We start from the raw sequence: 72089 nt of genomic DNA on the forward strand, positions 1-72089 counted from the left end.
GACTGCATAGATTTAGATTATGCATTAAGGAACGATCGCCCCACACCTCTGACTAGTGCTAGCACTATAGAACAGAGGACTGAATTTCAGCTATTGAGGAAATTAAATCGCATGAGTCTAAGCATCACGAGGCTTTCCATACCAGCACCAATAAATGACTCAACAATAGAGAGAGGAGATACTAGAAGTTCCTGAACTATCCGACAAACCGATTCACCTCAAATGAAAAGGTTGAAACTACCACACTTCTTACGAAGTTAGTAACCATGAGGTACAATGGTAAAGGAAACATAATAGAGTACATTATGGAGATGTCCAATATAGTGACAAGTTTAAAAATACTAAAACTTGATATGTCTGAGAGTATATTATTGCAAGTCATCTAGATGTCTTTGCATGCACATGTCACTCCTTTAAAAATATTATATAATACTCAAAAGGAAAAGTAGGCATTGAATGAATTCATTGCTCAATGCATGAAAGCGGAGGGAAGACTGAAGATTGAGACATCTGAGAGTACTCACTTAGCATATGGTTCTCAAAGTGCGAGCAAGAAGCGAAAGATGATCAATAACAAAGGAAAAGGAAAATAAACTGCAGATTCTGGAGGTAATGACTATAAGAAACATGATAACGAATTCACTTATTTCTTTTGAAAGAAGAAAGACCATATGAAGAAAGACTATATCAAGTACGCCAATTAACATATAAATAAGGATAAACTTCTCAATTTTATTAGTTCGTAAGTCAATTTAGAGATTGTATCCACTGACACTTGATAGATAGATATTGGTACTACTATTCACATAAGTGTCACTATGTAGAGTTACCTCAGGAGTTGACTTCCATTTGATGGCGAAAGATACATCTATACGGGGAATAGAAAGAAGGCTAAAATCGAGTTAATTAGTATTTTAGGCTTTGTTTAAGAACCAATATCTTTTTGGATTTAGAAAATATATTTATTGTACCATATTTTCAATAAAATTTAATTTTGATTTTTTATTTGGACAAATCAGGTTATTCTTGTTCATTTAAAAATAGAATTTTTAGTATTTTATTTAATTCAGTATTGGTTAGCAATGATTCCTTAGTTAATAAGTTTTATAAATTGAACACCTTTACTCCTACGGTTAATAACGTAATAATACATAGTATAGGTACGAAATGCAAATTGACCTATGAGAATTCTTCCATATTGTTACATAGGTATTTAGGAAATATATTCAAACAACGCGTAAAAATGTTAATGTCATATGGAATTCTTGATTCCCTTAATATATCAAACTTTGATGTCTGCATAGAGTGTGTTAAGAGGAAAACCACTAACAAAAAAAAAACAAGGGGGCTAGTCGTTGTAGTGACGTTTTATAGCTAAGGCATATGGACATTTGTGGATCATTCCCTAAGGCATCTTAAAATGAACACATATATTTTATTAGCTTCATAGATGACTATTTTAGATTTGATTATCTGTACCTAATTCATGAGAAGTCATGATCTTTAGATATATTCAAAATTTTCAAAGCTGAAGTTGAACTTCAAGTAGGTATGAAAATAAGTCGTCTGATCTGACCATGGATAATATTACGATCAATCAAGGTGAACAACGTTCAAAACCTTTTTGTAAACTATCATGTTGAGTGTGGGATTGTGCCTCAATATATCATACCTAATACACCCAGTTAGAATGGTGTAGTTGAGTGTCGCAATTGAACCCTAAAAGATATGGTGAGAAGTGTTAGTTAGAGCCCTAGAGTCAATCATTTGATGATTGTTGTATGAACTCATTGTATCATATTTATTATGTATATAAAAGCATTTATTTATGGTTATTATACTTACTTGTATTGGTGCCAAATAACTAAGTATAATAGTGTCCTTGAGTAGAAGATTCTTACCTATATCAATCGATTGGTTGAATCGATAGTGAGATGATATAGGGAACACTACTCTTAATCATTCCTAGTCAAGTATTAACATTCAGGGACAATGTTAATGCGACGAGACTAGCATGTAGGTCAACTCGATAACTTGATCTCACAAGTCATGGATATAGAGATATCAAGTTGACACATGGGTATGCATTGAAGAATGTATACTGAATGACCCGCCATGAGAAAGTATCATGGATCGTTATATGAGTGTCATATACTTTCTCATGTGGCTATTAGTATGACTATTAGTTCTTGGACCTGAAGTCACCATGGTTCCCTACATAAGGAGTTGCATACTTTGGCTTCGTCAAACGTCACCCGTAACTGGGTGGACTATAAAAGTGATTACTGGGTATGTAACAAATTATGCGGAGCGATGTGAGTGATGTAGATAGGATCTATCCCTCCTATATAACGAGAGTGACATCATTATTCTTGATAGAGTGAGACCACTAAGTGCATGGTCATGCCCAAATGAGTCAATATGAGATGTTGAGCTCATTTGATTGAGTGAGTCTACTTGGAGTTCAAGATTTAGATTGATTAGAGGATGACACGGTCTATGCCTCACATTGATCAATCTAGATGTCTAGGATAGAAGGACATTGTCACATATTGTGAAGAGTCACAATTAGTAGTCACAAGGTGCTGTTGGATCTCAACATTCTTGTAACTTGGGTAGTAATGATGTGTTGCTAGATACCGCTCATTGCTTATGCTTCTAAATGGGTTTAGGAACATTGCCAACGTTACAAGAACCTATAGGGTCATACACAAAGGGCAATTAGATGGAGATTAGGTTCATTTGATGAGCCAAGAGGATTAGGTTCATGTGATGAACCAAATTAGATTAAGAGTCATCCAAAGTAAACTAATTGAGTTGGACTCAATTTGGTTCATGTGTTAAATGAGTCTAATTTGAACTTAGACTCATTGAGCCAATTTAATTCAATGAATAGAGATTCATTAAATTAAAATTGATTTGAACCAATAGTTAGATTTGATTAACCATGGGAGAGAAGTGGTCAATTTTGACTTGACTTGAGAGGAAAATGAAAGGTCAAGTTTGACTTGACCATTGCCACCTCATTTGTGAGTTGGCATTAAGTGGACTAATGATGATGTGCCACATCATCAAGGCTAGCACATGTGTGTGTCACCTCATGAGGGAGATCAAAAGCCTTGACTCTTGATATCCCATGGAGGTTTAAAAGCTTTTGAAGTGGCCGACCACTTTAACTCTTGTGTGAGTTTCATTTTGGTTTGGTAATCTCCTTCTTCTTCCTCCTCTCATCTTCTTCTCCCTCTCCTCCACCTTGGCCGAACCTTCAAAGGTGCTAGTACACCTTTTGTTTGGTTTTTCTCCACCTAATCGTTCGTGTGGATACGTATAGAGGAGTGTCCACTTGAACACTCTCGAGATCCAGCAAACTTGGACGAGCGGGATAAGCGAAGGGCTTCACATCAAGGGTAATCTCTCTACCATGCATGTAGATCTAGAGTAGATCTAAGTTTAGAAAACTTGTACATGAAAATTTTGTTTTTATAACTTCGCACGGATCCGGTGGCATGGGATTTCGAGATTTTCGCAACGCAAAAAGCGGTTTTTGCGGGTCGAAAATCCCAACAGGTACTCTATTGAGTAGGTAAAATATAGTCTTGAGTGTCTCATCCTATAAAGACTCCGGTAGAGAAGTGAAGGACAACATACTTCTCACCATATCTTTTAGGGTTCAATTGCGACACTCAACTACACCATTCTAACTGGGTGTATTAGGTATGATATATTGAGGCACAATCCCACACTCAACAAGATAGTTTACAAAAAGATCTTGAACGTTGTTCACCTTGATTGATTGTAATATTTACATCCATGGTCAGATCAGACGACTTATTTTCTTACCTACTAAAATTTAATTTTAATTTTTTATTTGGACAAATCAGGTTATTCTTGTTCATTTAAAAATAGAATTTTTAGTATTTTATTTAATTCAGTATTGGTTGGCAATGGTTCCTTAGTTAATAAGTTTTATAAATTGAACACTTTTACTCCTACGGTTAATAACGTAATAATACATAGTATAGGTACGAAATTCAAATTGACCTATGAGAATTTTTCCATATTGTGACATAGGTATTTAAGAAATATATTCAAACAACGCATAAAAATGTTAATGTCATATGGAATTCTTGATTCCTTTAATATGTCAAACTTTGATGTCTGCATAGAGTGTGTTAAGAGGAAAACCACTAACAAAAAAAAATAAGGGGCCTAGTCGTTGTAGTGACGTTTTATAGCTAAGGCATATGGACATTTGTGGATCATTCCCTAAGGCATCTTAAAATGAACACATATATTTTATTAGCTTCATAGATGACTATTTTAGATTTGATTATCTGTACCTAATTCATGAGAAGTCATAATCTTTGGATATATTCAAAATTTTCAAAGCTGAAGTTGAACTTCAAGTAGGTAAGAAAATAAGTCGTCTGATCTGACCATGGATGTGAATATTACGATCAACCAAGGTGAACAACGTTCAAGACCTTTTTGTAAACTATCTTGTTGAGTGTGGGATTGTGCCTCAATATATCATACCTAATACACCCAGTTAGAATGGTGTAGTTGAGTGTCACAATTAAACCCTAAAAGATATTGTGAGAAGTATGTTGTCCTTCACTTCTCTACCGGAGTCTTTATAGGATGAGACACTCAAGACTATATTTTACCTACTCAATAGAGTACCTAGTAAGGCAGTAACTAAAGCCTCATTTGAGATATGAACGGATAGACAACATAGCATTAGACATTTATATGTCTAGGGTTGTTCAACTGAGGCTAGGCCTTATATGTCTAACGAAAGAAAACTGGACTTAAGAATAGTTAGCTGTAATTTTGTAGGTTACTCTAAGAAATTAAAGGAGTATAAATTTTATCATCCCTTTAAGAGATCCTTATTCGAAATGTGAAATGCCAAATTCATTGAGGATAGTGGGAGTGATAAAATCAGGGAAGTATCTTTTGAGGAAAGCGTTTGTGATCCTCCTATGGTCACTATTAATGCAATTAGTAACAGTATGGTTACCATACTACACATTATAGATATTGTACATCTAGTGAGCATAATAAACCAAGATATTCCCATAATATCTCCAATGAAATTGGAGGAGCCTACCACTGAAATTAAAGTATGACCTCATATTGATGAGTAAGTGCCTTAACCACCTCAAATATAAGTATCTTTAAGGTGATCCATAAGGGAATAGAGAACCATGAATTATTGTGATTATGTTATCTCCAAAAGTATAATTTTGACATAGGGTTGAAAAGTGATTTTACATCTTTCCAAGAAGTCAAACAATGCTCTAACCCTGAAAGGTGAATTAACATCATGCAAGAAGAGTTGAGGTCTATAGCAGATAATGATATTTGAGAACTTGTTAAATTGTCTGAAGGTAAGAAGTCTATTAGTTGTAAATGGATTTTTAAAACCAAGTGGGATTCAAGGGACAATATCGAAAAATACAAGGCTCGTCTTATTGCCAAGGGATTTACTCAAAATGAAGACATTGATTACAAGTAAATTTTCTCACCTATGTTGACAAAAGACTCCCTTAGAGTAATCATGATACTTGTAGTTTATTATGATTTAGAGTTACATCAAATGAACGTAAAGATTTCATTCCACAATGGAGAATAGAGGAATCTATATATATAATGCAACAAGAGAACTTCGAGTCTAAAGACTCAAAGCACCTAGTATGTAGATTAAAGAAGTCCATTTATGATTTAAAATGGATGCCCCATCAATGATACTAGAAATTTGATCAAGTGGTTACCTCATATGATTTTAAAAAGAACCTCGTTGATCAGTACATATATGCCAAGTTCAGTGGGAGCAAGTTTGTTATACTTGTTCTATACATGGATGATATATTACTTGTGAGCAAGAATAAGTGTCTGCTACATAAAACTAAGTCATTTTTATCTAGTAATTTTGAAATGAAAGATCTTAGTGAAACATCTTTTGTTTTAAGTATACAGATATGTTGTGATCATTCAAAAGGTATACTTGGACTTTCATAATATGCATATATTGAAAATGTGCTTATAATGTATGACATGCGGAACTATACACCCGGTGACACACCTGTGTCAAGAGGTGACAAGTTCAGTTTGCAGTAGTGTCCACAGCTTGGAGATGAAATAATTTCTATATGCATCAGCAGTGGGAAGTCTGACCAAATATAGTATTTATAGTGGGAATGTTAGATAGATATATTAGTAACTCAGGATTGTCATACTAAAAAGTTATTAAAAAGGTAATGCGGTATTTGTAAAGAACTAAAAGATATATGCTCATACATCGGAGGTTAGATCACCTTGAGGGTATTGGATATTCAGACTTCGATTTTGTTAGAGGCTTGGATAGAATATCTAGACTTTGATTTTGTTGGAGGCTTGGATAGAAAGAGGTCAACTTCAGGATATATTTTCATACTTATTAGAGGGGTTATATCTTGGAAGAACATCAAGCAAACGCTAATAGCCACTTCTACCATGGAAGCAGAGTTGGTAGCATGCTACAAAGTATCTAATCATGAGATTTGAATGCAGAACTTCATCACGGTATTGAAGATTGTTAATGACATTGACAGATACTAAGGATCTACTATGATAATAAAATCATAGAACTTTTTGCCAAGAATAACCGTAGTTCATTTAAGTTTAAGCACATCGACATCAAGTTTTTAGTAGTTAAAGAAAGAGTTCAGAGTCATCATGTCATGATATAGTACATTAGTATAGATTCGATGTTAATCGATCTACTCACCAAATTCTTAGTGCCTAAGGTATTTCATGTGCATATTGTGGATATGAGAGTCCTTCTTATGGAAGAAGAACTCATCTAGTAAGAGTCTATATTTATTTTATTGCTCTATATTTGATAATAAAAATAAATATTTTATTTTGATATTATCCGTACTTAAAATTCAGAACATTCATGGAATTGTATTTGTTTGTTAGACACTCTAAAATACAATATCATGATTTAATATTGCTGTTTAGCATTTGTTATTCATAAATGTGATATAGATTCTTTTGGAATTATAAAGTTTGGATCATGATTTACTCTTGTAGTTTAGCATAAAGTATTTGTAAATATGATCTGACCTCTTTTAATGTCATCTTAGAACCAGGTGGAAATTAATATATATTGGTCATATTTCATGTAATTTTCACACTATACATTCGCATCTTGATCTATATCGTTAATGACATTGATATTGTGATTACTGTTAGAGTTTGTTACGATCATATACAATATCTATGACCTCTTTAGTTTTATACTAATAAAATTAATGGACTAGATTATTTACAAGCGTATCAAACTCATAAAGTTTGATATTAACTAAAGTTTTACTTGTATTTCATATACAACTCACATGTAGCCCAAGTGAGAAATTGTTGAATTTTATTATCCCTATTAAGTCAACTTATTTGTAAGTTGAATATGTGAATACAATCTGAATCATTTAAAGTGATCCAACTTAGGATTTTGGGTTATTTGATGTGAGTTCAATGTGTAGAATCCTTTAGCCCAATCCATTATCATCTATGGGATGATAATAGATTGGATTCTTATATAAAGGGAAGGTCTCGAATGGTTTTGGGTAATTTTGACATAGTTTATTATTCCCCATTGATAAAAAACTTTTCGGCACCATCACTCCTTAAGCCCTTTGGAAGATCATCCTCTTCTTTTTGTTGCATCTTTTGTTGGACCATGTTAAGCCGACTAGAGGGGGTGAATACAAGAAAGTTAGCCAAATCTCTTGCTTTTGCTTAGCAAAGATAATCAAATTAATTAAATAATTAAAATAAACAACATAAAATAAAGAGACTCAGGAATTTTACTTAGTTTACAACCGGGGAAGTTACTAATCCAAGGCAATTGAAAGCTTAATAAAAATCTTCTTTATTGAAGGTGAAGAAATCTTTTATACACTTTAAAAGCTAAAGAATTACTAGAAAGATGGATACAATGATTATTAATTAATTCCTAGCTTCAGGGGGCTTTTTATAGCCTCTTGGAAAAAGTTACCATTGGTTGGAGGTTTCTCCAAAGTCATCCAGGGCGCCTCCAACATGGATAAAGTCTTATCCATGTTCCAACGGTCAACCAACGGCTTTAACTAATTGGAGGAACCTTCAATGTCATTGGAGGTGCCTTCGCGCCTCTGCTTGAGCCACATTCGAGCTTGCTCAAAATGCCTTCGCGCCTTTTCATCCGATGCGCCTAGACATGAACCTAAGACGCCTTTGTTGGAGGCACCTCTATATAAGTCAGGCACCTCCGGTCTTCAAGATCAAGCTTCAAGTTGATCTTTTTTCGATCTCGCTTACTTAGGTGATACTTCGGTCATTCAGAATTAAGCTCACCCTAACTCAACTCTGATCTTCTCTTAGAGCAAGCTTCCTTCTAGCTTCTCATCCCTTGAACATCACACACACCTTCCCATCTATCGGTGTAATCTTCTGTAACATCTTGTCCCTCGGATGCACCGAGATCGTAGACTCACTTCCTATGCTATCATTCTCGCTAGCTACGTCTTTCGCTTGACTTCTTGTGTTCCTATGTTTCTACACACTCAGACACAAGGTATTAAAATAATATGACCTAACTTAACCGGGTTGACCACAATAAAACTAACCCAGGGTACTTACATCTTCTTCCACAGGGATCAAAACTGATGACGCTAGGATAAGGACAACGGATCTTCAATCATGTTTCTTATCTTTATGTTTATGTATTACTTTCTTATATCATCTTTAATTGATAAAACTAGATCTTCTTGTTCTTGTATTTTCTATATATGAGTTCTTCGTATTTTAGAATTTATGTAACTTAGTTTTTACAAGAACTAACATATATCACTAAAAGGTACCAAGACAACAAGTAACCCATGGTCCCACTCAACATATATGATGAAATATCATATTTGAGTCAATATCCATGGTACTAAATACATGTTTTGTACGGTCTTACATACCAACACCTATCTTGAGTATACCAACTAAACTTCCCACTAATCATGAGTACCAACGACCTTAACAAAATCAAACACAACACTACATCCACACAAACATGCCACCAACAAGTGGCTCCATCCACGAATCCACCTCCAGCAACCATCCCTGAATCCCGTCGTCGGCAGGATCCTAGCTCTAGCACCCTCAAGAACACAACCCATCATTCCACATCCGCACAAAGAGGACAACATAAAACAATAACCAAGTTGCTTGGCTCCGCCAAATTGAAAGGTTGTAGAAGATTAGAGCTTTCTCCGGTGTCTAGTGGTGGCCTATAGTTGTTCATTCATTCCCTTTAAGTCCTCTCCAGGTATTAGATGCCTAGTACATGCAACTAGGCACTTCTACTACAAGTCGCCAGCCTCGCCAGTCCTAGCACCGATCATGGACCTTGAGTAATCTCCAATGTCTGAGCACTGTAACAACATTAACCTTCATGCCTCCTCTCTGATAGATGAGCACCGCATCACACCCAACTGTCGCTCATTCCAATTGTTGTCGGTCTCCAGTACCATGACGATCTAAAGCTAAAGAAGCGATTTTCTTGATCTATGTATGGCACTCCATGACATCGTGAGGGAGATGTCGGGTGCACCTTCCCAGCACCAGCAACACCAGCTATGTCATTCCGAATTTCGGGGAGGCTCTCTTCAGCAATATCATCGTTGGTAAGGCAACCAGAGCATGCCTTCTAGCTATTGGTGCAATCGTCATTGGATCAAGAATAACTAGTTTGACTAAGCTCGGGTTGGTCCGAACTTGAGTTTCGATGATTAACAATATTTGAGATAGAAGTTAAGTAGATTAAGGGAGAAACGAATACTTGATTGACAAAATCATAACTGGATGTTAGGCAAGAGAAAATCCTAACTAGAAGTTAGACAACGAAAAGTTCTAACTAAAGTTAGGCAAGGGGAAGTCCTAACTAGAGGTTAGGTAAGAGTGAGAAGTTTACTGAGTGGCTGGTCCTAACTGAATGATAGGTAAGGGAAGTCCTATCTAGAGATTAGGCAAGGGTGAGAAGTCTACCAAGTGACTAGTCCTAATTGTAAGGGGAGTTCAATGGGAAGGTTAATAAGAAGAAAATCCAAGTAGGTTAAAGAGGACCGGACACTTGGTGAAAAAGTCCAAGTGGGTCAAAGGTTAACCGGGCACTTACTGATTAGAAATCTAATGAGAAGTTGACAAGGAAAAATTCAAGTAGATTAAAGAGGACCGGATACTTGGTGAAGAAGCCGTAGCAGGTCAAGATTGATTGGATGTCAGGCAACGAGAAGTCCCAACATGTCACAGATAATTGGATTTTGGGCAATGGAAGCCCTGGTAGGTTAAGGTCAACTAGATGTTAGGTAAGACATGATTTCAGTCTTCAAAATGCTAAAATTGGGGTTAGCAATTGATTAGTGGGATTCACAAATCGATTGTCAAACCCTAAATCCGAAAGTTTGGGGTTTTCTGTTCAAATAGATTAGCTTAATTGATTGGTCAGGATCAATAATCGATTGGGAGCTTATTTCACAAAGCACAGTAAGTGCTATATTGATTAAAGTAATCGACTCAGCATGGATTAATCGAATGAGACAATTGATTAGTATTATTTTCTCTGTGAATAGAAAAGTTATGAATTGATTGGGGCAATCAATTGAGAGGTTTTCACTAAGAGCACAGAAGGTGCTGAAATCGATTGGGCAATCAATTCAGCAAGGATCAATTGATTGGGATAATCTATTGGAGGCTCTACAAGAGAGAATAGAAAGCTTCAAAATTGATTAAATTAATTGATTAGAAGCTGCTAATCGATTAGTATAACTCATCAATTAATTTTTTAGGAAAAAGAGTCATTCTGCAAGTTTTGAATGGTTGATCTGATGTGATAATCAATTAAGGATAAGATCAATCAATTGGGAGACATTTTCTAGCCAAAAGGAACCCTTTAAATTGATTTTTGTGGATGGAAAGCTAACGCTAGTTCTTATGATTTGGGGAGAAAAGCACTATTGCATTTCCAACCACCAAGTGGCCTTTCCTAGCAACAAGAGATCAAGCAAGGAAGGTTATTCATTATAAAATTATTTTCGATTGTATTTGCTTGTGTATTTTGCATTCTTGTTGTATTTTTGTGCTTGAGCTTGTACAAGGCTTCTCCGCCTCCATAAAGGAGGTTTTTATAATGAAGCTATGAGAGAGAGAGAGAGAGAGAGAGAGAGAGAGAGAGAGCTAGACCTTTAGATTAGTTACCTCAAGAAGATGGATACCAAGTAAATTTAAGTGTTATCATTGTGGAGTTCTCATTTCAAGTTTCCGCTGCAAATCAAGTTCAAAGAATTGAAGCGAATTATTTACCATCCCTCTAGTCATACATGTTCTAACAAGTGGTAGCATAGCGAGGTTTCTCTTCATTAGACAAATCGCGAGCAGCAAAGAGTTAGAGGAAAAAGAAGAAGTTGAAAGTGAAGCTCTAAATATCAATAAGTCAAAGAACTTATCATCAAAGGATCACAACTTCAAAATAAATTCCCTAGATGAGTGGTTTAGATATGACATCCGAGTACCTCCACCATTCATATTAGGAGGCTTCAATTTTTTGATGATGAATATAGAACAATGGTTTTCTATAATAGAAGGATTTGAAGCACCTCTAGACAAAAAGGGAGAACCTATTCGAAAGAGCAAATGGACCAAATAGCAAGTCAAGAGATCCGAGGCAAATGACAAGGTAACTAAACTATTAGTAAATATTTTGCCTAACAACATTTTGTGTAAGATAGACAATTACAAGGATCCAAGTGAACTATGGAGTAAATTGGCCAAGCTCCATGAACATCCCTACTCAATGCCAAGCAAAGACAAATTCAAAGAGGGAGATTCTTTGTATCAAGAACATGATGATTCAGAGGTTGAGAGGTGTTCAACATCCAAAGATAAAATTGAAGAAGTATTCACCTCTAAAAAAAAGATAGATCCGCTATCTTAACAACCCCCTAGTATAGGCCCCACGAATATGGAGGGAGGTAAATGCAGGTACACAGGCATTAAGCACATAGTGGGATAAATCCCAGGTCGTCAATTCTTGAGAAGAAGTATTCATCTCAAGGATTGAGGGAAAGAGGCCATTGACATTGGAACGAGAAGAAATCTCGACATCTGGGACCAATGGAGAAGAATTGTGCTCCACTTCTACAAGTCAAGGGAGTATAAATCATGAAGGTATATCAATTTCAGTTATTAAAAATAAAAATCCTATAATATGCTTTGAGTATAAGGAGACGGGGCATTATAAGAGTAAGTGTCTCACATTGATGAAGAGAAATTTCAAATGACATTAAGGGCAAAGGAAAAGTAAAAGAGGCCAGAACCTTGATACGAAATAGCAAAGAGCACATAGTTGTAGGATCGATTGCATGTAAAAGGGGAGGTGAATCATGTGTATTTTAAAATCTTGGTTTTTTTCTCAATTTTAAAACAAGTGCACAGCAAGAAAACAATTAAGAAAAGGCATAAAGAAAATAACACATGAGTATTTACTTAGTTTGGAGCCTTTGATAACTCCTACTCTAAGACCTAGACCATTTGGACATTTCTTGATGAGTAATCTACTAAACTCTCTATCGGTAAACTTCCAGTAGAGTAATCAAGTACAGAAAAGAAAGGAAGTATAACAAGCCTACACTTCTTTATGTAATAATTAAATTAACTTAAAAGCTTTACCCAACATGAAGACAGATAAATGATTGAGCTCGAGTGTCAGTGTTGGTCTGTCTGTAGTAGTTGAGCATAACAACACCATAGCATAGCAGTAGCACGAAGGTAGAGCAGCAGAATGATCAAGGAAGCCTATAGAAAACTTGTGTAGAAGGTGTTGGCCGAAGCTGCCTTTTATAGCTTCATACAGGCGCCTGGACCCATCCCAAGCACCCCCATCAAGCTGACATGGTATGACCTTAGTGAAACTCTATTCGTTAAAGTTTATCTTGATCCAAGTGCCTAGACCAGTCTCAGGTGCCTAGAAGCTGACGTGTAGAGGTCAATCAGAGTGTGTCAACTGTGCTGACTCGTGGCTAGGTTCGGCTCCATCCAAGCTCCTAGACCGACTAAGGGCATTGGGATCTCTAAGCGCTTGGATCCTTCTGGAGCACCTGAAAGTCCCTTTTTCGGGCCAACTTTTAGCTTTTAATTTTCTGCACCATAGAGTTAGTATAATAGACACAGAATAATATTAAAATGAATATGACAATCTAGTGATTGTCCAGTCCTGATTTTGGATTCTACTGAAATCCTAGGTCTGACCTGTTGGTCCCAGTTGGCTAGCTAGAGGGGAGGGGGTGAATAGCCTTCAAGTTAGAATTAAAAACACTCTTGCAATCGATCTTACCAAGGTCACACAATTAATTATAACAAATAAAATAAATGCATAAAGAACTAAGAGACACACGAATTTACTTAGTTTGTAACTGGGAGGTTGCTACTCCAAGACGATGAACGATCCACTACAAGAACTCTTTGAACGAAAGCAAAGTAGCCTCTTACAATCGTTGAAAGTATAGACTTTAAAACATAAAAACAATTATAGTACAAAGTGTGTGTTGTTTTTAGCTTTGAAAACCAAGGCTCTATTTATAGCCCATTGATTGAACTAGTCGTTTGCTGACATGCCAGCTCTCGGGCACCTCGACCCAGTCCCGACACCTAGATGGGGTCATCTTAATCTACTCTGCAACGGCTCTTCATCAACAACTTATCGACTTCCAGGTGCCTGGACCAGGTCTGAGTGCTTGGAGTTTGCTAACGTCGACTCCAGCTCTGATCCTCTTCGCAATAGGTCGCTGATGTGGCCGCGACATCCCGGGTGCCTGGACTTGGTCCAAGCGCTTAAAGTCCGAACGTTTGATCCTGGTCCAAGTGCCTGGACATAGTCAACTCAATTGACTTGTCCGGTCGCTTGGGTGATCTTCCAGCCATCCAGATTTGAGTTCACTCGAACCCAACTCTGCATAGTTTGCAAAATTACGATCCGGATCGTAGGATCGTACTATCCTATGATCTGGAAACTCAAAATCGATCCAAGATCGTGCAGAATCGCTTTTTGTTGTAGGATCTCAGCAGGATTGGTAGGATCGGAACAAGATCGGTAGGATCGGAATAGGATCGAAGTAGAATCGGAGCAGGATCGGTGGAAGTTTTGAGATGTCATAACTTTTGACTCGGATTGAACCACGGGGCCTATAATATATCAAATTAAAGATTATTCAGAGATCTTTAATAAATTTCAAAGTTTATCCTTAATCACCCTATTTCAAATCCAAAAAATATCATTTAAATCTTTTTCGAATGTCTAGAAGATTTTATCTTTTTTTTTATTATCTTTTTTTCATCTTATTAGGTTTTAAATTATGTAAACATATGTTTAATTATTTTTGGGTTAATTTTTTATCAATAATATTTTGTCATTTCTTTTTTCCAAAATAATGAGTTTTTGGATGTCTATTGTCTAGTATTGTGCGGCATCAACCAGTCTTTAGAAGATTATTTCTGGCGTTCATATTTGAATCAACTGATTCAATAGCTTCTGTTATATACGTTAAGTGTTTTGTTGGCCTTTAAATTGAATTATCTTATAAACCAAAGAAATATTTTTGACATTGAATGTGTTATTATTATTGTGTTAATAGAAATTTTATATTCTTTCATTTTATGATATGAAAATATAAATATTATTACTATGCGATAATGATAGTTGAATTACAAGTTAATTTAAATTTGTACATGTAGTAATGTAATTTGAGGTGTTGAGTGTAAATGATTGCATATATGTACAAAATTAGTTATTTATTTATATGTAAATGAGTTTTATAGGTATTTTTTCTGATTATTAATCATGTATGATAAGATTTTAAGGGTTTTTGGTAGGGTCGTACGATTCTACAATCCAATCCTAACCCTAGATCGATTCTCCATACGATCGCGATTCTACAAACTATACAACTCCGGCATTCTCCTCGACTAGTTTTCCTCCTGTCTTCTCATCCCTCGGAAGCGTCGTGCGTGTCCTTTTGTTCTTCGATGTACTCTTTCGCAGCTCCTCATCTCTCGGATGCATTGAGCTCATCAACTCGTTTCCCGTGTCATCCTTCTCGCACACTACATCTTTCACTTGACTTCTTATGCTCCTTATAAGTCTTTGCACACTTAGACCCAAGACATCAAACTGCAGAGCCTAACTTAACTCGGTTAATCACATCAAAACTTATCCGAGATACTTACAATCTTTTTCTTTTTGATGTACATCAATTCAAGTGAAGTTAGGGTTAAAAACAAATAATTAGAAAAGAATAAAATTTGATTTTTAAAAAAATGCAATTAATTCAATTCAAGAAAAGAATATTAAATTCTATACCTCCCACTTAACTTAATCCCTAAATTTTCCCCCTTTGATCACAACAATAATATGTTAGGAAAAATTTAAAAATAGTTAGAAAAATATTTAAACTTTTTATAGGGGTTAAAATAGAATTTTCAGTTATATGTATTTTAACAAAAATTATTTTTCAAAGATAATGATTTTTTACCAATTAATTCTCTATTTTGATAAAAATAATTTAAAAATAATTTTCAAATTTCAAAAAATACTGAAAAATTTTCTAATAATTGAATAGAAAATTTTGAATAAAAAAAAATTCACAAAAAACATATTTTTATTTAAACCAAAATAAATATTTTAAATAGAAATAATAAATGTCAAATTTTAAATGAGTAAAAATAGAATTTTTTTTATTTAAAAATCTTGCTAATTTTTTTAACATTCAAAATGTAATGTTCTTTAGAAAAAAATCAGGGTTTTCAAAATTTATCTCGGAAAAAATTTAAAAATTTAAAATTTCCTTTTTGATAAAAAAATTCTTAAAATAGTATATAAATGTTGAAAAATCTTGAAAAATTAAATCTAATATAAATCAAAGATCATCAAAAAAAAAAATTTAACACAAGTAATGAAAAGGAAGCATGCAAAATAATTAATTTGGTAAACAATAATAAAATTAAACTAAATTTAAATTTTAACATGCATAAAAATTAATTTAATCAGACTAAACATGATTTAGGAACCCAAAATAAAGTCTTACCTACTAGATTTATCAAGTATTTTCTAGGAATATATTTTCTAGTTACTTTTATAATTTGATCTTATAATTCTTAATCTACCAATTTAGTCTTCCATTATATGTAACATTTCTTTTTGAGACTTCTAAAACATTTGAGTATACATGATCTTTTTCCAATATTTTTACTTTTTTTGTTAATTTTGCATTTTAGACTTTTAACTTTTCAAAATTTTCTAATAAACAAGTGTAATCTTTCTTTAAATTTATGTATTTCATCCTACTCTTGCATAAAAATTTGCATAGCATTTTTATAGCTTCGTATAATTGATTGGAAGGTAGAAATCTTATGTCACTTACCATGTCAGACTCGTAGGTAGATGCTCCCCCTTCATCATTGCTTGCTTCCAAAGTGACTTTGTCGTCTAATTGATGGTCGGCCATTAGTGCTAGTCCAGCGTACTCCTCGAGTTCAGACTCTTTCGAAGAAGACTCGTCCCATGTAACTTTGAGATTCTTGTGTTTAGACATTCTTGTTCCTTTCTCTTTGTATTTTTTCCTTGGTATTCAGTTTCGGACAGTTGTCTTTAATGTGTTCTTTTCTTGACAATTATAGCACAAACCTTTCATTTGCTCCGAAAAAGCTTCTTAGCCTGCGACTTGTTAAAATTGTAAAACTTTGAAAATTTTCTTACCATGTATGTTCTTTCATCTTCATCGATGAATGTGTCAGAATTCGATTTATCCTTCTTGCCTTTTAGCGCTAGATTCTGACTTGGATCCTTTTTTTTCTTAAACCTTCACATCTCGACTCGTGTAATTCAAAATTGGAAAATAGATTTTCTAATGTACTTACCTCAAGATCCTTAGATATGTAGAATGAGTCCAATATAGATGTTCACTCGGGGAGTTCTCAGAAAATCATTTAACACATACCTTAGTGAATCTCAGTTTGTTATCATTTCTCCGAGATTCATGAGTCTGGTGATCAACTCCTTGATTCTTGAGTGTAGATGAGCTACTGCGTCTTTATTTTTCATCCGGAGGTTGCTGAGTTGGTTCTGAAGCAAATCCCATCTTGCGAGTTTAGCCTCCGAGGTGTCTTCGTGCAACTCTAAGAACTTCTCGCAAAGTTCTTTAGCTGAGTCGTAGCTATTGATCCGATTGACTTCTTGAGGTAGAAGAATGGCCAGCAGATGGAACTCTACTTTATCGTTTGTCACGAAGTCGGCTTGCTCCTCCTTGCTCCACAAGTGCTCTTCTTTTTCAGTTCTGTACTAATCTATGAGTGTTACAAAATCATATTTAATAGTAAGCAATATATCAAACTATATTTTAATGAATACCTCCATTTTCTTTTCCAGATCATAAAATCTCCCTTGAACTTCAGTGGATGAATACTCACTCCGGCCATCTTGTTACTTCAGTTGGCGATTAGTCCTTTTAAAGACACTATGCTCTGATACCACTTGTTGATCCTTATTGGCTGGCTAAAGGGAGGTGTATAGCTTTCAAGTTATAATTAAAAACACTCTTGCTATCGATCTTAGCAAGGTCACACAGTTAATTATAACAAATAAAATAAATGCATAAAAGAACTAAGAGGTGCACAAATTTACTTGGTTTGCAACTGAGGAGGCTGCTAATTCAAGACAATGAATGTTTCACTAAAAGAACTCCTTGAACGAAGACAGAGTAGTCTCTTACAATTGTTGAAAGCTCAGACTTTAAAACATAAAAATAATTTGTGTACAGAGTATGTGTTGTTTTTAACTTCAAAGATCAAGGCACTATTTATAGTCCCCTGATCGAACTAGCCGTTTGCTAATGTGGCAGCACCCAGACACCTAGACCTGGTCTAACACCTGGATGTGATCATCTTAATCCACTCTGCAATGGCTCTTTGTCAATGGCTTATCAGCTTTTGGGCGCTTGGACCCAGTCCGGACGCCTGGATTCTGCTAAGATGGACTCTATCTCTGATCCTCTTCACAATGGGTCGTTGACGTGGCCAAGACATTCCGAGCACTTGGATCTAGTCCGGGCGCCTAAACTTGATCCAAGTGCTTGGACAGAGTCAACTCAAGTTGACTTGTCCAATCACTTAGATGATCTTCCGGTCATCCAAAGTTGAACTCACCCGAACTCAACTCTGACCTTCTCCTCAAATAGTCTTTCTCCTGGCTTCTCGTCCATAGGAAGCGTCGCGTGCCTCATTCTCGTCCACTGATGTACTATTTTGTAGTTCCTCATCTGGGTTGCACCAAGCTTGTCAACTCGATTCCTGTGTTATCGTTCTCGCTCGCTACGTTTTTCGCTCGATTTCTTATACTCCTAAGTTCTTGCAGATTTAGACACAAGACATCAAACTGTAGAGTCTAACTTAACTTAGCTGATCACATCAAAACTCACTCGGATACTTACAATCTTTCTCCTTTTGATGTGCATCAACCCAAGTTAAGTTAGAGTTAAAAATAAATAATTAAAACAAAATAAAATTTGTAATTAAAAAAAGGCAATCAATTCAATTCAAGAAAAGAATATTAAATTCTATACATGTCCGATTGTAGAGTCTTTCGTTTAAAGTTTCTATTGCAAATCAAGTTCAAAGAAGTGAAGTAAGCTATCCCCCACCCTCGAGCTAATACATATCCTAACACCAACCCTCGCCACCATTCTCCTTGTACCAGACCTTAGTTACCAAACCTTGCTTGACACAGAACAACCACCCTGTTCAATCTCTATTTGCCATCAGTAGCAACAACCGCCTAGCCATCAGGGCTTCTTCTCCAACGGCGCAAAGGAAATTAGGGCATTTCAATCCAACACTTATTCTTATCCACCTCTTAATGGACTTATGGGTTTACAGGTTTATGGGCTTTGGATCCCATCCACAATATATGAAACCCAAAGCTAATCAATTGAAGCAAACCCTAATTTCGCCGGGGGGAGTTTGAATGAGAATTCAAGGTTCCAATTTCAAATTTTGAATTCATCCATGGTTAACCATGCACATGCCCTACACACACGTCTACCCTAGGTATGGTGATCACTGACCCTCCAATGTCGACCAAACTTCCCCTTGGTGTTTCATAACATGTCCGTAGTAGTTCATCCAAGCTCCTCTCCAGTTAGTGCACCCATCACAACCACCTGAGCCATGCTTCATCCCGATGTCGAGTTCTCCAGTCCCAACTCTGACGATCCTGCCCCTGTAGTCATGAACTCGGAGATCCCCCATCTATTCCTTGAAACTGGCAGCAACAGCCTTCCTAATATGCCTCCTCTCCCTCCAATGAACATACAACACCTCCGTCCATTGCTTAATCTGTCCATTGTCGGTCCCCAACACCACACCAATTTCAGTCGAAGAGGCGCTCTCCATTACTTGCGCTCTGTAATCTCACTAACAGAATGAAAGTCCGACCCTTGAAGAAGGTCTCAACTGTGCCAAACCAGTACAAGCATACTCGGTTCTGTGATTCCATCCCAGCGAGGAGCTCTTTGCCTCCATTATTAGAAATTATGCCCACTTAGGGGCATTTTGGTAATATCGCTTATGAGATCATGGATGGTTATTCCAATGATCTTATTTCTCCATGATTCCCACTACAAGATAACGGGAGAAATAGGTAAGACAAGTGTGCACTATATAAAGAGCACATTACAAAAAGAAAGACAAGGGAGGAGAGACTTCTAACACTTTCTTCTTGAATCGCCGGACTCTGGATTAAGACGTTGTGGATCTGTGGTAATAGTTCGTTCATGATTATCATCCTGACTACGAGTTTGATTCGAGAAGTTTTTCGTGGTTCTCAGATCGATGTAAATTTTGAAAACTCAACCCTATTTATTTTTCAAGAAATTAGAGATGTCACGTTTCTGCATTGTGATATAATAAATCTAACATTGGTATCAAAGCCAAGTTAAAGCAAGTTTAGATTTATTAAATAATTTTTTGAAAATATTTTTTTTTGAGAAAATAAAATAGGGCATTAAATTTTAGAATTCGGATCAAAGATGATTTTCGTGAATCAGACTATACCACGAAGTTACCCATGACTTGTAGAGCATGGAAATAATTTTCATTGAATTTTTTAGCATGTTCGGGCTATGAAAACTGAGGTTGAATCTCGTGGCCATGAAAGTCAACCGAGAACATTTTCTTGGTTCTGGACTGAGTTTTAACAAGTGTTGATGCATATAAATGATCTAATAATGTTCTGCATGCTCTGATGCATAAAATGCATATGTCAATTGCAAGAAGCGGTTGTCATTTACTAGTAAATTGAAATCGACCAAGAAGGGTCGTGAGAAAATTTTGAAATGCCAAGTTCAGGGCTTCAATCTTCCCAAAATCGATTTCAGAATGTCGGGAAAGAAGAAATCATGAAAAAAAGTCAAAAAATAAAATCAAATCGGGGTGGCCGGAAATGAGTTTTCCCGCTGGTCATAGAGACCCCGGACCCTAGTCGAGTCTATCCAGACTCGAATCTGGATTCACGTCCTAACCTAGTTCACGACTCGATTGGCCCGGTCATCTCACGTGGAGGTGTGTGGCTGGGGCCATTACACGTCTGGCGCGTGGCCCAAGGTCTTGCCGGTGCATGCAAGCGCGTGGGAGGTTCTCCGGCTGCTGGCGATAGTGATTTTTCTTCTTGTTCTAATATTTAGACTATGCTGATGATTTTTATGATATTTATGTGACTATTGTGGGGTTTTTGGTGTTCCAAATCCAAGTCTGGATGGTAAGATGCGATCCTGGGTCGTGGTGTATGGTGTCCGTTGACTTATATGCTCGCTTTGGGGTGTATATTCAAACCATTTGAGACTTACTGATTCGTGGGGTACACAAAAAGATGAGAATAAGCACCACACATCACTAATGCCTCTCATTATATGTAACAGAGACTATAGCTGGATCAAAGACTGTCGTAACTGATCTCATCAAGGGAGAGAAGTTGAATGGTGACAATTATGGGATTTGGCACCTGAAGATTCAGCTACTCTTCGAGGATCAAGAACTAATTGAGGTTCTGAAGCACGAGATGCAAGACCCCAGGAGGGTAACACACCTCAAGTGAGGCGGGATCAGGAGGCGTACTATGCATGGAAGAAAAAGGATAGCCAAGCTAGAGCAATTCTTCTAAGTAGCATGCATGATAACTTGATCCCGATTTATGAGCAGTTTCCTACTGCAATCTTTATTTGGTAGACTCTTAAAGAGCGATGGGCTCCCGGTCAGCTCCTAAGTTGAGGATGTTAACTTATAGGTTCATAACCTACAAGAAAGAGCAAGATCATACTATGAAACAACATCTCATTCAAATATCGAGTATGATTGCTTCTTTGAGGAATATGGGGGAGCCATTATCTGATGAGCCTCAGGTACTGGGGGTGATCCGGTCCTTGTCCAACTCCTGGCAGGTTGTTAAGACCTATCTCACTCACAATGAGAGTATCCATACTTTCATGGATGTGAGTAAGCATTGTGAGCTTGAGGAGGAGCGTTAGGAAGTGGTTAGGTCTACCACAGGTCATGCTTTAATCGTGGAGTCGAGGAAGGGATCTTGGAATGCCAAGCACAAGTGGTGCAAGCATGATAGGAAGACCAAAGGCCAAGACAAGAAGAAACAATCAATGAGGGTAGATGATAAAAGACAAAACTGGAGATAGAAAGAGCTCGATAAGAGCAAAGTCAAGTGCTACGTGTGTGGTAGACTTGGGCATTTCGCATGCGATTGTAGCGAGCGAAAGGCATTTCCTTCTTTCTTAAATGGTATGACTTATGTATCATCTATTGTGATGCTCACTGACTCCTCTATTTTGTGGATTGTAGACTTAGGAGCCACCAACCATGTAGCTCATGATAGGAGCGCATATGTGGAGTTTTGTCGATTGAGTCCCCAGGCGAGGAGGCTGTACGTGGGGAATGGAGCATTTGTTGCTATAAAGGGTATTGGCACATGCAAGCTATCGCTATCATATGGCCAAATCCTATATTTACATGACATTTTGTATGCTCGTGAAATTCGGTGGAATCTCATTTATGTTCGTTGTCTTGATCGTTTAGGATATTCTATTTATTTAGAAAATCTTCTATTTCTATTTCATATGACAGTTCTTTGATATGTTCTGGTTCAGTCTATAATGGATTTTATGTACTAGATATAATTTTCATTTATGATATTTCTCATTTATCTTCTATTGCCTAAGTATCTAATAGTGTAGTTTATAATGTTTCTGTTTGGCATAGTAGACTTGGCCACATAGGGCAAGAGAGAATGAACCAGTTAGCAGCAAATGACTTGTTGGGCCAGCTAACTAAGGTTGAGTTGCCCTTATGTGAGTATGGCCTAGCTGGCAAAGCTACAAGGAAACCACTTGGAAAAGCAATGAGAGCTAGGACACCATTGCAATTAGTCCACTCTGATATTTGTGAGCCTATAAATGTGAGAGTCTGAAATGGAGCTATGTATTTCATTATGTTTATTGATGATGACACACACTTCGGTCATGTCTATCTAATCTCGCACAAGTCTGAGGCATTAGAGTGTTTCAGGAGGTATATTAACGAGGTTGAAAATCAGCTAGACTTGAGGGTGAAAACTCTCAGAATCGATAGGGGGCATGAGTATTTATCTGAGCAATTTAAAGAGCTCTGTTTCGAAAAAGGTATCACGAGACAGTTAACTATTCCTGCTACTCCTCAGCAAAATGGAGTGACTGAGAGAAGGAATAGGATTTTGTTGGATATTGTAAGGTCTATGATGGTACAAGCTAACTTGCCTATTTCCCATTGGGGAGATATCTTGTTAACTGCAGCATATGTCCTTAACTGTGTTCCAACAAAATCCATGGTCCGTACCCCATATGAGCTTTGGACAGGGAGACAACCTGATCTTAGCCACTTGAGACCATGGGGTTGTGCTGCATATGTTCGTAATTCCTCGCATCCACAAGGCAAGTTAGGCCCATGAGGAAAAAGTGTATATTTACAAGATACTCGGAACAGTCCAAGGGGCATGTGTTCTTGGGTGAACATATGAATGACACAGTAACCGAGATTCAGTGTCATGATGCTACCTTCCTGGAAAATGATTTCCCTACAAAAGGTAAAATCGATCGGGATTGCACCTTCTATGAGATGGATGAGCATGGCGGAGGGACCCAAGAGCTTGTTACAGATCTTGGTCCTAGGGTTCCAACAGTAACTCCCGAGGATGATGAGGATCCTAGCATATTTTAAAAGGCTCTCGATGGTCCAACAAAGTGCCAATGATATAAAGTCATGCAAGAGGAGATGGATTCTATGAGAGTCAACGGGGTCTGGGATCTAGTTGTCTTACCTGAGGATAGAAAGGTCATTGGGAACAGGAAGGTTCTCAAAATCAAAAGAAAGGCTGACATATTGATAGAGAGGTACAAGGCCTGTCTGGTAGCCAAGGCCCAAGGGTTAAATACAGACTAAGGGCATTGACTACGGGGAGACTTTTTCTCCCGTAGTCAAATTTACATCGATCCGTCTACTTTTGGCGATTGTTGCGAATATGGATTTGGAGTTACATCAGATGGATGTAAGAACCGCCTTCCTTAATGGAAGTTTGGATGAGGAAATCTACATAGAGAAGCCTTCTGGGTTCGTTTTAGTAGGTTAAGAAGATAAAGTATGTCGACTACGGAAGTCGATATACGTCCTAAAACAATCATCTAGACAGTGGTACTTGAGATTTCACGAGGAGATGATATCTTATGGTTTTGCAATGATTGAGAAGGATCATTGTGTCTATCTGATACGTTCTGATGATTTCTTTGTGATATTGTTGTTGTATGTGGATGATATAATATTGGCTAGGAACAACATAGAATATCTTATAACCATTAAAACATGGTAGTCATTCAGCTTCGACATGAAAGACATGGGTGAAGCAAAGTTCATCCTTGGAGTAAAGATCCAGAAGGAACACTTAAGAAGAATGGTGGCTCTTTCACAAGAGACCTATATTAAGAAAATCCTTGAGCATTTTGGGATGAGTGATAGCAATCCCATAGATACTCTTATAGCTAAGGGTGATGGTCTGAGTCTTGATATGTGCCCTAAAACTCAGGAAGAAGCAAGGGAAATGAGCAAAGTCCCTTATTCCAGTGCAGTAGGAACTCTAATGTATGCAATGTTATGTATACGACCAGACATATGTTACACAATCGGTCTGGTGAGTAGATATCAATCGAATCCTGGAAAGGGTCGCTAGAGAGCAGTAAAAAGGATTTTTAGATATCTTAAGGAAACTACAAGCCTCTTCTTGTGTTATGGGGGAGATGATTTGTGCCTTGTGTGATATTCAAACGTTGACTGGGGTGGCGATCTAGATAAGCGTAAATCAATATCAGGTTTTGCCCTCTTGCTCAATAGTGGTACTATTTGATAGAGCAGTAGGAAGCAAACCTGTGTAGCCTTATCTACAATAGAGGTTGAGTTTGTGGCTTGCTCAATTGCAGTTCAGGAAAGTGTTTGGCTCTGAAGACTATTGGATGACTTAGGGATTGTGGTAAATAATGGGAGGCCAGTGATTATCTATTATGATAATCAGGTCGCTATCGCATACACTTGAGACCCTAAGTATCATAGTAGGACCAAACACATATACACCAGATATAACTTTGTGAAAGACATCATCGAGAAGGGTGAAGTGACAATCAAGTACATTATTACACAGAGCATGGTGGTTGATCCCTTTACCAAACTCATTACTAGAGACTCATTTTTAAGACTTAGAGAGTCATTGGGTTTACGTATGTATTGACATTTCTCATCTTGTACTAGATTGATAATGTTTATGCTTATTATTTTGATATATGCTAATTGTGTTATTCAGTCACACATGAGTTATTATATTTTAATCAATGCATTTCTTATCATATATTTTATGATGTGGTGAAAATGCATGCGAGGCAGGCCAGGTCCTCGCTCTCGCACGAGTGACCACCCCTAGCTATGAGTGAGTTGGGATGAGACCATTTCTAGCTATAAGAGGTTTTGAGAGTAGCCCTGCTAGAACATAAGTCACCTTGATAGGTGTTCAAGATGAGGTGATATGTGAAATGCTCGACATGGATATACTCACATTCATGTTGTTTGTAAGTAGCCAGGTGTGAGATCTTAGATGTCACCTATGATTGGTGATATCGTTTCTGAGGTACTCACTTTGAGATCTCTGGGTAAAGTTTTACGTGTAGACTGAGTTCCAAACTTGCACAGTGTTAGATAAATCTCACATATGCCCTATTGAGAGATTGGGGAATAACATTGTGACTTGTGTTTCATACCACGTGTGATAAAACGACTAAGGATAGTGGGAGACACTTTATTTGAAACGATTAAATTATTAATCCCTGTATTCCACTGTGTGAGATCCGAGATCCATTGGGTGAGATCTCTGGTGCCCTTATTACTTTCGGCTGATTCTTGAAGTCTTGGATCAATGTTGCTACTTTAGTCTGTTTACCTATGGTCCGAAATATAAATTGAGGTTTGTGAGGTAAGTCTAAGAAACCAGTTGAATTAAGACGGATAGATTTATGTTTAGGAAAAGGAAGGTCAATGGACATTACATCATTGATTAATATTCACTGATCGGTCTGTTATGTTAATCCAAGTTAGGATTTGAGCATAATAGCGAATACACAATTGAGCAAATTTATGGGGGATCACTTTCGATGAGGAAGGTAGCTCAATGGATGTAAATGCATTGGATCTGGGGTACAGCAAAATCTTTTAGTACTATCGGTGACCTCACGATCATCCTAGCAGGTATATTGAGAGGTCTTTGCTTGCAGGTGTACTCGCTAGTTGCACGACGTCCAATCCTATATGAAAGTCCAGTAGGGTGATTTAGTAGATCAAATGAGATATGATCTTGTGACAGTTACAAAATGCCCTCGTGTGCAAGTGGGAGATATTGGAAATTATGCTCACTTAGGGGCATTTTGGTAATATCCTTTGTGAGATCATGGGTGGTTATTTCCATGATCTTATTTCTTCATGATTCCCACTACAAGGTAATGGGAGGAATGAGTAAAGCAAGTGTGCACTATATAAAGAGCACATTGTAGAAAGAAAGACAAGCGAGGAGAGACTTCTAACACTTTCTTTTTGAATCACCGGACTCTGGATTGAGACGTTGTGGATCCGTGGTGATAGTTCATTCGTGATTATCATCCCGACTACGAGTTTGATTCGAGGAGTTTTTCGTGGTTCTCAGATTGAGGTAAATTTTGAAAACTCAACCCTAATTATTTTTCAAAAAATTAGAGATATCACGTTTCCGCATTATGATATAATAAATCTAACATCCTTCGTATAGTACCCGCGACAACAACATCCTCAGCAGTAACAAGAGAGTGTTGGCCGGAGTCCTTGCTCTAGTCAGGGCAGCCCGGACTCCGATGGTGAGATTGAAGCTTCACACGAGGCCACCCCTTTCTTTCTCTGTGAGGTTATGCTCCCATAACCTCTCCACCTCCATCGTCGTCTCCGACAATGGAGTGTAAAGCGTGCCTCGCCTGTCAGAGATGCTACTTCCTCCAACTACTTCCGGCTAGAGTTCACCTGTGGAAGCCCTCCTCCCCCTATTTCCGTGCCTCTTCTCTATAGAGAAGGAAAAATCTCTTTTTCTAAACCAATGGCAGAAGAGGATGACGGATTTATTTGTGTGCTTGATATGCTTTACAATCATATCAACACGTGTTTGGATGAAAGTAATACTAGGATAGATGATCGATCATCTCTAAAAATTAATCAGTTTATATTAAAAAAAAATACAACAATAATTTGCTTTACTGATGCCTGATATGCTTAAAGTTTGGTTACTTTTTACTTATGATAGGGTCTCAAAAAGGCTATTCATGATGTGCGTACTTAGGACTGCTTGCCTAGGCTGTCCAACTGCTTGGACTGCTTGGCTGTCGGACTTCCAGGCTGGCGTATAAGAAAGGCTCCAGATGATGGGCACGGAGTAGGGGCCTTGCTGACTGCCTGGACTACTTTCATTTGATGCTCAGGAGGTAGGACCTGCCCGGACAACTTGCTAAGGCTGTCAAATTGCCAGTACGGGCTGTCGGACTCTTCGCCTATTCACGGGTGGCAAAAGCTGAAGTCACGCCCGTTCACTTGTTATGTTCTGGGATTGCATTGCCCTTTTTGGAACTTGTTCCTTATTTTCACGGACCAATCAAGTAGATTGTGAAACGTTCACTCATTCAAATTATCAATATTCTTAGAATTATCATTTAACTAGAAAATTTTCTACAGTATAGTTAAGATTTATATTTGATTAGCGGTTTAAAGATTCTCATATTTTTTTTATTAGTTGGTTGTCGTATGATAAAAAAATATAACAGCATCTTCAATTGTCCGGGCGAAATAATTTCTTGCAACCTTTAACGTTTTTTTTTCCTGGTATCCATTTACAAATATTTTTGGGATCCATATTTTCTACCAACTCAAAGCATATTTCGTTGAGGTTGTAAGTGAAATATACTTGGATCTTATTTAATTTCAATATCTTTAATCTTTTTTAGATAATTTGATAAGTTTAACTAACAAACTTGATCACTAGATGCTTGACATATTTTAGAGGCTTTCAAGAGTTCCAGAACTTCAATTTTGCTATCGTTGTGACTGTGATGTCTATTTAGTCTTGCAACTTGTGTTTAAACAGGACCCTGACTATCACATTGTTACTCTTTTGGTTTAATTTATTACAGGTAAAGCAACTGTATTGGTAAATATTATGTGGGATTTGCAAGCTGTTTGATGATGAAGTGAGCCAAGTGTTTTGTGTTCTGGTCCTAATCTTGAAAGGTTATTCTAACATATTCATTCTAGTCTTTTGGGATTGATTTGGACATAGATATTATATGACTCTTTGCTTCTTCTTTTTTGGCTAAGATTTTGTATGAATTGAATCAGGACCAAAAATATTGATTGAGAACTGCCCAAATGGAAGTTTACGCCTTCATGTTCAGATTTTTAAGAAATATTGGGAAAATTTGTTCGTCGAGCTTCAATCTAGTATTTACATAGCAAGATTGGCTTTTCTTTGAATCTAAGTGCTTGGTGCAAAATTATAAAGGTGTTTTTGATTCAACTTATCATACATAACCTTAATTATGAAAAATAAAATATAATATAATATTATTTGGTTCAACTTAGATAATACAACAACCTAATTTTATATTTATTGATTTACCCTTGTTTTCTCCTCTTCTCCTTCTTCTTGGTTATGGTGGGTTTGGAGAAGAACCGTGGGACGACGTAGTAGAGGGCGAGTTCAATCTGCTGTTGCTGCTGGGTGAGGTCGGTCATCCCATCATCGACTTAGTGGAAGATGATGCCCTTGTGTCCTTATTGTTGTCGATAAAGTAGGAAATCGAGGTCGAGGAAGAGGAGTAGCTTCGGCCCTCACCGTCGCTGACCTTAGTTTTCGTCCACAAATTTCTTCTTTTCGCCAATGAAGCCTTTGGGTGAGTCCTTATCATCATCGCTGCCGCCTAAAAGCTGGTCGGCAAAGGACTCCGGTAAAGAAATCAGCCGCTATTGGTTGCCACGAGGTTCCACCTGTTGGCTTAGAATCGATAAATAGCACACCCAAGGCACACTCTAATATGCAAGAGGAATAGAGTGAGGAGGAAAATAACTGATAGAATACTTTCTTAGAAGATGGAAAAAAAATGAATTGATTCATTATACATCTCTAGGACCCTTTAAATACACCACAAACCTAAGACTAATTCCTATATTTTGTCCCATGAAAATAGGAAGACTAATTCCACTCATTTATCCCTTAAAACTAGGAAAGTTTATCACCACTAACGCAAGGAAAAAAAATAAAACCACGTAGCCACTACTTATCATGTCCGGATTATATGCTCACATTACCCCTCCTAATCCTGACATAGTTCTAAGTCACGGACGCCGAGTAGTTATCGCATGGCAGCTAGCTTCACTCCCGGCAATGTTTTTAGTTAATACATCGGCTTGTTGTTCTCCGGTATTAACGAACTCAACCACAATTTGTCCACCTTTGGCACCACGAGCAGTCCATCTGTCTGTACCACGAACAAGTCCATCTGTCTACGTTATCCATGGCTCCGCTTCTTTGGCCCCGTGCTAAAGCATGTTTGCACACCAAGTGCTCGGCCCACAACTCGATCTCTTCGGCACCACGAACAAGTCTCGTCTATTAGTTCTCTTGGCAACACGAGCAAGTCCATTTGCTTGCACAACGGACAAGTCCATCTGTCCGCCTTTGCTGCTTGGCATATGTTGCATACCTGCCACGCCCGCTTCGGTGCCAAGTTCGCCTCCTGCAAACTTGGGCTTGGAACATGCCCAACGCACTGCCAATCCTCTGCTTGGTATAGCTTGCGCCCATTCCACACTTGCTGGTTTGCCAAGTCTTCCTCCTGTAAGACTTGGGTTTGGGCAGCCCTACACTGTCGCTCTGCTTGTCATGCCTTCTGCGCATGCCCAACTCGGATGTATGCCAAGTCTGCCTCTTGCAGACTTGCACATGGGCAGTGCCCTGCGCACTGCCGGTTCGCTGCTTTCCATGTTCCCTAGCCAGGTTGAGTCTTCTAGTCTTGCTAGGAGACACACTTGCTTGAATATCTTCAATGTTATCTTGTACAAGCAATTCTGTGTTCGCTTTACCAGCATCAAGATCTTCCCGCTCCTATCAATCACCTTCATGGTATCTCTTTTCATGTGCACCTCGTTCCCAGTTTCTGTCAATTGACCGAGACTTATGATATTACTACAAAGTTTCGGAATGTAGTATACCTCGTGGAGAGCCTTCCGATCGTCGTTCTTGCATTCGAACACAATCGTCCCCTTGCCCATGATCTCAATGGTTGATCCATCGCCAAACCTCACCCTCCCGGTGATGGTTTCATTTAGTTCTTGAAACTTCTCGCGATGGCCAGCCATGTGGTTGCTGGCACCGTTGTCAAGGTACCAGATGTCTTTATCTCCTTTATTAATGTCGCGGTACATCTCCGATAGCAACCTATCTTCACTAAGCAAAATTGTATCCTGATGCTCACATCTAGTGTCAAACTCCTTGTCGGACACGGTCATCATCAGTGTTGGCTCTTCATCGGTGGCGCAAGTGAGGTGAGCCTCATCATCACGCCACTTGTTGTAGCATTCGGACGCAAAATGCCCCATTTTCTCACAATTGAAACACTTTATATGTCTCTTGTCACGAGTGCCTCTGCCATTGCCGCTAGTGCCTCCTACACTGTCTTGGCTCGGCGTACCACGGCCACGACTCCGCCATTTGTCACGACTAGGGCTGCTGGATCCACGCCCCTTTCCTCCTGACGAAGTGTCCACGTTGCTCCCCTTCTGTCGCATTTGCCATTCGGCATGAGTAAGTAGGAGCTCTCCTTCAGTGTCGTTGGTGTTACCGCGTAATCGTAATGTTCGTTCCTCGTATGCCTTCAGTCGCCCAATAGTCTCCTCAAATGGTATCGTCTCAAGATCGTGAAACTGCTCAATACCAGCAACAATAGGGAAGAACTTATCAGGGACAGAATCGAGTAACTTCTTTACCAAAGATGAATCTTCAAGCGTGACACCAAGAGCGGAGAACTTGCTGCTCATAGCACTGAGTTTGCCAGCAAACTCATCAATCGTGTCGGTCTCCGTCATCCGGAGGGCGTCAAACTCGCTCTTCAACGTTTGTACGCGTGCCTTCTTCACTCGATCACTTCCAAGGTACCTCGTCTTGAGGCTGTCCCAGACTTCCTTCGCCGTCTTCTTTTTTGCGATCTGGAGAAGTATGTCTTCGGGGACACACTGCAAGATGTATGCATGTGTCTTTTTATCCTTCTTTGCATCCACCTGGGCTCCTTCCACTGGCTCCACCGCCTCCCAGACTCCCTGGGCATCAAGGATCGCCTCTGTCTTTATTGCCCACACAGTATAATTGTGAGGGCTTAGCATCGGATAGGGAAATGACACTCCGCCGTTTTCCTTTACAACAACTTGTGGGATGCCAGACATTTTTGTGGAATCGTGGATTCTTGGGTGTTCTATACTGCCAAGGTTCTGATACCAAATGTTGGCTTAGAATCGATAAATAGCACACTCAAGGCACACTCTAATATGCAAGAGGAATAGAGTGAGGAGGAAGATAACTGATAGAATACTTTCTTAGAAAATGGAAACAAAATGAATTGATTCATTACACATCTCTAGGACCCTTTAAATACACCACAAACCTAAGACTAATTCCTATATTTTATCCCATGAAAATAGGAAGACTAATTCCACTCATTTATCCCTTAAAACTAGGAAAGCTTATCACCACTAACGCAAGGAAAAAAAATAAAACTACGTAGCCACTACTTATCATGTTCGGATTATATGCTCACACCACCATCCCGAGCACGTCCTCGTTGTCAGGGAAATCGAGAAAGTCCTTAAAGTGGTCAAATAGATTGCCCACGCCATCTTCCATCTCCTCCCTCTCTGCATAACGCAACATCGCTAACACGATGTTAGACCAAAAACTAGCGATGCCATTAACAAAACGCTCAAGCAAACTTGGGAACGATCCTTGTTTGGCGCAGCTGAAGGTATTGTTGGTGGGGTGAAGACAATCTGCTCCTCCACCCACATCGCACGTTCTTTGACGATATGCCTATTGATCGTTTAAATTGAATTTTGAACATCCAGCCTAGTGTGTTATGATAATAATGTCTTTGTTGATTGGACCTTTACACTAGGCAGGTTGAGGTGGCATGGAATGTCCGGTGTCAACGGTTGTCAAGTAAAGGAATAGGTATAATCTGGGAGACATGGAGTCACAGTCTGAGAAATCTTCAGTTACTGCACCCTTTTCATAACTTACGTTATTAATAAGGCGGTTAAAAGAATATGTTGGCATAATGTGTCGGCTGATAGAAACTGTAAAGTCACCTTCAAAGAAGTTTCTATTGAATCCTATATAACAAAAAGGAATATTCTCTGACAAGATGGTTATTACTAGGGATGACAATGGGTCGGATTAAGGTCAGATTTTATATAGTACGTCCCCATACTCATCAGGTATAGGATATCCGATGGGTATACCCATACTCATTAAAGGATAAGATATCTTATATACTTATAATTTTTCTTCTTTCTATCCAACTATTATCATTCAACAAAAACATATAAAATTAACATCCTATTAAAAAAAATATACATATAATTCAAATAATAAATTAAACATTTATATAGCCTCTTCCTAATATCAACAAAAATAGTTAGTGAATTTGGAATGAAAAAAATCTTTCATATATATTCATCGGGTATTTGGGTCGGATATCGGGAATCGATTGTCCCTCCATACCCTCCTCCATTCGGGTCGGATATCGGGTCCTCTATGTTAGGCAATAATTATTATAAGTAAATAGTTATTTATTTCCTAGTCATTAGGGAATAATTATTATTAGAAAATAATTATTTGTTTACTAGTTATTAGAGAATAATTATTATTAGAAAATATTTATTGTTTTCCTAATTTATGTATTTTCTTATTTTCACTTGTAATGGTATATACCATATGCTATCATTAATAATATGTATGTGAATTCTATCGTTAATATGGTATCAGAGTGATAAGCTTAACAGCAATCTTTTTTTAATATTTTTTTTCTTTTTCTCCTCTCTTCCGCGTTTCTTTTTCTCACGGTAAAAAAAAAACTTAGCTTTCTTCTCCTTTCTCTGCCACTTACGCCAAAGGAATTCAGCGTTGTCGTGTCTTTTCTACTATTCACCTATTGCTACGACCAGAGGAGACGTCGTCGTCCAAAGGCAGCCCACCATTGGCCTTATCGTCGTAAAAAAAAACGTTCTTGTTGTCCCTCCGTCGCCGACATCCTTGTATCACCAGCCCCCCTTTCCCTACAAATTTAGCGACTCCACCGCTTCCTTCGCTTTCTCCTTCACAGGTTCAAGTCCATCCTGTGACACCTCCTTCATCGGTGTCGCCTTTTCTCAAGCTTTTTGTCCGGCCGCTTCTGTGACCTCTTTAGCTTTCTTAGAATCTTCTTTCTCCCCTATTTTTCTTTCTTATATTTTTTGTCCTAAAAAAAAATTCTCTTTTCTGACTTCCTTTTTTCCACCATATAATAATTTTATTTTCTTCTTTCAAAAAGTCCATTAATAGCGAGGTTCAATTCCTCCTCTTTTCTTTTTCTCTTCTTATTTTTTCTCATAGCAAGAGTAATATTATTATCTTTTTTCTTAAGTTTTAAGACATCAAATTTCATTCTTCTCTTCCTCCGCTCCTTTGTTTGTTTATTTTTTTTAAGCAGCAGCCGCATTATAGCGGTCTTTCCTTCATGAGTATTGTTTTAGTCATCTTCTGATAGGCTAAATAGCAAGTTTTTTTTTCCAAGTTTTGTTCAATAGCAGATTTTCTACATCTGCTCCAACATATGCAACCATCAAAATGCAGCCTTCTCTCTCTGTTGCTCTTATTCCAATGACAAGTCAGATTCCAGCCTTCAAATAACAACACATCGTCTCCTTCTAGTTATTGTCTTCTTTCATCCAAGGCAAAGTTCAATAAATCGTCGTTTCATTGATTGCACTGGTGGATTTTGCTCTAAAAGAATACCCGTCGGCCGCGTTCTATAATAGTTGCCACTAACGACATCGCTTGCCGGCTATCTCTCACAAATACTCCTGATTCATCTTTCAAACAACGCACGATTGCTATTAGAAGATGATTTAGTTGGGATGGATGAAAAAACTAGGCGATATATGAAATTATTGCAAGAAGTTGAGTGTGAATTGTATGAAGGTTGTAAGAATTTCACAAAACTAGCATTCATTGTTCATCTCCTACAACTAAAAGTTCTAGGTAGTTGGCCTGATAATTCCTTCACTCTTTGACTTCAATTGTTGGTAAAAGCCTTTCCTCATGCAAAGTTACCTTCATCCTTTTATGAAGCCAAAAAAATAATTGAAGATCTTGGCTTCACAGACCACACTTGGGATGTTTGCCCAAATGACTGTATGATATTTCATGGTGAAGATAGTAAACTTAAATAATGTGAAGTATGTGAATCACCTCGATACAAGCCTAGGGGTAAGCAAATTGCTGCAAAGCAAATAAGGTATTTTCCATTAAAGCTGAGATTGCAAAAACTTTTCCTTTCATCTGAGATTGCTTCATTAATGAAATGGCATGAAAAAGAAAGAACTGATGATGGTGTCCTGAGACACCCTGCTGATTCTCAAGCTTGGAAGTCTTTTGATAACAAATATTCATCTTTTGCTAGTGATTGTCGTAATATTAAACTTGGATTAGCTACGGATGGATTCAATCCTTTTAGAACAATGAACATATCTCATAGTACGTGGTATGTTGTACTTATTCCATACAATTTACCCCCATGGTTATGCATGAAACAATCAAATCTCATATTATCTGTGCTTGTTGATGGGCCTAAAGCACCTGGAAACAGAATAGATGTGTACTTACAGCCACTCATTGAAGAATTAGTAGAACTATGGAATGATGGTATATGTACTTATGATGCTTTGAGTAAGCAAATGTTTAATCTTCGTGCAGTTTTATTATGAACAATCAGTGATTTTCCAGCTTATGAAAATTTATCTGGTTGGAGTACAAAGGGAGGTATGCTTGTCCCTGTTGTGGTAGCACAACTCGATCACTATGGTTGAAACATAGTAAGAAATTTTGTTATTTTGGTCATAGAATTTTTTTACCTCCTAATCACATATTTCAAAAGCTGAGAGCATCCTTTGATGGAACATGAGAATATGGAAACAAGCCAAGAAGGCTTTCAGGGTCTGAAATGTATGAAGAAGTGAGAGAAGTTTTAACGGATTATAAGAAAGAAGACATTAACAAAAGACACAATGGGGAGTTTCATTTACCAAGTGAGACCAATTGGAAGAAAAAAAATATATTTTTTGAGTTGCCTTATTGGATGGATAATTTAGTACCACATAATATTGATGTGATGCATACAGAGAGAAATTTCATGGAAAATGTACTTTCTACAATACTTGGCATAGCAGGAAAATCAAAGGATCATATGAATGCTCATCGTGATTTGAAAGAAATGGGAATAAGGAAAGCATTGCATCCTATTCTAATGGCCTCTGGTAAAGAGCGCATTCTTCCTGCAAAATTTACAATGTCCAAGGATGAAAAATTGGTTTATTGTAAAGTTTTGAAAAATATCAAACTTCCAGAAGGCATTGCATCAAATATATCAAAATGTGTACACTTGGAGGAGCGAAATATATGGGGTTTGAAGTCTCATGATCATCATATTCTTATGCAACTGTTGCTTCCGTTAGCTATTCGTAAAGCATTGCCTAAAGATATAGTTAAAGTTCTTATAGAGTTAACTAATTTTTTTAGGCAACTTTGCTCAAAAGTTAATCACATAAATGATTTGGAACACATGCAAGATAGAATTGTTGTTATCCTATGTCATCTTGAGAGAATATTTCCTCCATCTTTTTTGACATAATGAAGCACTTACCTATACACTTGGCTGAAGAAGCATTACTTGCTGGAGCCGTACAATTTCGATGGATGTACCCCATAGAAAGGTTAGTTTTGTTTCCTTTATAAATGGATTATATTTGTGTGAATATTTAACATTTTGATTAATTGAAACCAAATGATATCTCTTTAATCTTTCTAGATATCTATGTACTCTAAAAAAATATGTGTGAAATCGTGCTCATCCTGAAGCTTCTATTGATAAAGGCTATTTAATGGAAGAGTGCATGAATTTTTGCACAAGGCATCTAGATGATGTGAAAACGAAATCTAATCGGCACAAAATAAATTTTGATGGCGATAATGATGAAGGGCGTGCCACAAAAAAAGGAGTGAACATAACTCTTCATAGAGTTACATGGACACAATGCCATCGTTATGTCTTAATGAACACTGATGTTGTGCAACCATTTATTGAGTAAGTAAAAAAAATATTTATAGTACATGGTTAGTTTAATATTGTGCCCCTTTTATAGGAGAACATATTATATTGAAACAAAATCTACCAAATGAACAACATGCATATGACAGAACTTTGTGTGAAGTTTCCACGTTACGGATACCATCAACTTCAAAGTGTGCATAATGATACATTTCATACATGGTTCAAAACTCATGTAAGTTTTTATTTTGGTTTTATATTTAGAAATAAATCCATGATTTCATTCAACAAACTTCTCTGAAACTTATATGTGCATACTCATGTATTGTAGGTTGAAGAGCAACTAAATGCAGGAAATTCCAACTTTTCAGAAGTAATCAAAGCATTAATAATGAGCTCTAATCCTCGAGGGAGAAGTTTCAAGGCTTATATGATTAATGGATTTCATTTTCGTACAAAGTCTTTTGAAACCAGTAGAACAACTCAAAATAGTGGAGTAATGCTTAGGGCAAAAACTACAAGCTATGCTAGTAGGAAAGATAGGAATCCAATTGCTGGAGAAATTATTTACTATGGAGTATTGAAAAATATTATTCAAGTACACTATAGTAATAGGATGAAGTTTGTTATGTTCAATTGTGATTGGGTTGATAATCAAAGAGGGAAAATGCAAGATGATTTCAAATTTACCTTGGTGAATTTTGATCATCTAATGTATACAGACAATCAGCTGTCAGATGAACCATTCATATTTGCTAGTCAAGCAAAACAAGTATTCTATAGCAATGATCCAGTAGAACCCAAATGGCATGTTGTTCTGAAAATGAGTCGCAGAGATAATTATGATGTCTACTCTTCTTTGGATCAAGCGGATTCATATTCTTCTCAAACTTTGGATGATAATATTCCTATTAGGGATGAGGATAATGCTTGGGTGAGGGAAGATGTAGTTGTTGATGGAGCCATTGATCTTGGACAGGATGAAGAAGTTGCAGAGAATGATGAAATATATTAGGATTGTTTATTGTATTGTTAATCTTTAATATACATTTTTATTTATTATTGAGTAAAAACTTGTTTTTTTTAATTGTATATTTCTATTTCATTTTTATTCTTCATTTATGCTTGATGCATAATCAATTTTTGAGTATTAGTTTGATTTATTTATAATTTAATAATTGGTCATCAATGTTTTCTTTTCCAAGTTTAGCTTCAAATGTGTAATTGACTTTTTTTGGCCTATGGACTAATATGTTGATTTTTTTTCATGATAGGTCATCATGGTTAGACAAAAAAAAGAAAGGGACAACCATGTTGGAAAAATTGAATGGTGATCAAGCAAATGTGGTAAAAGGTAATATATCTCAAGTGCATCCTTCCACATGTGTAATAGATAAATCGCAACAACAAAGGCCAAATAACATATTACGTCCAATAGTTCATCATCCACAAACAAGATCCAAGCATCAATCACAAGTTCAACAAGTATCAACATTGCAAGCTCAAACTTTGGAGCTCATTGATGAATAACAAAATTCACAATCAATTGATCCACCTAATTTACGGCCTAGTTTAACCTTGCCAAATTCAGGTTAGTTTATATAGATTTTTAAAGTGTTCAATTATTTTTTAAATTTCTTGTATTATTTATCACCCTTCTTTGTTGGTCTTTGTTTACTTACTGTAATTTACAAGTCTTTTACGTTTGTTGAATTTATAGGAGAAACTAACAATGAAGTTACTAAAAAATGAGGAAGAGGCCCTGCTCAAGGGGATTTACAAGTGGGTGAAAAGTTACTAGTTGATTTCAACGAATCATTCTAGGCTATTGGACCGAATGCGGGGAAGTATTCATCATTGCTTAGTCGAATTGCTCGTAATGGTGTTCAAATTCCCTTAACATATGTGGAATGGTCTGACGTGCCCACACGTGTTACAAATTATATCTGGAATGAAGTTCAAGTAAGTTCTCCATTTTTTTTTTACCATTTTTGCTCTATTATTAATCATATCATATGGTCAATATGACAAAGTAATGTTTCTAACCTAGTTATAATAATTGTTTCTAAATATTTTTTTAACTGTTCATATATTTCCTATAAATTATATAGGAGAACAGCAATGCTCCTCTGGCACATAAGTCTGTATGTCTTAAATCTGTTGGCGACAAATGGAGAAAGTGGAAGAATCGAATTAAAACTGATTATTTTAATGAAAAGACGTATGACCAATTGTTAACCAATGTTCCTAATCGCGTTGAACCTGAGCAATGGAGGATTCTCATCGAGTACTGGAGTACAGACAAATTTCAAGTATTTTCTTGTCTCAAATAACATTGTTTATGTTTTTTTATTATTGTCATTATAACCTGTTCAAAAAATCTCTATTTTTTTTATTTTAAAGGAAATTTCAAAGAAAAATGCACTCAATAGAGAACTTGCGGGGCCAATACATAGGACTGGAAGGACTTTGATGCCTAACTTCAAAATAAAAGTATGTATAATTATAATATACTATGTTTTTCTAGTAACAAATTTATAAAGATTTGTCATTTTTATATAGTTGGCAACTGATGGAAAGTCAATTGATCCCTTAACAACATACATTGAGGCTCGTTGTAAAAATGGAGTTCCAGCGGATGCCGAGGCTGCAAATTTAATAGTAAACACATTCATTTACAATTCTTATATTGTTAAGATATTATCATTCTGTTTACTTGTGAAGGATCTATATTTATTGATGTTAATAAACATCTAGTGTCAAATGCAAGAAAAGTTATCAGCGGTACCTATTAAGGATCAAACACCTGAGTTAAGACAGAAGATTTTCAATAGTTTCATGGGAAATCAAAGTCATGGTTATGTTCGCACTATGGGTTTAGGTCATAGTCCTTCTGATATGCATACTCACTCCTTGTTATCCAATGAACATTCAAATGAGTTAATAAAAATGGCTACGAAGAAAGCTGTAGCAGAGTTATGAAAGTAGTGACTCCTATTCTAAATCAAATGAAATCTCAAATAGATGTACTTTAATCAAAGTTAGAGAATCATGAATCCCCATTGACTCATCTTGGTATGGAATCCAGTGAATTTAGTAATCAAAAGGTATCTTTACTTTATTTAAATAACTGATTTTTATAATGAAATTTGATAGTTTTGTGATACGTACATTATTTTGTATTTAGGTTGCAGATAATATTATTTCACATGAACAAGGATTGGATAACCAACAGGTACATTAGTAGTTGTTTTCATAAGATTTTTTTTAGTTTTATTAACAATTTTGGTGATGTAATAGTGTACATATTTTAATATATAGATAAATTTATTTTACAGGTTCAACAACTTGAAAGGCACAAAGATATTGACAAACACATATACCATCATTTCTTATTACGAGATGAAGAGGTTTGTTTAACTTAGGGTTGTTTATGTTGTATATATATAGTTGCAAGAAAGAGGATTATGTGTTAGATGATGAGATTTCTTATTGAAAAATTCTATTTATTGATTTTTTTTTAACAATATATATTATAAATCATTTTTACCTTTAATAAGAGTTTTTTTTTTATGTTCAGGATTTTGATGAAGAAGGATTATAGAAGTTATCTCTAGATCACAAGGAGCTGTTCTTTAGACTTTCTTTTATATAACTTTCATGGGAATAGTTATTTTTTTTATTATCAAATTAATGATGAATATGTAGATATTTCTGTTATTGGATGAATGTTGGATGCACTTCAATTAATGATTATAGAATTTTATATTGTGTATATCATTTTTAATTTATAAAAAGAGAGTTTTTCCTTTTGTCTTGAAATGACAATTCAATAAATTTGATCTAGATTAATTTGTATAATAAATGTTCTTTTAATATTGTTAATTTTTGTCATAATTGTTGCATCTAACAAGTTAAAATATTTACTGTCTTCACTTCTATTTGAGACAACACATTACCATCTTAATTTAGTGTCTTTAGTTTTTTCACAAGAAAAGACATAACATTTGAGACAAAACAATATCTATCTTAAATGCTTTTGAGACAATTGAACAACTGTCTCATCACCATCTTAAATAGCATTTGAGACAGTACAACTGTGTCAATATTTTTTTGAGACTCTTGTATTAGGGACGGCTACATTACTGTCTCATCACCGTCTTGAAAACATTTTGAGACACTAAATTTATAATTTAAGACATATTTTGTTGTGTCTCAAAAGCTTAGTTTTCTAGTAGTGCATTGCCTCTACGACATCTGAGATCCAATGGATTAAGTCACTTTTGACAAATCTGCTTCTTCTAGTTACCACGTCTGATGTGCTTTTCACTGATAATTTGGGCCTCCAAACTACGAGTTACTCATATTTGTACTAAGGATCAGTTGGCTGATGCACTTATCAAGTCGCTTTCTCAACCTCGGTTGTTTGCTATTTACAACAATATTGGTGTCATTTTTGGGACACCATCTTGAGAGAGTGTATTAGGAAATAATTATTATAAGTAAATAATTATTTATTTCTTAGTTATTAGGGAATAATTATTATTAAAAAAATAGTTATTTGTTTCCTAGTTATTAGAGAATAATTATTATTAGGAAATACTTATTATTTTTCTAATTTATTTATTTTCTTATTTTCACTTGTAATGGTATTTATATATACCATATGCTATCATTAATAATATATGTGTGAATTCTATCGTCAATACTTTATCGGGTTCGGGTGAAATTATCATCCCTAGTTGTTATTTTGATAGGTTGTTGTAATTCCCTGATAATGTTGTCTGCTGAGGATGTCCTGGCCGAATATTTAGCTGATCGGTTATACATCATATTGGCAGATCGGTATATAAGCAGAGTGCCAAGTATAGTAGGGCCATCTAACCTATGAGACAAGTGGCTATATATTGTTAGGCTGGATCTTTGACATTGAAGCAATATGAAGTTAAGTCCCCCAAGTTCAATCGGTTATATGACCAGCTGGCCATATAATGGGATACTTACCTTCGAGAAATGAAAAACTAGGTCCCAAAAGATTCGATCGGTGCCTTTAATCGATCGTCCATATGTTCTCGCCTCTGAGATGATAGTCTTAGATCTGGAAGTTCGGCCAGGCTTACGCTGAGAATTGCCTTGCATGTTTAATTACCACATAGGAAGGAGTGCTAAACCCTCTCAGTCTGACCAACCTTATGACAAACCAGATATATGAGGGAGCATGGACACATATAAGCAATGAAGACCAGCATGTTTGACCGATTGTTGGATCGATCAGCTATCCACTAATTGAGGAACTACTTAGTATACTCGACCAGCTATTTTTCCGACTGACATTTAGCCTGACCGACTTCATACTCAACCGGATTTATATTAGCTGTCTTAGCACAGGAGGACAGGAGTCGAGCACTAGGTTCGCATAACAGTCCTATTTGATTTCTCCAACACAGTTTCACGGAAAGAAACCACTGGATCTGAAACAATGGTCTCTGCTCCTCCCACGAAATCTTGCTGCAGATGTTTCAAGCAGATCTCAAGACGTAGCTCACCAGCACCAACAACAATGTGCTCACCAGATTCTTCGATTGTACACACCACCATGGAATCTGATTTGGCTAAACGTTTTCAAGCCTTCTACGAGTTTTGGAAGATCAGAAGCCAACTTACATTGCACTGCAACACGAACCACAGGAGAAACTGAAAACTTCATTGCTCTGATAGGATGAGCATCTACTACCTTCTCATTCGTCAAAGTAGCATTATTCCTAATGAACTAGTCCAAACCAAGTAACCAAGCATGGCCACCGTATTTCCACCAGGAACATCCTCCATGGACTCTTGCATCTTGCCCATCCAGCACACTCTTAAAGCAGCCATAGTAGTTGGAGCTCTGGGAGAGCTTCATCGTTGTCACATCCGCACCACGTCAAAAGTAAAAATCTTCATATATCTCTCTACTATTAAAAAATCTCTCAACACTCATTCACACTCTTTCCTGGCCCCATATTTTCTCATAAATTATTATTATTTATTATTTTATTATTTTTAAAAAATAACTTAAAATTTTTTTTAAAAAAAAGTGACACCAAGCTTTTGCAGCATCGGCCATAATTAATCCTTCTGATCATTCGTGAAGGTGGCAAAACTTTGCTTAATTGGCTCGTAACAAAATTGAACGAATCTATGTTTACATGAGGGAGACCCAAGACCTCGTGGATCAAAAATTTGCCCCGAGCATTTTCTTAGTAGTCCCTACCTACAATAACCCAACCACCTTGATTCATGGAATATGGATAGATGAAACTTCAACCAAATGCAAAATCTTACATTGGTTTGACAAAGATAGGGAAAGCCCTTAGCCAAAACACCCCAAGCCACTCTCAAGTTGAGGTCCGGAGAAGGCCAGAGGCGGGATCAGATTTGAAGGCACATGCATGCCTTTCCGAACACATCAAGAAACCGTGAATTTAAGCATAAAAATCATTTTGAAATAATAGCAGGGTTAGGTATTTTAATCCAAGATGGTGTAACCTGTCATGTATAAAGATTCCTTCTGGTAACAGATAGAAAATTTTCATCAGTCTTAGACGAATGGATAAAAAAAAGGCTAGAAAATAGATTGAAATAATAGGAACATGGAGAAATAACAGATAAATATTACTAAAAATATAGCTTACATGGATTTTGAATACGATGCCAGCTCATGTGACAGACCGGCCCTCATTTCCGACCGTTAGTGGAGTTGAAATCCAATTCAATTTCCTTTTGACCGTTGAAACCACTCCCGCTTTCTCCAATTCAAATTCCTTTGTTTTTTCTGTTTCTCTTCCAATTTCTCCGCCTCTTCCTTTTCCTCTTCCTCTTCCATAGTCATGGTTTCCAAATTTGCCACCAGGGCCTCCTCCTGCCGTAGCCGAAGCCCCGTCGGCCACCATGCCGCCGGTGGAAAGAAGATTACTCCCCGGTCCTCTCCTTCCCCCATCAAGGCCGCCATTGCTCGTTCCGTCCGCTCCTGCCGCCGCCGCCTCACGAAGTTCTTCTCCCACATCGCCATCCTCGGCGGCGTGTCCTCGAGCCCTCAAAATCACGGGTTCCTCCGCCTCGGATCCACCCCCACCAAACCCCTCCTCCACCCTACTCCCATGGCCACGCCGGCGGCGGAGGCGCCGGCGGAGCTCCCGCCCCCGTCTTTTCCCGAGAAGAAAACTGTGTTTTTGGACCTCGACGAGACGCTGGTTCACTCCCGCACTGACCCCCCACCGGATCGCTACGACTTTACCGTCCACCCTTCGATCGACGGACGCGTCGTGCCCTTCTACGTCCTAAAGCGGCCGGGCGCGGACGAGCTGCTCCGCGCCGCCGCAGGGGACTTCGAGGTTGTGGTGTTCACCGCCGGCCTGAGGGAGTATGCCTCCCTCGTACTCGATCGCCTTGACCCCGCTGGCAACCTCATCGCCCACCGCCTCTACCGCGATTCCTGCAGGGAGATGGAGGGGAAGCTCGTAAAAGATCTCGCCCGGGTCGGGCGCGCCCTCGACCGGGCGGTGCTGGTCGACGATAACCCCAACGCCTACGTCCTGCAGCCGGAGAACGCGCTCCGGGTGACGCCCTTCTCCGACGACCTCTGCGACCGGGAACTCTCCAAAGTGATCAAGTTCTTTGAGGTGGCGGCGCTCTTCGAGGACATGCGTGACGCCGTCGCTTACTACCGGTCGGAGCTCGGAGATCACAAGCCAAAACCAGTGTGCCTTCTTCCATGATCGCGAGTTTTAGAGAACTCAATAGACTGCACAGCCTTCAGGATCTTCCTGAACTCTGTTTCTCGATCGTAAGCAAAATGAAATTTTTTTTTTTGAAGGAACCTTTTGAAATATTTTCCCATTTTTTGTCAAAAAGAAATATCGCCTTAGCTTTGGATGCATTGATTGATGATTGTAAGAAAGAATGAACGATTTATCCCCTTTTCTTCATCAAAATTTTTATAATTTGATTTTATGCATATCAAGTGGAGTCTATTTTTGACAATTAAACAGATGGAGAAAAAAATGGAATCAAGAAAAAAAATGATATCTTTCAGAAATGGCAATGATTGGTTCCATAATTTCTGGTATTCAATTATTATTATGATCATCTGAACATACTCAAACTGTAGCCTTCGTTCAATCCCACTTCCTCTTCATGAAATTCCGCCAACCGCCACAGCTCTCTGCAGCTGGAAGCACTGCATCCGTCTCCCTATCATCCTTTCCTTCACCTCCGGTGACCCTCAAGATGATGGCTCCTCCCTTCCTTACTCCACACCATGGGAACGAGGAAGAGGATGAAGCCTGACACCGTCTTCCACTCCCAACTAGACTCCTACTCCGTCTCTTGTTCATCAAGTTCAAATCTCTCCACCGCCTACGTGCGCTGTTCTCAGTTTTCAACGGCTATGCGCATCGGAGTGATCTGTCCCCTCCACCTTGTCCGCTGTTGAGATACAATCAAAATTCCATATTGAAAATATATGAAAAAATTCATGGGAAGATGTAAGATATCTTCATTGACATAAGATTTTTTTGGGTAAAATCCAAAAAGTAAGTCATAAGGTCTTAGGTCCAAAGTGGACAATATCATGTCATTGTGAAAATATATGCATTCCTTTCGGTCCTAATAAATAGTATCAGAGTTATAGTTCAGATTAGATGACATGTGGAGTGACCTTAAACATAGTCACGGGGAGGTCTGAAGCAGCTAAGAGTGACCGGATGCTTACGGAGGGACCCGGAGCATGTCAAGATGATCAAATACTTGCAGGGAAACCCGGAGCATGTCAAGAGTGACCGGATGCAGATGCTTACGGGGAAACTCGGAGCATATCAGGGTGACCAGATGCTCGTGGAGAGGCCCAAAGCAGATCAAGAGTGATTGGATGCTCGCGGAGAGGCCCGGAATAGATCAAGAGTGACCGAATTCTCGCGGGAAGACTCAAAGCTGGTTAAGATTGTTGGGGTAAGTAGGCCGGCAAGAGCATTGGTTAATGGCCCTAAAAATAAATTATAAGAATCTCGAACTAGTTTTAGCAGAGATATAATATTAGTTAACCAAATATGACATAATAAATAACAACTTAAAAAGAACTAAGTAAGAGACTAGAATTTTTACTTGATTACAACCAACGTAGTTGTTAATATAAGACGGTTGCAAAGCTCCACTAAAAATATCTCTTTTGATGAAGATAGAGAATCCTCTTACACTCTTTAAAAATCTCAGAAAGTTGCTAGGAGATTAATACAGAAGTTGTTAAATATTTTTTACCTCTAGGGGTCTTTTTATATACCCTGGAAAATTCTATCCGAAGTTGGAAGACACCTTCAATAGGGTTCAAGGCGCCTTCAATCAGAGAAATATTATTATCGAAGATAAAATTTTATCTTTGACTAACAGTCACTGGAAGACACATTCGATACTATTCATCGAAGGAGCCTTCCAAGCCATGAAAGATGTCGTTCATGAGGTAGATCAGCTCCTTAGCTGATCTTCGTGTGGGTGATGCTCTGGCTAACCAGAGCTGAACTCACTCGAACCCAACTCCGACCTTCTCCTCGAGTAGGATTTCTTCCTAGCTTCTCGTCTCTCGAACGTTGTGTGCATCCTTCTCATCCACCGATGTACTCTTTCGCAGCACCTCGCCCCTCAGATGCACCGAGTCTGTCGGCTCCTTTCCCGTGTTATCCTTCTCGCTAACTGCGTCTTCCACTCGACTTCTTATATTCCTAAATTCCTACACACTTAGACATAAGGATCAAATACAAACAGGACTTAATTTGACTCGGTTGATCACATCAAAACCAACTTGGGATACTTACAAGGATGACCGGATGCTCATGAAGAGGTCCGGAGCATGCTAGGGTGACCGAATGCTTACGGGAAGGAACAGAGCTGGTCATGGTAACCAGATGCTCGCGAGAAGACCGACAGCAAGTGAAGGGTGACCAGATGCTTGTGAGGAGGTCTGAAGCAGGTCAAGAGTAATCGGATACTCACGGGAAAGCCTGTACTATGAGAGCAATTGTGGTTTTTCGTTTGAGAAGAGGATTGTTAGGGATACAATCAAAGTCCCACATTTGAAACATATGAAAAATATCGTGGATTTAAAAGAATGTAAGATAACTCCATTGATATGAGACTTTTTATATATAGCCCAAAAATAAAGTCATGAGCCTTAGGTCTAAAGTGGACAATATCATGTCATTGTAGATATATGTAAATTCCTTTTGGACACAACACTCGCTTCAACTGCGTTTACCCTGCCGAAAATGCAACTTGCATCAACACGCTCGTTTGCATCTTTCTATCACCCTAGATGGTGACGTTGTCATGCTTCAAAGGTATACTTATCCAACAAAATGGATGGTACCTCTTGTGACAATAGTAGATAAAACATGATACATGACCAAAATATATCAACACACATGGGAGAAATCACTCTATCACGAGAAACACAAATGATAAAGATATTTAGCTATCTTGCTATGAACTACGGGAGAATGCTCTATCATGAATGGTCTCATGGGCAGTCTGAAATGTCAGGGTCTATGTATACGGGAAAACGTTTTATCATGAATGGTCTCGTGGGTAGACAAGATGTAGTTAACTATCTAGCTACGTATGATAAGTAAAGATCAACATGTATAGCATATACATACCACTAACATGCATGTCAATGTCAAGCACATACAACAATCCCTATCTCAAAGCATATGTAGCATATCACAAGCATATGCAATACATATAACAACAAATGCAACATATATCACATGCATGTTCCACACACATTATGCATATGAATAGTCATTTCTACACACCATTCTAGTCATCACAACATTTGTATAGCCGAATGGGTAGGACTGTGACAACTATACTCAACTCTAGTTACCACTATTTTCGAATGGCTGAGTGGACAGTAGACAAAATAGCTATCTAGCTACATAACAAGAGGGGTCATTGCCTGCACTCAAGTTCAGTTACTAGTACCCCTGAGTGGTCGAGTGAGCACGACATAACGAGTTGCATGCAACTCCAGCTACCACTATCCTGAGTGGCCAAGTAAGCAGATAATATGATCATCGACTCTCTCATCCACAAAGGAGACATGGTCAAGTGAGCATGCATGGTCGACAGCATGCATATAATACTCATAACCACTAATATAATTATCACTATGCAATAATATCATAAGTATACCAGAAGTATAAACTGTAACAATGTATGTATAAAAGAAACTAACATATGTCTACTAAACAACATGATTAGCAAAAGAGAAACTATCTACAATATACATGACACACGTGTATACAACTACAAAATATATAGGAATAGCCAAAATAAGCAACTAACTCAGTACATACCACACACGTGTGTACAATTATAAAATAGGAGTAGCTAAAATGAGAAACTATATACAGTACACACCACACACATTTGTACCACTACAAAATAGGAATAGTAAAAATCAGACTACATGGATGTCAAATAGATCAACTCAAAGATCAAACAACCAAATATCAAACTCAAGCAAAGATAGAAATAGAGTCAAGATAGTAAAGCTATACTAATCAAATCATATATACTACAAAGATCATGGAAAGAACTCGCCTCAAGTGTAGATACGTCGGAATGCTTGTCTGGAATCAAAATCCGTGGTCTCCAACAGTGGCACGGTCAGCCAACTTCGAGTGGTCAATTGTGGATGCAATGATGGTGGAAACAATATTGACATTAAGGGACAAAGGTGTCATCATTGACGAAGAAGGGATCGGAGCACTGCTGATGGCTCTTGGAGGGGGGAAATCCCAGGAAGAATTAACGATGATCTTCGCTACCTTCCGATGGTGAGGGAGATGACTGTGACGGTGAAGGTCATGAGCAGTCGGTGTGATGACAGGGAGGTGAGATTGTTTGCTGACAAGGAAGAGAGAAGAGAGAGACAACTGGGTTACACCAATAGTTGGGTGCATTTGGTGGTTGCAGTGACGACGTCAGTTAAAGACGGTGTCGCTCTTGGCAGCCGTGAGAAAACACATATGTTGACCCGAGGTACGGAAGAAACATTGCTAGGGTTAGCTTGCTCCCGTCGACAGAGGAGTAGTGGTTGGGCAGTGTCAGTTCCTCTCATAGTGGAACAACGCCGTGTGAATGAGGGAGGAGATACAGACACCGAAAAGGAAAAAAGATGGAAACTTGAGGGTTTGATAATCTAAACTTAGATTTTATTATTCAATTAACTCACAACTTAACTTAAATGGTAGTGAGTCACTCCTAAAAAATTTATCCTCTTATAATATCATACTAATTTAATTTAAATATTAAAAAAAACCAAAAAATTATTTAAAAATCTATAAAATTAGTTCTTAATTAACACTTGTCATTCTATCCGCCCTGTGGCACGACCTCGCCGTGAAGTCCTTCCTCCGAGCATTCACCCGGCCTGACTTCGTCGATCATCCGCGCCCCGAGCTCATGGGTCTGGAGCAGAGAGACGGGGAGGCCGTCAACGCCTACCGCCTCTGCCTGCAAGCGGACCGACCACGGCTTCCCCGACGCGCTTCTCAAGGTCATTGTCAATTGACGGTTTAAAGGACGGAGAGCGCGAGAGGCGAGAAAGGAGAACGATGGCGCTGGCTCGGGCGTCGGGATAGTAAAGTGTGGATTTTGCGACGGAGGACATGAAGAGAGAGAGACAGCGAAGTGAGGAGGAAGATGAGATATTTGTGGTTGAGGATCGAAGAGGACCAGCGATATCGCCGGCGACGAGTATGATAAGAAGGGATGGAGGAGGAAGAAGCGAGGAAATTCTCGAAAGAAGCTCGAGAGAAGTAACAGCAGCATCGCAACCCCAACTGACACAAATCCAAACACCGAGTGAGATCAAACATTCCCAACCAATTCATAGGAAAAAGACAAAATCTTTGGCATGAACCGATGATGTCGACTTTGTGAATAAAGAATTTGCTATGACTCAAAACGCTTTTGTTTTTGTTTTTGGCTGCGGATGTTCTTGTTTGGGGCTGTCGATATTCTGTGATAATGCTCCATCTCTTCTTCTCTTCCTCACCATAGAAGCTACCTTTGCTTGCATCATTGGCCAAAACCCAATCTTTGACACGGGAAGTTCGGCGATGGCGTCAATGGAGCCCGAGATGATGCGATGAAGCCCTAACCAGAGCGCGACGCGAGGCCACCTGCTGCGTCTCCATTTCTCAATATTCTTTCTGGATTCCTTTTTTCAGAAAAAAATAAAATCGACTTTTTTAGCCCTGCTATAAATAAAATTAGATGTCGTGTGCCCCATTCCTGGCCCCGTGCCTACCCTATCGTCGCCATCGTTCGCCGTTCCGATCTCGCTGTGGCAACTCGCCGCGGATCGTCCTCGATCGTGGAGCCATGGCGGTAGCCTAGCGACGTCGCCTTCCTGCTCCGTTCTCTCAGGTTTCGATTCAATCGCTCTTATACTTCAATGTTGTCGATTTGCTCCTGGAGGAGCGATATCGAGGTCTACAAATTCCGGAATGATATTTTAATCGCTTTGTTGCTTCAGTTTTGGTTCCCTTTTGTCCTTGATTTATTTTTATGTTTTTTCTTCTGATAAACTTGGATGCTTATTATTGTCTGATTCTTGGGGGAAAAATTAATTTTGGGTTTTTGGAAAGACTCGTTAAATCTACGGTTTCGTATCCTGAATTATATGCCTGATTCTTGGGAAATTGTACGGGATTAATAGAATTTGCCCTTCCAAAATTATGTTTGGCTTTTAAGAAAAGCAATAAACTTCGCCTAAAGTAGTCAAAGAGAAATCTGGTAAAAGCAATAGCTCTGGAACTGTAGTTTCTTCTTCTTCTCCTTCTTTCTCTTTTGCTAGATGATCTCTGATCTTTGGTAATATGTGGACAAGCTCAGAGCTCACTTAATCCAACAAACTTTAGTTTAAGTAACAACTTTTTAAATCTATTGGAAACAATAGCTTCTTTTGTTCTCTGTTATTTATTTTCCCATCACATTCTACTATAAAGAATTCTCCTTAAGATCTCATTAATCTAACAATACATAATGCGATTGATCATTTGGTCTAATGTCCCTTTTCAAGAAAAGAAAAACAGCAATTATTTTTTTGTTCCAATCTTGTTGATCTTTCTCTTTTAGTAACTTGAAATCATTTGAAGATATTTACTTACTGCATTGACCTATTGTATTGAGATGTTACTGTGAAACCATCCATTGATCGTGTTGAATTCATTGCAGGTTTCAAAATGCAATTAATTTTATCTGTGCAGGAATGAACACAGTTTGGGGTGACCTTAATTTCGGGTTGCATAGAATAACTAGTGTTCAAGGAAGTAGTATGGCATCTGGAACTGATTATGATTTCAAACAAGCGCCTGATCATCTCCTTGTCCTAGTCCATGGAATTATGGCTAGGTAAAAATTCTGATGTCATTAGAAATTTGACCTTTACATTCGTTGAATGGCTAATCATAGGGACCTTGTTTGACTATTTCTTTGATATGTTTCTTTTATATATATATATATATAAAAGGTGACCAGATTGAACAAGGTTTGTTGTGCTTCTTTTTTTTGCCATGGTTTATTGCATCTTACCATTAAAGTGCTAACTGAAATTGCCATTTCATTTGATCCAACATAATAGCCGAAGTTTACTGTTTCACAGTAGTGAGTTTGGGAAATTACCACTGTCCCTTCATTCCCTATTTCAGTTAGCAATTCTCAATTACAAACTTTTGAGATGATGATGTTGCTAGTCCAATTATGTACTTATGCACGTATAACATGCAGTCCCAGTGACTGGACATATGCGAAGGCTGAGTTAGAAAGACAACTAGGGAGCAACTTTTTAATATATGGTATGCCATTTCTGGTTGCATTCGAGCTTCATGAGTTGTAAATTTTATTTATTTATTTTCATGCGTTCTTTCCCAGTTGTTAAATGATTTTTTCCTGAACAGCGAGTTCATGCAATGGTTTCACTAAAACATTTGATGGAATTGATAGAGCAGGAAAGCGACTAGCAGAGGAGGTAGTTAAAAATTTGTTGTTGCTGACTGAGATACATCTTTCATGCCATGATATTTGATTCATTCTTGAAACAGATCTCAAGTGTGGTACAGAAGACGGGAAGTTTACAAAGGATCTCTATATTGGCTCATTCCTTGGGTGGTTTATTCTCAAGATATGCAATCGCTGTTCTTTATTCTACAGATAGCTTGCATAAAGATCAGGTTGATGATTACAGAAATAGAAATACACAAATGGAAAATTCATTGAAACTAGGCAGTATTGCTGGTTTGCAACCGATAAACTTTATTACCTTGGCAACTCCACATCTTGGCGTTAGAGGGAAAAAGCAGGTACCTTTAAACAATGGGATACTGATCCAACTACCAAGTTCAAGTTATCTTGTGACATTTTTGGTTTATCATAATGTGATACAAGTAGTATGTGATAGTTTTCATCTTACAGCTTCCTTTTCTTCTGGGATTACCACTTCTCGAAAAACTTGCACCGCCAATAGCTCCCATACTAGTTGGCCGAACTGGTCAACAGCTGTTTCTTACTGATGAAAAACCAAACAGACCACCTCTTCTTTTACGAATGGCATCTAAGTCTGATGATTTGGAGTTCATGTAAGTTGAAATGATTGATCACTATGACAAGTTCTTTGTCTTTTCAAGATTTCTTTCACTCTACACTTTCTCATTTCACTTTGCAGATCTTCCCTGAATTCATTTAGGAATCGAATTCTTTATGCCAATGTCTCATATGACCGTATCCTTTCATGTTAGCTTTGCTAGTAGCACAGCACAATTTATGGAATCTATCAATTTGATACTCCACTGCCTAGAACGAGATTGTCGTTGATTTCCCTTCATCGTCGATTTTCCTGAGCTTCAATCAGATATGGTTGGCTGGCGAACCTCTTCAATCAGGAGAGAGACAGAGCTTCCTAAGGTAAGAAATATAATTGCTAGATCGTATCAAGACTGTTTAATACACTTAGATTCTAATTTGCTATGAGTTCATCTCAAACAAAATATTATGAATAGATTCAGATGCCACTGTTCTACATTTTGGCTCTTCATTTCAGGTACATAAATTTCCTAGAAGTCATTCAGTGTCCAATATCTTGCATATCTTTTGATGGCAAACAAGATAACGCAAAGAGAGGAGCTTTATCGTAACTTGTTTCTTCTAACTGACTTTGTCTTTTATTAAATAGAAACTGGTCGTTTGCAGCCCTCTCTCAAATCGTTGGACGGTTACAAACACATTGTAGATGTTCAATATTGTCCCCCGATTTTATCTGAAGATCCTCATTTTCCTTCAGAAGCAGCGAAAGCGAAGGAAGCTGCCCAAACTTCATCAAACACACAGACAACCACAGAATACTATGAACTGATAGAAGGCATGTATTCTCGACCCTTACTAATGTTGTCGACATGAACAATTACCTCTTGATCGCGATATCTAACATGGCGAAAATGAAACCAGAGGAGATGATACATGGATTACAGAGACTGGAGTGGACGAAAGTCGATGTGAGTTTCCATTCAGCGACTTGGCCCTTCTTCGCGCATAACAACATCCATGTAAGTCAGTTTGGTTTATCGATTTTGTTTGGTCCTTTTCACTGATTTGGGGTAGTTGCAATGAATCAGGTAAAGAATGAGTGGTTGTATAATGCTGGAGCTGGAGTTATAGCTCATGTCGCAGATAGCCTCAAGCATCAAGAATCTCGCACACTCATTGCATCAAATTTATAGTGTATGATTATTTCAGTTTTTACATAATAATATTACGCTAAACTAATCATAAAAAGTAAAAAATAAAAAATATTGTATAATTTTTTTTTACATTTACACATGGTGACAACTTATAAATTCTTTTAATATTAAAATATCAGCAAAAAAATATATTTATCATTAATTTTGCCTCAGGCAATTTTGTTGGGTAATAATAATAATAATAATAATAATAATAATATTATTATTATTATTATTATTATTATTATTGTTATTATTATTATTATTTTTTAATTCGATTAATCTTGAGAAATTTTTTACCGATCATTCAAATCGGGAATCACATATATATGAGTCTTGACTGACGACGTCAGGAAGGCAAATTGGTCATGTAGATGATCCAACGTTATATATTTTTCAAATTCTAATATATCTTAGGTGTCATTTAAACCCTTGTTGTCTAGGAAGTCCGTCCTATTTTTTACCATAGCCCCAAGGGTATGCATTGTGCATACTATGATGCGAAAAGTGATAACGCTTACCCTAAGCACTTCTTCACCGCCATAAGGTCTTGTGGAAAAGAGGTGAATCATGGTATCGAGAGGAACTTATTCTCTAAGAATGAATCCCAAGAAATTCAAATCTTGCTCCTATGATTAAATTTATCATCCGAATATAAATTCAGCTATACTCGTGGGGGCATGTATTGTGTATACTATTGGAGCAAAAAAGATGATATCAGTCATCCCAAGTGGTTCAGTATCATTGACTCCACGGTAAAATACAGACAAGTAAATTAAGAAAGTATTTTATCTTAGTGCAACGACTCTTTGCATGGAGAGATTATGAAGATAGATTGAATCATGTACCTCTTGTGTTGCACTGCATTGTACATACTATTGTTGAACCAGTTAACACTGAACCTGGGGTGACTGGTCTAACCCTATGAAAGTTTTCTACCGGTTATCAGGGTAAATCGGAAAGCATTCACAGTAGGCAGCCTAGAAGCCCAACATCTTGTGGTTGTGCGTCTCATTTGGAGGAAAAATCTCTATGAATGTGCTATAACTGTGGATCGAATCGCAAGTGCCTAGGTGACAACTTGGTACCCTTTCGCTGCACCGTAACCCCGGGGCACTGCATTGTGCATATTAAAAAAAATGTTGAACCAGGTAACACCAAACTTTGGACGACCAGCCTGACTCTACAGAAGTTTTTCATATGTCGCTAGGGTAAATCGAGAAACACTCGTGGCGGACGGCCTAGAAGCCCGATATCCCGTTGTTATTAGCCTCATTTAGAGGAAAAATCTCTGTAAATGTGTCGTAGCTGAGATCGAACCGCGGGTGCTTAAGTGACAATCTGGTGTCCTTCCACTATACACTATAGCCCCAAGGTGCATTGTGCATACTATTATAGATTATGCTCATCCCAAGTACCCTTTATAGCTCGTTCCTAAGTGATGTAAAAGAAAGTAAATCACGAGATCAACTTATAACCGACCACTAAGTTAGCTAGAGGGTGAGAGAGATTTTTTTCTCCGAGAGCATGTCCGCTAGGAATTGATCTCTTCCCTTATTGTAGCACCCTCTAGCCAACTTCATTGTGCATATTAAAAAAAAAATGATAAACCAGGTAATATCAAACCTGGGGCGATTGGTCTAATCCTATGAAATTTTCTATCGGTCATCAGTATAAATTGGAAAGCACTCATGCCAGACGATCTAAAAGTCTAGCATTTCGTGTTTGCATAGTCTATTTGGAAAAAAAATCTCTATATTTACCGTAACTAAAAATCAAACTACATATGTCTAGGTCACAACTTGACTCTCTTTCGTTGCATTGTAGCCCCAGCTCCCAAGGGCATTGTGCATACTAAAAAATAATGATACAGGTAATTCCAAATGATACCAAATTTGGGATGATAAGTTTAGCTCTATGAAAATTTTTTATTCGCCACTAACATAAATCAGAAATCGGGCGTGGTGGCACGTACCATGATTTTGTCGACGATTGCATGGACATACTGAATCGTACATTTCAAACTTCAATGTTTTAATAACTTAACATAAATTTCAACTTTTAATAAATATAGCATAGAATGAAAAAAAAAATTACATTTATGGTTGAAAAAGTAAAATATATTATATTTTAATTGATAAATTTCTATCAAGTAACTGTTATTAAAAATGTTAACATGAATTTTCATCATTGACGAACAAATGCATTTTATTTCAATTTTATAATACAAAATTAACAAATTAAATAACCTTTCTGAACAATTTCCCGATAAATTAAAACATTAAAATATGAGTTATAGTATCATAGACAACTAGGCCTATTCAACGGTCGATTAACTGATTTATCGATTTATCGGTTCCGGTTAATTCTAATTATCATGATTTATTTAAAATTGATTAACCGATAAGTATCTTATCAATTCTACCAGTTCCGGTTGAACCGGTTCCAGTCGGTTAATCAATTCCAGCTGAGAATCGATAAAAATTATTAGACTTGGATAAGTTGACTTAGTGAAATGAGTTATTGGGCTTTTAATTAAAAGTCCAACTAAAAATTCTCTAAAGAAATTATATTCTTATCAATCAGCAACAGAACAAATATCTAGGCCGAGCTGAAAAATATAAATCATACTCTTTAGTATATGTAGCATACTCCCACGAAGAAATCTTCCAAATTGTCACTGATAGTAGGCGACCAGCATCTTCTAGGTGCTAGTTCCCACAAGTCAGAATTGCATACAGAAGTTGTGGTTGCATACTAAGAATCATATTATGTTAGCCTTTAATGAGATAAGCCTTTGAAATTTTAGTAGATACTAGTAGTTTATTCTAGAACCTATTGCACTGCCGCAACGTGCATTTTCCTTCTCAGGTATTAGTTGTTGCTCAAGACTAGGTCCACTTTGGCACCAAATCCAACTCTTATAAACATTTCTAATGGGAAGACTAACTCGTCCAGATATCTATAATATAAAGCAAAACAACTAATTGGAAAACTTGGCTTCCTACCTTCTTCTCAATTATGTTTAAGCTTTGAAATCAATGCCCAACTGTCAACTGATAATATCCATGTGTTATTATCATCAGATTAATCCATGATGAACCTTGGCATCAAATTGATGTACGTTTCAGTACAAATATGATTGCCAACCTTTGAATAAGTAAAAGAAATTCACAGGCTACTTGTTAATTGTTCCCGGCTTTACCGATTTACCGGTTAAACCGGTAAAAAAAAATCCAAAACCGGGAATCAACCGGTAAATCGGTTAAAACCGGTTAACCGGAACCGGTTAAAACCGATTAACCGGTAAACGGAAACTGGTAAGTTATCGGTTCCGGTCCGATTTTCGATTTGCCGATTTTTTTACACAGCCTTAAAGACAAAGGATGATAAAAATAAATATTGATAAATTTGCACGCAGTCTGATAAGTGATAACTCAATTTTACATACAGTTTTAATTGATCAATATCTTTATTTTCACTCCTAGTTAAATATAATATACGTTAATTTACCTAATTATTTTTAATATTTTTAGATATAAAAGATCCATAAATAAATATAATTTTTCTTAAATTCAACATATTAAATTAAAGTTTAGTATATTTTTTATCAAATTGAGTATGATTTTTTTTCCACTTCAATTAGATGAAAATATATTAGATTTTCTTTAAATGATATTCAATTAGATAGAAAATATACTAGATTTTCTTTGAATAGTACTAAATTTAGAAGAAATTATATTAAGTAGGAAAAAATGTTCAATTTGATTGAAAATATATTAGATTCTAGTTTAAAGTACTGAATTTAAGAGGAATTATACTTATTTTTAACTTTCTATACTTAAAAAATATGAGGGTAATTTTGATATAACTATACTGGATTTTAATTTAAAGTGATAAATTTAAAAGAAATTATACTCATTTTTGGACTTAAAACATCTAAAGACAATTATATAATTATATTTGAATATGAGAGAGTTGAAACAAATGAATATGCAAGTAGTGGAAATAAAAAATTTTAGACAATAGAGACTACATACAAAATTAAAATTGTGATTTAGAATTTTTCTCTAATTTACCGAATAAGTAACATATTAATATTATTTATTATTATTTTCAAGTTCTTAAATAATACCATATATAATTTTTCTCTCTAAAATTCAAAATAAGTCTACTGAAAGTGATAAATTATTAATTTAAAAATACCATTAGTTAATAATGAAGAGGAATGAAACGGTTTCATCACATATTTTCCATCATTTATTATAAAAAAATAAATAAATAATCAATATTTAAAAAAAAAAATCTATCGTTACTTATTTCATATCGTTGTAAAATATGTGATCTGGTGGACAAAAATTGAATTCAATTTTAAAATATGAGTTGCTTTGAAGTCAAATAGGATCAAAAGACAACAAATATAATATAATTAAAATTTGAGTTAAATATGGATATCCAATTTAAAATATCAATTATAAATCAATAATCATGCACCAAAAAGTGGAAAATAAATTCCCTATAAAAAGAATTAAACAGCAGCCATAATCCATCACGTAATGCTAGACATTACTTGAGATCAAATTGATAATGAAAGTAATATTAGAAGCATAAGTATCTCACTAAATTCATTCAACCAAAAATTCAGCAATCTATCAAAGAAATAAGATCAACTACAGAGAGGTTCACTGACCCTCCCCTAGATCCAAAAACAAAAACGAAAATAAACAAAAAAATCGAAGTGTAGCAGTTGCAGAGCAACAGCTATAAGTTCTAATCCAACCATTTGAGCTTCACAAAGTTTACTCATGAAAGAAGAAACAAATAAATAAGTGAAGGACCAGAAAAGTGTTTCTCAGATGTCGCGGATGATGAATCAATTTGAAGTGGCTTGCATTGCATGCGGCCTTACTGGTGTCTTCGAAGGACTCACCCTGCGATGCCGTCGGAAAACTAAGAGTTAGGTTTGTTCTATGATGTTTAGACAAATTAATTTTGAGATAGACATGATCTTGCCTGACAGGAAGAGCTCCTAAAAGCATGCCGCTGCAGTTCAGAGCAACAATGGCACTTTCTGCCTGCGATTCGCAAAAATTCCTCAGTTTTTACCGATTTGATTTTGTGCAGGAAGACAGATTGAATCATGTAGTAATGATGAATACTGTGGTTTCTATTTGGGATCAAAAGCCCCCCTATGAGGTTATGTAAAGGTCAATAGTTAAATCGAAGCAGAGAATTTAGATACATTTTAGCTGTGGGTGATGAAGAAAATGTACACAAATAGAAAAAGTAATCTATAGACCTTATCACGACAATTAAACAAGAAGGGTTTGCAGAAATTCAGTTTAACCAATGAATCCGTAGATGAAAAATGTTTGAACTTATAGTGGTTTCATGGTTACCTCAATGTGAAGTTTTAATAAATTCGATGATCAATGTTTTTAGTGATAGGTAATATTGTTTGAAAAACTAGAAACAAAGGTTGATCTGGTTTTAGTTATCAATCCTAAACCAAACTCAGTTAAGGTCCTAAGGATCCGTATGATGGTTCTCTTAGAAACCACATATATGCTCTTCTTTTTTACCACTCAGAAAGGTTAGTTAAGGCCGGCAAGAATAGGATGGTAGAATGAGCATGTGAAATTGTATGAAGCATAAAAAGTAGTAGTTATATGAAGGGTTCCAATTGAAAATAAACTACACAAGCTTCCACAATTGTGAAAAGTGCAGTGCTAGCTAACCAAGATTTGTCTGATCAACTAATTTGTGTAAAACACATAATGGTAGAAAAATTGACCATTTTACAACATCTACCTCATTTCTGGATATTTAATGGATCAATAACTGGTGGAAGTCATCTAAGTTGTACTATCATCCAACTATTACACACATTGAAAAACAAGGTTGATGGCAACTACCTGAACAAACTCTACAAATGCAATGCATGTTGAGTGTACACTATCACCAAGAAGTCTCAATCGAGAAACCTGCACTTAACGAAATTCACAGTAAGATAATATTGCAGGCACCGTTCTTCCCATAATTACTCACAAATTGGTCATTAAGGATAGTATCTACCTCACCACAGAGTCGTTCAAAGAAACTTTTGACATCTGCTTCAGTAACCTACAACAGGATAAGAAATCCAAGTCTTAAAGTCGATCAACAAGAGTATTAATGATCAATTATAACAAAACTATTTACATTCAATTTGTTCCCTTATCAAAAAAATCTGTCTACCTTCTTATCAATGTTTGTACAATAGACTGTCCTCACGACCATTTCCTTTTCAACATCTGACTGCGTGAAAGTCTTATACTTAGAACCACCACAATGAAATAAAAGTAACAAAGTGAAGGAGCGTAGTTTCAATTTGGTTTCTTTCTTGAGATATTCCAAGCGAGCTTTTAAGTGGATGATGGAAGTGTAGTATTTGGATGACGTAACATGCTTACAATAGGAAGAAATTTTGGATTCACTGGCAGGATTGCAGTCTTTGAAGGTAAGACTCTAACAAAATAACCTAGCATGGCCCCACCAAGATTCAATGCTGCTCTTGCACCATCTATGAGAGAAAAATGGAACTTGAGGGCATTAGGTGCGTGACACATGAATGCCCAAGAAGGCAATGCATAATAGTTAAACTTACCCTCATAAGTGAACTCTATAAATGCAAATCGAAGAGTTGAATTAGGATCGCCACAAATTCTACAATCAACCACCTCCAGTGGAGAAAAAAAAGAATATATTATGAAAAAAGAAATTGCATAAAAATCAAAATTTATTGTGTGCTTCCACATGACAAAAAAGAGATTGATGAAGTGAATCATCCATCAACTGAGAAACTAACATAAGATCAAAAAGAGAAAGTCATGATTTTTCAAAATGCCAATCGAGCATGATAAGTTGCTAAAGATGCTGTAACCTTAGTCATTGTTTTAAGTTTAATTGTAAGTTCCTCTAACTAAAAGCTTTAGGGATCTTAGATATACTCTTTAATTAAACAAGATTGGGGAAATAAGGAGGGATATTGTGAGTTTTATACAACAGTCTTGATTGAATCTTCAAAGCAATAAGTGTTTGACATAGAAGTATGGTAAATCAGGTTTTGTGATACAAAAAATAATATTGAGATAGTCATGCAGCATTATTAGATCAGGATACTAATAAGAAAATGATTAACTAGGATAATACTTTTGGCATTGATTAGTTGGAAATAAGATCCCAAAGTCATATTAGTTATTGTGCTGAAGGATTATATCTCAACTTAAGTAACTGTGATTGGAATGCACCATGATAACCCCAAACGAAGCTAACTGAAGAACCAAGTTAAAAGAGCACACTTTAATGTTGGCAAACCTCGTTGAATTCTGATTGAGAGAAGTTTAACAATAACATTACAACCACAGTTAATCTAAAAGAGAAAGGATCATAAAAGAGAGGCAACATAAACATGCTTGCAGCCAGTTAATGTTATTCTATTATGATTAGCAACAAAATCATACTTCCGATATCAAAATATCAGCAATTCTGGATATCTATATAGAGAAGATTAAGCCAATATCTTTCAACAATACTAATACCCCAAATAGTGAAAGAGAACAATAGAAAAACTTCAAATATCATTTAAATAAAATATAAATATCAAAGAATGAGTTTCTCAATATTGCAGATCAAATAACTTACTGGTCCAAAAGTAGAAAATATACCAGCAAGCTTCTGTTCAGTTACCTGATAATTATCAATGGATAATCTAATTAGCACAGCCAACACAAAGACAATGTTGCCAATTACTGGTAGAAGAGTTTTAATATCTTCAAGATCGACTGTAACAGGAAATTGGAAGATTGAATCAACAGAATTTTTACTGACAAGATGATCAATATCAGATACATATACTGTTCGCTTAATGCTATCATCCCTTTTAGCTCCTCGATGCCTATAGTTCGGCCTCTTCTTTCCCTGGCTAAAACCATTTCTTCTCTGCCAGATATAGAACAGAAATCAAATTCACTGAAAAAGGATCAGGATCATACTGACACTCCAATTCCAAGTTATCTTTTGATTAGAAGAAGGCCAAAGGCCTACAAAGGTATTAGACACATATATACTTCGAGATCTGAAATCATATTCTGAGTAAAGTTATATTTTCTCAGTAGCGCATGGATAGAACAAAAGATATCAAAACGTCTATATGAAAATAAAATAAAAAAGGTTACTTTTGAGAAACGCAACGATCAAGGTTACAATCTTATAGCCAATAAGAAAGAATCAGAGCAATTACTCTACGATTAGGCTGATTATTCGATGATCCGTCGCCGCTAGAATCCTTTCTACTACCAGTATTACTAATCAGTCCATAATTATAATAGTAATCACTCGACGCCACGAAAACGGGGGCATCCGCAGAGAGCTGGCTGTTAGATTTGCAGTGGCGGCCTTCGCCAGCGACATCAGCGTGAGAGGAAGGGACGAACTCCTTGGCGAAGGGGTTTAATTTGGAGAGCAAATCGACCAGCCTCTTCACGTTCCTCTTGTAATCCCTATCCGATTCCTCCGCTGCCTTCGCTGCCGATGGCGGCGATTTGCGATGGAGCAACTGTTCATCGGACCCGATCGCCTTCTCGGCCACGGCAGCCATTCGATTTCGCTTAAAGAAACAAAAAAAGAACACCGAGAAAACACAACGACAACTCAACAACCGATCAAAGGAGACAAATTTCGATCGGTCGAGCGGAGGAAACGAGGCGACGGCGCAGAAAGCATCAGCAAAAAGCGATCTTGATGGCCATTGATGTGGGCTTCCACTGCCCCCTCACTTGCTCTTGTGGGCTTTGGCAAAATGATGGAGGGGAGAGAAGTTGGCGATGTGCCAAAGAGGAAGTATTAATCTGCCCTTGCGGAGTGGTGCCTCCTGTCTATAAATAGGGGTGGAAAGAATTTGCCCTTTTAATTTTCAGAAAATTTCACTTTGCCCCCTTCCTCCTAAATTTACATAACTATTCTACTTCACCCACAATTTGATAATTTTATAGTTTAATCTCAAGCACCCTAAGAGCAGACGGATCCTCTGATGAACAAATTACAGACTAAAGAATTATTCATTTATTGTAATTGATTAATTTTGATGATCCTCAATTGTTAAACAAATAAGGGCCATCAAAATTAGAGAATAGATCTCCTGATCCTTTTTTATAACCAAGGGATAAATCATTCATAATTATAGTCGGATCGTGACCGCGATTCAGTCGCAATTAGTTACGATCCCTTCCTGGATTCATCGTCCCCTTCAAACTATAGTTTGATTCGGAGAGAACGACCGGAGGCTCGGCGTCTAGCAATCTGACTACTTGTCCATCACAAGTGACCTCCAGACGACCTCGGACCGTTCTCTCCGAACCAAATTATAATCTAAAGGGGATAATGAACCCAAGAAGATATCACAATCAATTGCGATCGAATCACGACTACGATCCGATCGTAATTATGAATGATCCATCTCTTAATCTATAAAAAAGAAGATCAAGGGATTGTCTTTTCAAAATTAACGAATGTATGAAGTAGATCATTCTCTAATTAATTGAGAACGAGAGGATCCGTCCTCCCTAGAGTACTTTTTTTTAACATAATCCAAAAATATTATATATATTCAAATTTTCATATTTTTTTCATCTTCAAATATCATTCTGAAATACACAAGTACCTAGGGATGGGCATCGGCCGGTTTGGTCCGGTTTTACCCTACTATGATTTTATTTTTTCGATTTCGGTTTTAAAGATTTTTGATCCAAAACCAAACTATTTTATTATGGTTCGGTCCGATTTTTATTGTAATACAGTCCGGTTTATACAGTCAGTTATATACTGTTTATACAATAAATTAAATTGATTTTGTGCTACTACAAATATTAGTTTAGAGACAAAAAAAAAATCAATTTATTAAAATAATTATGAATTTAAAGTAATACTAAAATTTTGTTATCCGGTAACAATAAATAAATATAAATATATAATTTGATTATGCTATTATATTATAAATGATTAGAAACTAATCCACTTATATGATCCAATATCCATAAAAATAATATTTTAAGTATAATACGGTTTTTTCGATTTTTTGGGAGTCAAAACTGTAAATCAAACTGAATAACCGAAATTTAAAAAACTTAAACAGAAACCGACCGAAACACCGAAAAAATCGAACAAAGAAAACTAAATTTTTTCGGTTCGATTGGTTTCACCCCTACAAGTACCCCCATATAAATATAATAAATTTTAAAGAACAGTCAAGATTTCAACGAAAGGTTAAATTCAAAGATATGTTTGAAAGTAAAAGCTTACCTAGTAGATTATTTTCTCAATTTTTTAAATAATTTAAAAATAGAGTCCCAACTTGAACGAATTAATATTTAATCATAATTTTAAAAGAAAAAAAACTAAAGGTCATATGCCAATAAAAATTATTTTCTTTAAGAAACGTATAAATTCTACTGAGCATTTAACAAAGATTTTAATATGCAATTATTATAGTCATATATAAATAATTAAACATAATATAAAAAATGTTGACAATACTGCTCTCATCTTTAAACACAAATAAATAGCCTTTAAATTTTGTTATTCATCCATAACAAAGGGTATTTGAACGTGAAAAAGCAAATCAAATGTAAAATAAGTAGAATAAATTAATTGCCCATTTATGGTAGAGAAATGGCACAAAATATAGAATTTATGGTAATCCAAAATAACTTATAAATCTGATTCAATTCTAAAGAATCCATGAATTGATGAAGTGAAGGATGAAGAGTCTTCCTTGAGTTGGAGATTGAATGCCTTGTAAGTTTTGGCATTATTTGGTGTTACATACTTTTCATCCCTTATTAATGGGGGAAGTTATTCTTCTTCTTTCTTCTCTTTTACTCTTTCTATTTCGAATTTAGTTAATTTAATTAAAAAACATATTTTTCCATCAGAAATTTACTAACTTCAAAATTTAGAGTAATATAGTTTAGCTACTCTTTGATTTTTGCCTCATTTATTTATTTATTTGTTAACCCATGCCTCATTTATTTATTTGTTAACCCATGCCTCATTTATTTATTTATTTATTTGTTAACCCAAAGTGCTAAATTAAAGAGTTAAACTAATATTCTTTTACCAAGATTGAAGAGTAAAACATGATTTACCAAAACATGAGGGTGCAAATGAAAAACTTAACTAACCTCTTTGGTCAGAAGCTTCTTTCTCAGTATAAAAATGTGAGGCACCTTTCTTTAGGAAATAAAATAATCACTGACTGCATTAAAAAAAAAAAAACAGTGTAGCTTTAAAAGATTAATGAACAAGATTCTTCTTCAACTACAATTGTGTAATTAAATAAAAAGGCTAAGAATAGAGGGCATATATAAACAATTGCAAAAACAATATATACAGAAATAGGGTTAATTAATCAACATTCTCTAAAACAAGACAAATATTACCAAAAAATAAAGGTTAGTGTTGTCCTGGAAATGATGTCTTTATCAAAAATAACGTATGTATTTTCCCAATAGTTTCATCATAAATAAATAGAAGCAAGCCAATTATTTGATGGAGAAGAAGAAACAAAGAGCTCGAGATGTGAGTTTGTGTCAGCTTAAGTATTACAAACAAGTCTTCCTCAAATTTCAAAAACATAAAGTTGAGAAGACACCAGAAATCTATGACCAGCCGAAGATGTAGTCGAGAACATAGACGATAGCCAAGGAGAGCGGATAGAGTGCAAAGGCGATAAAACACGTCCACAGTGGGAAGGTGGTGCGCAAGCTAGCGAAGACACCCATCACGACGCAAACCAAGAGAATGATTAGCACTTCCGCTGTGAAGTCCCATGTCAAGTGCCGAAAGTAAACAAGAGCCAAGAAGATGGCCAAACATAGAGTGTTGTTCATTGTTACCGCGCCATATATCTGCAGTGAAATGAACAACAATGACCACTATTCACAAATTACCATATAACAGTGCAGAATGATCAAGTAGCTCGTATACTAATGTTCATATGACAAGGGAAACTAGTAGAAAATACAAACCTCTGAAAAGGTCAGTGAGGCAAGTTTTTGTTTCTTTCGACTTGCAAAAATAATTGCCGACACGGCCTCGCTGGAGTTGGTAGCCAAAGGCATTGCAATGAAGGATATGAAAAAGGATGGTATACTTGTAGCATCTGAGAAGTTATCAACAGCATCTACAAGAGGATCAGCAAACACTGCTGCTATGATGGTTCCCAGAATCAAAAGGAGGACTGCTTTGAAGGTGGTCCATGTTGGATTTTCAGTACTTTCTTCTTCAACCTCGTCGCCTTGATCAGTGAGCACGGCGTGTTCATTTTGAGCTTCCTGCATGATACAAAGTGTAGGATTCAAAATCTGTCCAGATCATGGGAAATACTTATGTCATCCAAAAGAAAAATAACGAACCATGTGAGCATGATGCAACTTCTTTGAATAAGAACTGCCAAATGCAAAAGGCCTTGTGGATTGTTTGATCCATTTTGAGATGCCATTAGTGAACTCTTCTACTTGAATATAGTCATCTCCAGATGTATCGAACTCTTTCATTACTGCATCTACAGCATCATCCTTATCCAAGTTTATTTCATCAATCTGAAGTCCTATGATAAGTGCTCTTAACTCAGAACGCGATACTCTATTGTCTCCATTCAGATCTAGCTGATGAAACAGCCTACAATGAAACATGAAGGCAGTTCAAAAGTAGAAATCTTCGAAGATCAATATAAACCACAGACTAACTTTTCGATAACGCGTAGATTAGGGTTTCCTCTGTCATCGATAAGCTGTCCAAGGGCTTGGACATGAGGAAGTCTTAAAATGCCTGATATAACAAGCCTGTACTTCGCATATTCCAATCGTCTCTTCTGAATCCATGGCTGAACAATCTGGCCCATTGATATGAAAACAATAGCATTCAACATCAATTGCACAAGGAAATACAAACAAAATCAGCTTAATATAGTGTCTCAAATTAAATATATGAAGTACGAAGCAACCATAAAATTGAGAAAAACCCTCAAGTATGAAAAGTTCAGAAATAAATCTTGTTAAGATGCCAATATTTCACAAACAAAAGACTCAGATGACAATAATGAAAATACAAGTGCAGGGATTGAGAGAATACTACGCTAAAGTATGTTATGGACCGAGCACATGCTCCAAAAAAGAATCTGGAGCCCATTAAATACAAGAGATATACACACAGCAGATTTAGAAAGAAGGGTGAATATCAAGAGAATTGATTCAGCTATAGTAATTTCTAGTAATTGATTTTATTTGAGTCAACTAGTCAAGTATCTTTTATTTTAAGTAAAATTGAATCTAGTATCTTTTTATTTTTGGTAAGAATAAACCTTTTTTATTCAGGGGTTATTTTCTTCCTTCGTAATGCAATAAAGATTATCATTGAGTTTACAAAAAGAAATCAAATCTATAGATCGAGAGGTTCTCTAATTTCCTCGAGCCTCAAATCCCCCTACCACCATAGATCGTCAAGGTCGTAAAACTAAGAAGACGAAGATTCATCTTGCCGACCAGCCGATAAACCGTCCCATTACACGATCCATAGTCAAGGGTCCCAACAAAGTATTATGAACTAAAATTGAAAAATTGATCTGATCTTCAAAAGACTAAAACCAAATATTAACCTGGCCAAGAAGGTGATATATGTGAAATAATGTGCAATATTTGATCACTGTGATCAACACTAAAGTTTCAGAATGGGAACAACCAAGTGTTGTGAACAACTAAATTTTGTGAGTAAGAAACATCTCTTTCAATCCATCAAATAGTTACTATGAATGTTAAACTTTGTACAACAAAATTATGTTGGGATCTAGCGCGCTAAACACGCAAAAGCGCGGCGGAAATTAATTAGATCCTCTATCTAGCAGATCCATGCAAAGGAAACAAACATTGCATACGAACAATCTATACTAAGTTAGATGATAGGATTATACCCTTGATGCCTGTACACGATCTCCCGACAGCTCGGATCTCAACACGATCACACGTCCGCGCCTCTATGGTATCCACACGAACAAGCCTTGTCTTTGATTGTCTCACAAACAAAGCAAGATGGAGAAGAAAACACACAAGGTTGTGCTAGCAACCTCAATGTATGTTTCGGCCAAGAGAGGAGAGGAGGAAGAAGAAGAAGAAGACAAGAGACTTTTCACTTTCTCTAAGTTTTCAACCTTTTGAAAAATATCATCCAAAATGATATTTATACTCATCATATGAATACCAAGAGTCTTGCCCTTTCATCTTCCCATCCAATGGCTCAAAATTAACCATTCAATCCAATAGTTCAATTTTGACCATTAAACTTCCTTGGTGAACTCAAGTTCACCCAATGAGTCCAACCCATTGATTCTCATGCAACTCGACTCAATCCAACAATTGGATCCCTTTGAGTCTAACTCAATGAGTCAAATTCGGATTACACTTAATCCAATGATTCATCACATGAACTCATCTCCATATCAACTTGTTCTTATTATGTGACCTTATAGGTTCTCGTAACGTTGGCAATGTACCCAAATCACCATTTAAATACATAAGTAATGAGTGTCATCTAGCAAAGCATCATTGCTACCCAAGTGACGAGAAAGTCGAGATCCGACCTAACCTGTCCGTGGCTATTATCTTGTATGACTTGGTCCCTTTATCCTTGATATCTAGATTGATCAATGAGACATAAACCGTGTCATCCTCTTATCAATCTTTGTGTTTCTTGATCTCCAAGTAGACACACTCAAACAAATGAGTTCAATATCTCATATTGACTCATTTACGTATGGTCATGCTTTCTTGTATCCTACTAATCAAGGGGCCCACAAATATCACTTCCATCATATGGAAAGGATAGATCCCATCTACATCACTCACATCCCTCCGCATAATTTATTGCATACCCAGTGATCAACTTTATAGTCCACCCTGTTACGAGTGACGTTTGACGATACCAAAATATACAACCCCTTCTGTAGGGAACCGTAGTGACTTTAGGTCTAAGGACTATTCATACCAATAGCCACATCAGGTCTAAGGACGATCCATGAAACATTCTCATGGCGGATCATTCAGTATATATTCTCTAATATATACCCATGTGTCAACCTAATATCTCATATCCATGACTTGTGAGATCAAGTCATCCGTTGACCTACATGCTAGTCTCAACGCATTAATATTGTCCTTGTATATTAATGCTTGACTAGGAACAGTTAAGAGTAGTGTTCTCTACAATATCTCACTATCAATTCAGCTAATTGATATACTGTAGATAAGAACCTACTACCCAAGGACATTATTATATTTATTCAATCGGCACTGAACTAAAATAAATATAATAACCAACTTTACCTTTTATTAATAATGATATATGATACAAAATGAGCCTTTTACAATCATCTCATAATTGGTACTAGGGTTAATACTAACAAATTATATATACACAATTATTGAAAATGTATATAAAAAAATAAACAGCTCGCAAATCAAGCCACAACAAATTTGGATGATGAAAAAACACCAAAACTTGGTGAGGCTATGCAAACAAAGGGATTGCAATTTAAATGTCTAGGACAATATCAGCGATCACAATAAGTCTTCAATTTCATCCAACCATTGTAACTAAATTCTGGTATGAAAGACCTATGTTTATTTTTCCCACAGCAATCCATCAAATATATACCATTCCCTATTCAGTGGCTGATCTATCGATTAGCAATCTCAGTTTAATGTAACTTTGCAGATGACTTACCAACTTAAAGGGTAATAACAATTATAATGTTCAGAAAATACATGTAACAAGAAAGAGAGGCCATTGTATCTTTACACAGTAAACCATGTGAATCTATACAACTACAGAGATTCCAAATGATCAAAACTAAGCTGATTAGGTTTGACAATATGTAAAGATTAAGAGTTACCTGATACAAGCAATAAGACAGTAAGAGCACAATTGCCACGATAAGAGCAACCAAGACTGCTACACGTTGTCCAGAAGGAAACTTAAAAACTTTTGGTAATTGCACAATAATAAATGGAATAATTGATAGAGCCATGATTCTTGCAGAATAGCATGTTGGAGCATCAACTGTAATGCCAGAACCTTTAAAAACAACGAGAAAATTACATCAACAATGTCGTCAGCTATTAAATGTCAGATGCCAAAAGTTTAAGAAAAAGAGGCATGTGATCATGATAAAATTCCATGATAATTAGTGATCAATTATTGAGACACTGTAACATCTTAATGAATAAGAGATTCTTAATAGAGCAGTAGTAAAAGAGAATTATGCATATAAAAAAGATCGTTTAAATCAGAGGGTAGTTCTCCATCTGGAAGAGAACATCAAACAAAACTAACATAAAGAAAGCAGAAACAATTTTAAGGATAAAAACTGGAGCAAACAAGAACAACATACGTAATCTCCATGCTAAAAGTAAGAGTATAATGATATGTACAAAAATAACATAGATAACTAGCACAAATTTGAAAAAGCGACATACCAAATAGACTGAAACCTTTAGTATCTTGAAGATCTATCGATGTTGAGTATTCTGAAATATCACATTTGCCAACAATAACACAAGAGCCCCAAAGTACTGTTAAAAGCATAACAGTTGATCCAGCAAGTAAACCCATCCCAATGAGGACTTGATCTTGAGCTGTTTCTTTGCTTCCAGATAGACCAGAGACTGCAAGTTTTTTGAGATTTACGAGCATAAATACATCTCTTGAAATCATTTAAATGATTGTAAGCAACTAGCAAGTTGGATATAGAAATCATCTAAATTAGCTTGTCATATTATACCGCCTACACTACAACTAAGAAAAGATATAACAAAAATTTTGATCGACAACTAAGATCTGAATGCCTATGTTATCATAACATCGTGATATCCTTAACTCATATGCAACCTTTTCATCCAAATGAATAGCGCAGCTGGTGGTAATGATACATATTATTCATCTTATAACAACAAAGGCCATGCGCCATGCTGGTGGTAATGATACATATCTCCCTTTTTATTATTTGCACAAGATCATTATCAATTTTAGCAAATTATACTATCACTTTCTTCAAGGCCAAATTGATCTAATAACTAAAAAGGAACTACAAATCTAATGATATGCACTGTGCAGATCTTAGATTGATCCACAAAACTGACAAGCTTAATTGGCATGAATCTTTTGGGGCGACATTTGGGTGTCTATGTGGTAAATGTGACATCTAGTTAAAAGTTACCTGCATTGGGCATGACAAATCATTGAGTCCAATAGGCTTTGCTATGGCGTAAGCATCAAAATAAAGTTTAATTTAAAACTTCTATAATTTTCAATATGGTTTCACATTGTGATAGTGAATCATTTCAAAGCCTAGGAGACATAATAAGGTGCATTTAGATGCCATGGGAGACCAAGAGGCTCATAAAGAAGAGAATTTTCTTCTTAGGGAAAGTTTTTTTTTTAATCTTCTGAAAGAGTTTAGAGAATTAAGAGAAATTTAGTAAAAGGTGTGGACATCGATTTGTGTGATTTTTATTGTGCTTTCGTTCACATATTATGGTAAGTTTATGCCAAACTACATTAATTGCTTGTGTCTTTCTTTGTGTGAATCTGTTGTTTTACTAAGGGAGATGAAGATTTCATCAAATGGTCTTGTGGAAGATACTATGACACATTATAAGTGCACGGAATTTGAATTCACAAATGCATGATTTGAGGCGGTGGATTCCAACAAGCTGTCATAAACTGGTCTCCAATCCCATACAGTGATTTCAAAAACATTTGTGATCCCAACAGACTGTCAATTACATCTTCGACATAAGATATAACGTAGGAAGACCACTTGTTTGCAGTTTTCACTGCGCCCGGAGTTATTTATCCGGACGTTTAGACATCTCCACAAGGAAACTGAGAAACAGCAGGAAGATAAATCGAAAAATAAGATGAAAAATGTTAAAACTGGAACTTTAACGTGTCAAATCAAAGCCCAACGAACTTCACTGAAACCATAATTACGATTGCAAGCAACCATCGCTACCAGAACCAACAACTAACAAAAGATCTACGGTACAATAGCAGGGTTTTAGGATCTGGTGTGTAATCGAAGTCAAAGGCGTACCAAGAATGAGCAAGGCATCAGGGAGAGCTCCAAGGATGGGGAGAAAAAGCCCCCCTATGATGCCTGGTCCCAAGATCCCGAGAAGCAGCTCGCTCCCGGAGGAGAGATAGGTCGCCGCCTTAAGCATCAGGAACCCGTATACGATCACCAGGAAGAGGTTCCCGAGCACCGTGGTGGTGCAGGGAAGTAAGCCGTACGAGGGCTCACACTCCGCCGCCGCGGAAGCCTCTGGGAGGCGGAGGAAAGGGGAGTACTTGACGGCGGCAGCGGCGCGGCTGGATATCCCATCGGAGACCGCTAGATTGAGTGCCTCCTCTGCGATTGGCGGTGAGATGAGGCGACTGTAAGCGGATCGGCCAGCGAAGAGGAGGAGGAGGAGGAGGAGGACGGCGAGGGGGAGCGGCGAGGGAGAGAAGGCCATACGCCTGCGTCGCGCCATTTGCACATGCGAGTGTGAAGCGTCGAAGGGGGCCGTTGAGGAGATGAGATCTGGTTTGACTAAAATGAAGAGTGATATTTGCATGAAAGTCCACTCTTTTTCTTCTAATTAGTTTCGTGTATGTTTGATTTCCATTTAATATACAGTTGGAGATAACTTTTTTAATAAAATATCTTTACAATAACTAAGATTCGGAGAAGCAAAATACAAATAGCGTGGGGGCAGCACGTCGCAGTCGAGCCACGTCGGATTTGGATCATGCTCGGATCCGGGCACCGAGATTGTTGCTTCCTCGGTGGGAATCATGTTAGATTTAACGGTTGAGATTGAATATTGGTGAAGAGAGACGGGTCTGAGATGATCGGGACCCAAATTGCAGATCGCAGTACGGACGGACGGATTGGAGGAAAGGAAAGGAGGTGCAGTTATTACGAACTAGATATTCTAATCGATAATGATCTAATTGTTTTTTTTAAAGCTAAAACAGGTAGCCGACTATTCCTGAAAATGATCCGTTCGATTTTACAAAATTTTTAAAA

At 37.0% G+C, this 72089-nt stretch overlaps 5 protein-coding genes and 1 long non-coding RNA gene across 10 annotated transcripts; 3 read left to right on the forward strand and 3 right to left on the reverse strand.

Annotated features, from left to right (window-relative positions):
- Positions 1 to 26230: 26230 nt before the first annotated feature.
- Positions 26231 to 27420, forward strand: LOC122025243. Its single transcript, XR_006123634.1, has 2 exons — positions 26231 to 26395; positions 27014 to 27420. It is a non-coding gene; the product is annotated as an uncharacterized LOC122025243 (long non-coding RNA).
- Positions 27421 to 41519: 14099 nt separating this feature from the next.
- On the reverse strand, positions 41520 to 41987 carry LOC122023312 (elongation factor 2-like). The gene is made up of 3 exons (XM_042581368.1): positions 41895 to 41987; positions 41778 to 41847; positions 41520 to 41716 (listed from the first exon to the last, which is right to left on the reverse strand). Exons 1-3 carry the CDS (start codon positions 41985 to 41987, stop codon positions 41520 to 41522), a joined length of 360 nt encoding a protein of 119 aa, XP_042437302.1.
- Positions 41988 to 42911: 924 nt separating this feature from the next.
- Positions 42912 to 44080, forward strand: LOC122025011 (carboxy-terminal domain RNA polymerase II polypeptide A small phosphatase 1-like). The gene has a single exon (XM_042583769.1). The coding sequence runs from the start codon at positions 42983 to 42985 to the stop codon at positions 43868 to 43870; it is 888 nt and encodes a 295-aa protein (XP_042439703.1). The 5' UTR covers positions 42912 to 42982; the 3' UTR covers positions 43871 to 44080.
- A 4467-nt stretch (positions 44081 to 48547) lies between these two features.
- On the forward strand, positions 48548 to 53053 carry LOC122024933 (lipid droplet phospholipase 1-like). 4 transcript variants are annotated; one of them, XR_006123540.1, is made up of 12 exons: positions 48548 to 49580; positions 50391 to 50567; positions 50943 to 51010; positions 51113 to 51183; positions 51257 to 51514; positions 51627 to 51790; positions 51877 to 51932; positions 52063 to 52115; positions 52211 to 52251; positions 52492 to 52569; positions 52656 to 52753; positions 52823 to 52859. XR_006123540.1 is itself a non-coding variant. In XM_042583672.1 (11 exons), exons 2-11 carry the CDS (start codon positions 50425 to 50427, stop codon positions 52925 to 52927), a joined length of 1185 nt encoding a protein of 394 aa, XP_042439606.1. In that variant the 5' UTR covers positions 48551 to 49580; positions 50423 to 50424; the 3' UTR covers positions 52928 to 53053. The 4 variants fall into 4 exon arrangements, 2 of the variants coding, with proteins under 2 accessions (XP_042439606.1, XP_042439607.1); XR_006123539.1 differs by lacking the exon at positions 52823 to 52859 and having other exon boundaries at positions 48549 to 49580; positions 52384 to 52569; positions 52656 to 52727; XM_042583672.1 differs by lacking the exon at positions 52211 to 52251 and having other exon boundaries at positions 48551 to 49580; positions 50423 to 50567; positions 52401 to 52569; positions 52823 to 53053.
- A 4473-nt stretch (positions 53054 to 57526) lies between these two features.
- LOC122023868 (polyadenylate-binding protein-interacting protein 11-like) lies at positions 57527 to 61824 on the reverse strand. Of its 2 annotated transcripts, XM_042582271.1 has the most exons (10): positions 61209 to 61822; positions 60797 to 60907; positions 60611 to 60655; positions 59574 to 59646; positions 59380 to 59489; positions 59165 to 59224; positions 59003 to 59050; positions 58843 to 58911; positions 57941 to 58002; positions 57527 to 57858 (listed from the first exon to the last, which is right to left on the reverse strand). In XM_042582271.1, the coding sequence occupies exons 1-10, from the start codon at positions 61563 to 61565 to the stop codon at positions 57801 to 57803; spliced, it is 993 nt and encodes a 330-aa protein (XP_042438205.1). In that variant the 5' UTR covers positions 61566 to 61822; the 3' UTR covers positions 57527 to 57800. The 2 variants fall into 2 exon arrangements, with proteins under 2 accessions (XP_042438205.1, XP_042438204.1); XM_042582270.1 differs by having other exon boundaries at positions 59380 to 59646; positions 61209 to 61824.
- A 2599-nt stretch (positions 61825 to 64423) lies between these two features.
- LOC122023928 (sodium/calcium exchanger NCL2-like) lies at positions 64424 to 71603 on the reverse strand. Its single transcript, XM_042582368.1, has 7 exons — positions 71112 to 71603; positions 69493 to 69681; positions 68910 to 69091; positions 65713 to 65858; positions 65380 to 65644; positions 64993 to 65298; positions 64424 to 64872 (listed from the first exon to the last, which is right to left on the reverse strand). The coding sequence occupies exons 1-7, from the start codon at positions 71548 to 71550 to the stop codon at positions 64624 to 64626; spliced, it is 1776 nt and encodes a 591-aa protein (XP_042438302.1). The 5' UTR covers positions 71551 to 71603; the 3' UTR covers positions 64424 to 64623.
- Positions 71604 to 72089: the final 486 nt, after the last annotated feature.

Source organism: Zingiber officinale, chromosome 9B, assembly GCF_018446385.1.
Source record: "Zingiber officinale cultivar Zhangliang chromosome 9B, Zo_v1.1, whole genome shotgun sequence".
NCBI lineage: Eukaryota > Viridiplantae > Streptophyta > Magnoliopsida > Zingiberales > Zingiberaceae > Zingiber > Zingiber officinale.

Coding starts and splice junctions, on each gene's coding strand:
- LOC122024933 (XM_042583672.1), top strand. CDS start 50,425: ATGAACACAGTTTGGGGTGACCTTAATTTCGGGTTGCATAGAATAACT. Junction 51,011..51,112: donor GAGCAACTTTTTAATATATG/GTATGCCATTTC, acceptor TTTCCTGAACAG/CGAGTTCATGCAATGGTTTC. Junction 51,515..51,626: donor GCGTTAGAGGGAAAAAGCAG/GTACCTTTAAAC, acceptor TTCATCTTACAG/CTTCCTTTTCTTCTGGGATT.
- LOC122023312 (XM_042581368.1), bottom strand. CDS start 41,987: ATGGCTGCTTTAAGAGTGTGCTGGATGGGCAAGATGCAAGAGTCCATG. Junction 41,848..41,894: donor TGGCCATGCTTGGTTACTTG/GTTTGGACTAGT, acceptor ACGAATGAGAAG/GTAGTAGATGCTCATCCTAT. Junction 41,717..41,777: donor GGTTCGTGTTGCAGTGCAAT/GTAAGTTGGCTT, acceptor TAGCCAAATCAG/ATTCCATGGTGGTGTGTACA.
- LOC122025011 (XM_042583769.1), top strand. CDS start 42,983: ATGGTTTCCAAATTTGCCACCAGGGCCTCCTCCTGCCGTAGCCGAAGC.
- LOC122023928 (XM_042582368.1), bottom strand. CDS start 71,550: ATGGCGCGACGCAGGCGTATGGCCTTCTCTCCCTCGCCGCTCCCCCTC. Junction 65,859..68,909: donor TGTCTTATTGCTTGTATCAG/GTAACTCTTAAT, acceptor TCAATGGGCCAG/ATTGTTCAGCCATGGATTCA. Junction 65,299..65,379: donor AGTTGCATCATGCTCACATG/GTTCGTTATTTT, acceptor TGTATCATGCAG/GAAGCTCAAAATGAACACGC.
- LOC122023868 (XM_042582270.1), bottom strand. CDS start 61,565: ATGGCTGCCGTGGCCGAGAAGGCGATCGGGTCCGATGAACAGTTGCTC. Junction 60,908..61,208: donor ATAATCAGCCTAATCGTAGA/GTAATTGCTCTG, acceptor TATATCTGGCAG/AGAAGAAATGGTTTTAGCCA. Junction 58,003..58,842: donor CATTTGTAGAGTTTGTTCAG/GTAGTTGCCATC, acceptor TGCGAATCGCAG/GCAGAAAGTGCCATTGTTGC.